This window comes from Pan troglodytes, chromosome 9 (assembly GCF_028858775.2).
Source record: "Pan troglodytes isolate AG18354 chromosome 9, NHGRI_mPanTro3-v2.0_pri, whole genome shotgun sequence".
Lineage (NCBI taxonomy): Eukaryota > Metazoa > Chordata > Mammalia > Primates > Hominidae > Pan > Pan troglodytes.
The window spans coordinates 97,185,814-97,257,902 of NC_072407.2; the positions used below are offsets into that span (position 1 = coordinate 97,185,814).

At 42.9% G+C, this 72,089-nt stretch overlaps 1 protein-coding gene and 1 long non-coding RNA gene across 3 annotated transcripts in view; one reads left to right on the forward strand and one right to left on the reverse strand.

The window, feature by feature from the left end:
* Nucleotides 1-11,312: 11,312 nt before the first annotated feature.
* On the forward strand, nucleotides 11,313-54,231 carry ENDOD1 (endonuclease domain containing 1). Of its 2 annotated transcripts, none has more exons than XM_009424021.5 (2): nucleotides 11,313-11,766; nucleotides 49,960-54,231. In XM_009424021.5, exons 1-2 carry the CDS (start codon nucleotides 11,467-11,469, stop codon nucleotides 51,160-51,162), a joined length of 1,503 nt encoding a protein of 500 aa, XP_009422296.1. In that variant the 5' UTR covers nucleotides 11,313-11,466; the 3' UTR covers nucleotides 51,163-54,231. The 2 variants fall into 2 exon arrangements, with proteins under 2 accessions (XP_009422296.1, XP_016777327.1); XM_016921838.4 differs by lacking the exon at nucleotides 11,313-11,766 and adding an exon at nucleotides 12,007-12,196.
* A 15,631-nt stretch (nucleotides 54,232-69,862) lies between these two features.
* LOC134807371 (uncharacterized) overlaps nucleotides 69,863-72,089 on the reverse strand; it is a 3,296-nt gene continuing 1,069 nt past the window's right edge. The window contains exon 2 of the long non-coding RNA XR_010147644.1: nucleotides 69,863-72,089. This exon is cut by the window's right edge and continues 242 nt beyond it. This is a non-coding gene — a long non-coding RNA (uncharacterized LOC134807371).

Sequence of the window (72,089 nt, forward strand, 5' to 3'; positions counted from 1 at the left end):
ACTCACTTAATGCATACTCCTCCAGAAACCCCTGAGCAGTTGGAGTGGTTGATGTTTCAGGTAAGCAGGGGGTGGAGGAACTTGGGGACCACAGAGCCCTTGAAAGCACTCATAATTCACAACCAACCCTGTGAATGGCTCTCTTTCCTACCAGATGCAAATCTTATGAGAGAAGGAATTATACTTTTTGGTTCCCTGCTGTGTCAGCTAACATGACATGTATCTGACTCCTACCAGGCACTTCATACTACTGTCTAATTGGATTGGACTCTAGCAGTCACAGCAGATCCCTGGCATTCACTAAGTTAACAACAGTCATTTCAGCTGCTTATGAGCAATCTCAAATCAGAGCCTGCGTAGGAATTTCCTGGAAAAACAGCTACTAGGTGGGAGATCAGGTATGAGAGTCAAACAGGCAATAGATTTGGAGTATTAAGGCTATGCACTGGAAAACCCTGGCTCCAGATAAGGATAATATTTAGAAAAGTGCTAGGATTAGGAATTTGCAAAGATCTCAGGATCCATTCCTTGTGAATATCAAGTGTCTACTCAATAAGTTTTTCCCACCTGAGAAACTCCTTAGGAACCAAGTGGCCTAACCTTGCCTCTCATGATGATATTACCTTAACTGTACTTACACATGGCCATCTAAAATTGTAAGTACTTTATTTTATCTATAGTTTCACATTGTTGATTAGATCAAATTAATACAATTGGTTGTTGTCTTTCTTTTTTTTTCTGTGCAGTGAGAAGTCAATGAATGTTGTTGATTAAATGAATAAATGACCTAAAACCTCAATAAAAGTGAAAAAAAGGGCTAGCATAATAAGAAACAGCTCAAATAAATAGTTCTCTCTTATAGCATTATTACTTTCACATTATTTTTAAAAATAATGTAACTAGTACTAAGCAGGGGTTGAAATAACCTGAAGAGCCAGAGAATAAATCCTTTCTCATATTTCAATAAAAGATTTTCATTCATTCATCCATCCATTCGTTCATTAATTCTTTCAACAAATATTGTTAATTAAGCACTCTCTCCATGCTAGGCACTGTACTAGATGCTAAGGATAGAACATAAGACGGAGATTATAGTCAGCTTGGATGGAGACACAGACAAGGAGTTAGGCACTCTCACCATGCTACAGCTTCTTCTAAGAAACCATAGCAATATCCAGGCTCTCCTCCATGCTGCTCGTCTTAGAACCCCTGGGGAAATGTGTCTTCTGTTGGGAGAGTCAGCCTCAAGTTCAGTGCCAAAGCTACATGGACTCTCAGAGCTGCTTCAGTCCATTCCTGGTTTCACTGCAGCCCTTTTGATCACTTTCTCCCAATCATGCTTGACAAATGGACACAGATCACCTTTCTTGGTAGCAACAGCTGCCTTAGGGTACCTATATTCCTTTCCTGCCAGTTCTGCCAGGCATAGGATGAGCCTGCAGAGATATGGGGGCTGGCTTTGATCACCCCATTGGCTGCCTCACTCTAGGAAGTGGGTGTGACTTACTGTCAACCCTCTCCCTTCCTCTGTCCATGCCACTGACATTACTTGGCTCCTTTAGGGAGCAGGGTCATTTAAATGCCATTTGATATGTTCCATTCTCTCTTCCCACTATCCAGCCCCCTGCCATATACTGAACGTGTCCCACCAAAATTCATATGTTGAAACCCTAATCCCCAAGTGATGGTATTTGCAGGTGGGGTCTTTGGAAGGTTTTTAGGTCATGAGGGTGAAGCCTTTATGAGTGAGATTAATGCCCTTAAAAGGGGAGATACAAGAGAGATTTCACTCTCTGTCATGTGAGGACATACCAAAAAGGTGGCTGTCTGTAAACCAAGAAGAGGGCCTTTATCAAGAGCCGACACCTACATCTCAGACTTCCCAGCTTTGGCACTGTGAGAAAGGAGTGTTTGTTATTTAAGCCCCCTAGTCTAAGGAAATTTGTTACTGAGGCCTGAGCTGACTAAGACAGCCCCCAAGGAATGCTCTAGGGGAGTGGGAAAAAGGAATAAAGAAATAAATTATGAGTATCCATGATGTGCCAAGAACTGTGTCTAGCACTTTCTATACCTCATTCATTTCCTCTCCCAATAGCTCAGTCTGTAAAGTAAAGCCAATGGAGTTTTGAACCCTAGCTCCACTATTGATTAGCATGACTGTGGGCAAGTGACTCACAACTCCAAGGCCCAAGTGCCTGGAGAGACAGAGTAGCAGGGTCATTACTAGCATACATCCTGTGTCTAAACCCAGCTCTGTGCTTGTAAACTGGGTGGCCTTGGCAAGCAACTTCATCTCTGTGTATTTCAGCTCCTTCTTCCCTAAAATGGAATGATAACAGCAGCACCTAGGACAATAAGGGTTGTTGTGAAGTCTAAAAAGCTAATATAAGTAAGACACTTTGAGTAGTAAAGAACTCAAGGTAAGAATGAGCAATTATTTTACATCTTCTTGTTGAATATTTTTAAAAAGTGTAACTTGAGCACAGTGTTTGGCAGGAAGAAACACACATCAAAGTCTTGCTGTTATCGATATGATTTTATTATTTTAATAGTAATATCATTACTTTTATTGCTATTGCTATTGTTACTTTCAGGCTTAGAGGTGATAGGCCCGCTATCTTCTTTATGGAAGTACTCGAAGAGAGAATGACAAAGCACAAGTCCTCCAGCTCCTTGTCACCAAAGTATGGGCTGGGATCCTGCAGCATGGGCATCACTTGCAAGCTTGTTAGAAGTGCAGAAGCTCAGACTTCGGCCCTGACCTATGACTCAGATCTGCATTTTTAACTAATCCTCCCAGGTAAATCAAGGACAAGTTTATGGTTGAGAAGCACTGCTCTGGCACATTGGTTCTCAGCCTCGGCTTCCCATTAGAATCATATTTGAAACATACTGATGCCTGGGCCCCCATCCCCTTACCCCCCCACCGGAAATTCTGTTTTAATAGGCAGGAGTACAAGGGTTTAAAAGCTCCCTGAGTGACACTAACATGCACTGAGGGTTGAGAACCACCCATCTAGCATTTGGTCCATGGGGAGTTTGGCTGCAGGCGCAGATGGGAGTCTAGTTTGTTCAGCAACTGCCAGTGAGAGTTCTGGTTTGTTTTCCTTCTTTTCAGGCCCTAAAGGAAGTGGAAGTACAAAGGGACATGAAGAGGGCACATTCTTCTCTCCCCACACCCACCCTTCCCCCGTCTTCATTCCAGCTAAAAGGACACATGACAAGGCTGGGACAGGCTTGTCGGCCAACGTTTCTGTTTCTCTGTGTTGCACTTCACAGCATCCAAGCTGTACTGGCTGGCTGTGTCTCTCTCACTCAAGTCACTGTGCCAACTGGGCTTGGCTTTTCTGTGGTAGAAGCTTGTTTTTCCTTGAAATGAGGTCCTTCCCTTGCTTTTCTGTTTTTGCCCACTGCTCACAGCACCCAGAGGTTGCTTGGTTGGAGAAAACTCGACCAGAGATCTCCTCTCAACCTCTCATGTGAGACTCTTGATGCCTGGTGGGAAATCCAAAATCCCAGCAGGCTCTGGCAAGTTGTCTAAGTGAGTGTTGCTGTCAGGACAATGGCTCCTGCCTCATCATAAGGCCAAGGACTTGGGCAGTGGGGGTGACTGTTGTTATGTGGGGATGAGGGCCATGTGGCTGCCATTTTTTGAACATTCAAGAGAAGCTTTGAACTTGGAATTTTATTTTAAAATCTTTAGGTTTTTCAATGTTGGCAGCTAATTCAAAAAACTTAGAAGCGCTACTGGCCAAATTGACCTGCTGGCCCACTGACCTCTGAAACATTCCCTGTTTTCTAAATGACCCATTTGGGTTGGGAAGTTGCCCCAAGCCATGGAGACTAACTTAAATAATCTCACTCTACTTCTGGCACTGGTAGAAAAGGTAAAACACCTGGGGTCTTCTGAGTCATGTGTCCAAAGTTTTTAATTCAGGTGACTTGTTCTGGGCTTGTTAGGCAGATCCTCTGCCAAAGGAATGCCCTCCTATGCCCAGGCCCATAAGTGGCTGTTTCTAATGGCACCATCCAAGTCCTCTGTGTGTCCTGGGGTCGCAGTGGACCTCTATGTCTGACCTGGGGTCAAATATTGTGGGAGTTGTGCAGAGTATGTCATATTGCCCTGGGAGAGCTGAACAGATGGGAAGAAAGAAAGGCTTACACTCTTCAGTCTTCTCCCTCCCCTCCTCTCCTCCCTCCCCTGAATAATAGAGAGCCAAGCATTTGACAGAGCTCCTTGTTCAATGCTGCCATGTCTCTGCTAGTGATCAAATGTTTCTCCCTCAATATTCTCTTTATACAAGATGATGTGACTTGAGTTTGTTGCTAATATTAGATTTGCAACAGATGCCCTCATTGTTGGGTCCTGGGTACATGCAGAGCAGATTAATAATCCAAAGACAAAGGCCTCAAATGCCCAGTGACTTTAATAACAAAACTTGCTGCAAGGGACAAGGGCTCACTCTGCACTGGGCAAGGTGAGGGGGACGGGCCTGCAAAAGGCCCAGAAACTGAGTCCACCATCTAGATGCCATTGGAAATGTAGGCGGAGCTGTTGGTGGGAGGTGGAAGGAAGCACCAGGAAGAGGCATCTTCAAGGGGTCACAAGCAATAATATTCAGGTCTATGGTGAAAATGACAAGTCATCTAGTCACCGCTGGTGGCCAAAATTTGGACCCAGGGGAACCAGGTAGCAAGCCTAAGAATTCAATAGATATGTCAATGGACATAGACGGTTCCTTCTGCTCCTTTTCATTTTTCTTAATAAAGCCTTTTTAGACAAATCGTAAACCTCCATGGTTACAAACCAAGAACCTCCTGGGTCTAAGCATGAACCACTAGGATTTTCTGCTCCCCTCCTGCTTCGTCTTCAGAATACTGTCATCTCACCTCTACAAGGGAACGTGTTTCTTAATATCTACCAATGTGCTTTTTTTTTTTCTAATTTTATTTAGTTGCCTGAACCTTATGGAAGTTAACATTGCAAACCACGAAAGAGAATGAGTCTATCTCTCTTTGTCACCTCCTACACATAGGCATTTTCTTAAGGAGTGTTCCTCTGCCCACAATGATCCCACTGCTATTGCATTGGAAAACTGCCTGAGACTTAATCAAAGTCAATGGATCAAGGGTATTTTGGTCTTAGGGAGTTGTACTGGAAAGGTTCTGTGCTTCAGAGGTCCTATCTTGATTTGGAATTGAATTGTCAGGTTGCATCCTGAAGCTAACCAGTTTATAAACTGAATTTACTCTTTCTGAAATTATAAACCAGAGCCCTAAAATACTTGTCTTGTAAGTTCCAGATTTTCATAATTCTGTTTTCTCTAAGTGAAACTCTGCCCATCTACTTATAGAGATGAAAGAAAGGACTAGCATTTATTGAGTTTTGCTATAGGTTAGATGCTTCATATTGGTTATCTCATTTAATTCTCATGTCAATAATACAAAATAGGTATTACTATTCCCATTTTACAGATGAGGAATTTGAGGCTCAGAGAGCTCAAATAGCTTGTAAGTGGCCGAGCTCAAATTTAAACCAAAACCTCCTGATGCCAAAGACCTGTGGTTTTTCCATTTGTCTGTCTTTTTGTTTGGGAGTCTTTTATAATTCCCTGATGCTGTTACATGTCAACTAAGACAGACACATACAGACTTAGAGATGGGACTAAATGTTTTCCCTATTTTTTTCTACCAATTAAAATAAATAGCAATTGTTTTAACTCATAAGTAATTACAATGAAATTGTTACTTGGGCAGGTGTATTTCTGAAATAAATGTATAAAGTTCTGTGTTGAAAATAGAGATGACCTGGTGGTAAGCTGAGATTGTGGGTTCCAGGATGGCTGAGACCATGTTTTATACCCTCTGTGGCCCCAGCAATCTGCACTGAGCCTGGCCTGTGGGGTCCACTCGGTATTTGCTGAATGAAGGAATAAGTTTCTCCTCTATCCACATCCATATTGATGTGAAGTCTGATATTAGTTTTTTCTATTTAATGTGGTAAAAGACCCAAAACATCAAACTAATCATCCTAACCATTTTTTTAAGTGTTAAGTATATTCACATTGTTGTGAGAAAGATCTCAAGAACTTTTTCATCTTGCAAATTTCAATTTCTATACCCATTAAACAACAACTGCTATTATTTTTAAACATCATCCACATTTAGCTTTACTAGAAAGAAGACAGCTCTGCCCACATTTCAGGTAAACATGACTCAACCTCCTGCTGCTTATGCATCAGCAACTCTCTTGACTCAGTAAAACACTGTCTGCCACCCACACATGGGTTCAGCCAGGCAGGCTCTCTTTGATTTGGTCATTATTAGAAAAAAAAATCAGGCATTCTAACCCCAATAGGAACTACTCCTCAGCTTCCTCACCTCTCCTGGTAATCCAAACTGTATTAGCTTCCTAATCATTTGGCAATTCCTTATATGTGCTAGAGAGACAAGAGAGGAGAGCCAAAGAAGTAGCTCTAGGGGTCTAGAAATTAATTGTTATTCTAGTTTGTGAATGATGTTTCAATATATCTCATAATTAAGTATGATTTTCCACCATTCCCATTGTCTTTCCAGAGCTTCTCCGCCTAAATTATACTTCTCTGCAACACAACACACAGTACTTCCCTTATCAGAGCATTTCTCATGCTGTATTGTAATTGCTTGTCTGTCTGTCCTCCGTACCATACTTCAAGTTCTGTGATGCCAAGGTCTGTGTCAGTCTTGCACTGTAATGAAGATGGGTATAGCATGAACTCAATGTTACAGAACTCACTAGCTGCATGAAGGTTTCTCTGCTTTACTCTGCCCTAATCTAGGGCAAAGCCACTTGCAAATAATTAGCTAGCTTGTGTTTTCTCTTCTGGTTGCCCACATGACACTGAGAGGTGCTGGCCTGAGTGCCAGGAGAGCAGGAACTAGGCTAAACTTTGCTTCCCTTAAATACCCAGCATCTAGTGCCATTGCTGGCTCATGGTAGATGTTCAAAAAACATTCTGAGGATGAATGAATGAATTAGAGCAATGAAGACCCAAATGAAGTTTCATAAAGAAAGTTTCTTTCATTCATCTACTCACTCACTGTATTAGATGCTTACTCTATAGTAGGCACTATGTTCACGACTAAGGGGAAAGGTAGCAGTTACGAAACGGTGTTACTGGCTTAATAGGCATAATTAGAAGGGGCTCTTAACCTCATAGAGGGGAAGAGGGAGTAAAGTTGAGGACATGCTTGTCAGGAAGGTGAGTGATTGAGGAAGTGATGGTCAGCTAGACTATTGGGAAAAAAAAAAAAGCTAGATGAAATGAGTGAAGGGATGAGAATGGGTGGTGAGAATTCCAGGACAAGGGAAGTAGTTTATGATGCAAAGTTTCAAAGACTAGAGAGAGCATCAGGCTGAGTTCAGTGGCTCAAATCTGTAATCCCAGCACTTTGGAAGGCCAAGGCAGATGGATCGCTTGAGCTCAGGAGTTCCAGACCAGCCTGGGCAATATAGCAAAACCCTGTCTTTACAAACAATACAAAAATTAGCTGATGTGGTGGCACACGCTTGTAGCTGCAGCTACTAAGGAGGGTGAGGTGAGATGATCAATTGAACCCATGACATTGAGGCTGCAGTGAGTTGTGACTGCACCATTGCACTCCAGCCTGGGTGACAGAGAGACCCTGTCTCAAAAACAAAACAAAAGAGAGAACACTGTGCATTCATGGAAATATAAGAAGCTGAGCGTGTGGGCAAGGTGGGAGTGGAGAGAGATGAGGCCTGAGAGGGAAAGGCCAGGTCTCTGGGGTCATGGAAGTCAGCTAGTATGTCAGGCTGCATCCCAAGGCAAATGGAGAGTGATTAAGTGCTGTAAGGGTAGGGTGACATCATCAGATTTATGTTAGGAAGTCATCCCAGCTGGAGAGTGGATTAGAAGGGATGACGGGACAAAAACTGGGCATGACAAATGAGGATGGCTTGGTCAAAGGTGTGATGGTAGGGATGCAATTATCATCAGAGCAGTGAGGCAGGGGAAAGAAGTGTCTAGTTGGGCTCATATTTTTAAATAACTTTGGACAGAACCAACCAGACCACAGAAGTGCATGTCAAATGTTTTACTCCACATCAACCATTACTTTTCATCCTCAAGCCTTTGCTGAAGGCTATGGAACCCAGCTTTGGCTGGGTCTGAGTGCAGAGACCTAAGAGGATCTGGTTTGAAACCTCTTTCCCTGTGAGAAGAGAGTCAGTGACCAAATGTAGAGACAGCAGTGAATTATTGATGGACCTACATGTTTTACACATACAGATGCTGCTAAAGACAGTTTTCCCCTAAAATCAGCAGTTAGCAAATGTTTCAATTAGATCAAGGCATTCCTACCTTGTAGGTTGTTCCAGAATCTTGGGGTGAGAACATTTGTAATTTGCAAAAGTAATATTTTATCTGTGGAAGGCAAGCACATGGAAGAAAAATCTATTGTCTTGTACTATAAACTAAAGAAAATAAACAAAATCATCCTGGCTGTGGGATGTACAAATGTTCAGTGTTATATGTGTGTCAGTCACTGATAGAGGGCTGGGGAAAAAACTAAAGTCTGCCACAGGGACTGAGTGGCAGAGATATTTATGCTTATCAGAGGTGGAGGGCAGGGATCAAGAAATTTTGAGAAAGTGAATTAAAGTCTTATAAATACTTTAGTCATAAAGGCCAATGATGATTGTATTATACTTTCTGCATTTGTTAAAATACAACATAATCATATTTGGCATCTAATCACTCCAGATTTTGTGGTAGCCACTGGGATCCACCAACCACCTTTGTCCCTAGGAGCACATGATTTAATAAAGAAGACAGATACAGGGACCATTAACACTCTACCATGACAAGTATCATAACAGATAAATGTTTAAAGAACTCAGAGAAGAGAGGGATGGATTTCTAGTTGTTCAACTGTGTTTATATATCTTTATGGTAGACATCATAAGTCAACATTGGGGAACCCTATATTCAACCTTATAAAATAATGTAAATATTTTTAAAATCCTGTAAAACCTATAATCCTCCCAGCATCCCAGGAGCAGCATTGTCCCTGTGGGAGGACTTGATTGAAGCCTACAAGAATGAGATGACTGAGATACTAGTACCAGATGATCAGGGTCATCATCCAGATCAAAGGGGACTTCAAGTCTAGCCTCTTCTGTGACATCACACTAAATGTGTCCCCTCATTTTTTAAAAAAAACTAAGATACAAACTTTGGTTTCATTTCTGGGACCAAACATAGTCAACATTTTCCGGAATTAAAACCTGTAAGAAATTTGTTCTTAAGTTCCAATGTATAATCTCTTGAAGAGCTTCCTTCTTTATGGGCTCACCTTACAGATGCGCTGTGAGTTAAAAGAAAAGGCCAGGCTTGGGAAGCAGAGAGACCTGTTTCAAATCTGTCTTAGGACTCACTGGCTGTGCCAGCTTAGGCAAGAATCAACAGGCTCTGGTCTCAGTCCCTGTAGTGGCACACTGGGGAAACAGATGACATCGTAAGATGAGCACAGGCCCTGGCCCTGGGTAGCTGCCTTGACCCTATCTCTGCTGCCACCATCCTACCATCCTAGTCCAAGCTACCATCTCTTATCTGGATTGTGGCAATTATGGGGTGTTTTTCTTTTCTTTTCCTTTTCTTTTTTGAGACAAAGTCTGGCTCTGTTGCCCAGGCTGGAATGCAGTGGCACAATTTTGGCTCACTGCAACCTCCGCCTCCTGGGTTCAAGCGATTCTCCTGCCTCAGCCTCCCAAGCAGCTGGGATTACAGGTGCCCGCCACCACACCCAGCTAATTTTTTGTGTTTTTAGTAGAGACGGGTTTCACCAAGTTGGCCAGGCTGGTCTGGAACTCCCGACCTCAGGTGATCCGCCTGCCTCAGCCTCCCAAAGTGCTGGGGTTACAGGTGTGAGCCACCCATTTATTCTGTGCCACCTCAATCTACCAGTCTCTTCCCTGATAGCAAAAAGAATCGAGTCACCACCTTTAAAAGATGAAAATCCTCAACATGATTTACAATATTTTTTCCAAACTGCAGGTCATGAGCCATTAGTGGCTCATAGAAACAATTTAGTGGGTCAACACCAGCACTTTTTTAAAAAAGTGAAGTAGAACAGAAATATGAAATTGCAATGCCAATCATAAGCATAAGAATTATTTCATCAAACTTTTCTCATTATGGGCCTTCTCAAAAAGTGTTTGAAGGCCTCTGGCCTATAATACCCTGAGTAATATGACCCCTGCCTCCTCCTTTAGCCCCACTTCCCATCATCCCCCACGCGGTTCTCCGCGCTTTACCCACATTAGCCTTCCTTAAATTCCTCCAATACATCATGTTCCCTTCTGTGGGAGACCACTTAGCACATGGTTTTCCTCCTTGCCTAGTTAATGTCATCCTCCAGGTCTCAGCTCAGATGCCACTTCTTCAGGCAAACCTTCCCGGATTACATCCTGAACCCCTGTAGCTGTCAGGGTCTCACAGGTCTGTGTTCAGTTTTTAGTTATCCCTTTAATAGCATGTTTCCTCGGTTAATGACAAGCTTTCCCACTAGGCTGTCTTTGTGACCGCAGGAGCCCTGCTCTTGTTTACCCCTGTGGTAATCCAGTGCCTATCTCAGGCTGGCACCTAGGCATTCAGAGGGATAAATGAAGGAAAGAATTGGCCAACCTGTTGACCAATGACGTTGGCTGTCCTCCTTCCTTGCTTGGTATCGGTTTTGTTTCTAACACTTGCACCAAGAAAACCACACAGGGTTATACTGTCTGCCTAGTTTAGGAACTTCCTTTAACAGTATTTCTTTACTCTCTGAGTTTCTGGTGAACTAAAAAAACGTAACAAAAAACAAAAAACTGCATCAAAATTGTATGCGTGTGCTGGCCGTTGAGTACTTCGGTGGAGAGTGGGAGACGCATCTTCATGAAATTTCAGAGGGGAACTCTGCCCATCCACTCCGAACCAGCCGCAGCTCCACGAGCATCTCACGCCACCCCTCTGCATCACCAGGGCGGCCGTGGGGCGCGCGCGATCAGCAGGCTTCTTGGCGCCCAGTCCATGCGACTATCTCTTCCCAGCCCCGGGACTAGGCCCGCCCCACTCGGATTCTCCACTCTTGGTAGCGCGCGTCCCCCGGACTGCTGAGACCAGGCGGCGCGGCGGCAGGTGACCCGCGTCTCCAGTCCCGGGCGCAGCCCAGGGTACGTTGTCAGCATCTCGCAGCCCGGCCCTGGGCCTCTGCAGCCATCTTCAGGGAGGGAGGCGCGGCCTCCCGACGCGGACCCGCCCCCGCCGCCCGGGCCGCCCCGCCCGGCTCCGCAGAGCGCCGCGCCTAGGTTGCGACTTCCCTTCCCTACCCTGCTCGGCTGCGTAGTGCGCTCCCCGCCCAGCCTGCAGAGCTCGCGCCGCGGCAGCCCAGCCGCTCGGCCCCGCCGCGCTCGCAGAGGCCGCCATGGGCACCGCGCGCTGGCTCGCGCTGGGCAGCCTCTTCGCCCTGGCTGGGCTGCTGGAAGGCCGGCTCGTGGGCGAGGAGGAAGCCGGCTTTGGCGAATGTGACAAGTTCTTCTACGCCGGGACCCCGCCTGCGGGGCTGGCGGCCGATTCCCACGTGAAGATCTGTCAGCGCGCGGAGGGTGCTGAGCGCTTCGCCACCCTCTACAGCACCCGGGACCGCATCCCCGTGTACTCCGCGTTCCGCGCCCCGCGCCCTGCGCCCGGCGGCGCCGAGCAGCGATGGCTGGTGGAGCCGCAGGTAAGCGAAGTGGTTCCCGAGCCGGGCTGCGCGCGCCGGAGACCGTGCCGCTGGACTTGCCCCCAGTTGCAGCTACCGCGAGGGGCGGGCCGGGAACAGCAATCCCTACGCCTTCGGTGCCTTGGGCCAAGAAACCCGGGTTCCAGGTCCACCCTGTTGCGTCCCCGGAGTTTAGCCTGCCTCGCCCCCTGTCGAGGCTACAATAAGAGCCTGGCGATCTGCGAGCCTTCACTTCATGAGCTGCAGGGGCGGGAGGTCCCCTGTGGGAGGAGGTTCTCCCTGCAGTTCTGAGCAGACATCCGCAGTGTTTCATTCCTGAATGGTGAAGAGCTTGATACAGAGACCCTGGAGACCGTTCAGATCCGCAGAAAGCCTAGGCTGGGCGCTCACAGGCCTTCGTGCAAGTTATTGCCATAGCACTCATTTGGAGGTGGGTAGGTGGGCATTTTCATCCCCATTTTACAGAAGAGGAGATAAACCCAGGGGGTGAAGAGACATATGGAAGACTACCCAGTTAGTAAGATGGGGCAGGTCTTTGTCTAGAAATTCACTGCCTTTTCTACTAAGTAAAGCTTCTCTTCTGCAGAGCTCATCCTAGCCTGAAAATCCTTCCTCTACCACGGCATTGAGTAAATTCGATCTGCGGTTGTGTTGAATTAGAACAATGAAATAAAGATACAGATTTTTAGAAACGCAATGGGGTAGTTAAAAATGACAGGGAAACATTGACTACCTCCAACTGATGGAAAGATAAGCCAGTTTTTCCTGACTCTTCATATCTATATTATCATACCACTAGGAAATCATGTCACCTCTCATGGTGTTCTGTCCCGTCTGGTAAAGGTGACCAAACACTTGAGAAGCCCTCAGAGTCTTCCGAACCTGCTGGCCTGCTCTTAATACTTCTCCTCAGTTGGCCTCCTCTCTAGAACACCCTGCCAGACTCCCCTTTGCCCTCTCACCAGCCTCCCACCCCTGCCCAGGCTGCTGGGGGAAGAGCTGACCCAACGCTCTCCCTTTCCTGACGGCCACAGCTGCCCAGGACCACACCAGTGGACAGGAGGCTGGCTTTCAGGTGCTTTATTCAGAGCCTGTGGGTTGTAATCTCATTCAGATATTTCTAGCTCTGAGGTCTTGGCCAGGTCTCAAACAATCTGCACCTAGTTTTCTTATCTTCCTCACATCCTTCCACCTACCTCAACTGTTGATAACACTTGTCGAGATCAGGCGTGTGAAAAAGACGTTGTCAGTTGCACACACAAGACACATTTAAATCCAAAATTAGTTTTCCACCAGCTGCACCCCTAGAGCTCACAGGGTGTTCCCCACCTCTCATCTTGCATTGTGATTGTGTGCCTGCGAAGAAAACAGATGAGCTAGTTCTTTCCCCTTGATCTCATGGACAGCTTGGGGAGACAGAACATACGTCTGAGGAAATCATGGGAATGCATGCTAAACAAATTTCAGTTAAATTCAGAACACATTTAGTGACTCCTGCTGTGTGCCAGATATTTGGGATACCAAGAGATCTGAGTGCAGTTCTGGAACAAAGGCTACCTGATCTGCAGGTGGAGTTTGCTGGGTGGAGAGGTGGTGTAGTATCTGATTAGAGCCATGCTATGTGGGTTCATATCCTAGTTGCTCCACTGACTAGCTATGAACTTGGGCAGGTTAAATTGGAGATAATAGCATAGGGTGGTGTGAAGATTTAATGAGTTACCATATATAAAGTTCTCAGGTGTGTGACACATGAGTACTAAGTACTAGCTGTTGCTATGACCTAAGCAAAAAACCATAATTTAATAAAGGTGAACAAAGTCCTATTAGATTTAATCTGTCTTCGAGGTGATGGAAGCAAGCCTTAGGGTCAGGATGACATTTGTGCTGTGTGTGGAAAGATAAGGCAGAGTTTAGAAGGGAGGCAAGGAGGAGGACATTTCAAGCAGAGGGAACAAACATCATGAGTGAGAAAGGCATGGCAGATTCAGGGATTTGTGCATGAAGAAGTTGGAACAGGTAAACTAATACAAATAGATGAATGCACTCAATTGCTCAGAATAAAAAGGAATCATGGAAGGGAGGGATCAGGTGGGGAGGAGCCACCAAGGAAGGCTTAGGGAGGCAGAGCCATTTATGCAGCTAGGGAAGGAGTGAGTCGTAAAGGAGCATAGTTTGACAGAAAGAAGTACAGGGAACCAGGTAACATGGAGACCCTGGGTGAGATAATGAGGAAGGGGACTGTGGAGATTAAAGAAGATGGGAAGGGAGGGTGGAAATAGTTACAAATGGCAGCTTGAGAGGTAAGATGTACAGCGGTTCTGAAGAGTACAAGGGGCCTGAGTTCCTGCTGTGCTGAGAGGTCAGAATGGTCACTGTGGCTGAGCACTGCAGGATGCTTTTCCCTGCAAGGTGGTTGGCCTCCCACACCCACCCCCTCAACCTCAAGTCAAGTCAGCCAGGATCCAGAGAGTATTGGGAGAGAGGGAGGGAGGAGGAGGTGTGAGGTGCAGCTGGGCCTGGAGTGCACTGCAGCAAACCTGCCCCCACTGTTGCCTGCTCCCTGAGGCCCTGCCTCCCAGCCAAGATCCCCACTGCAGAAAGATGCTCAGGGCTCAATGTGTACCCTTGGCGGCTTCCAAGCATTTTATAATGCTAAGTCTCCTTGTACCCACATCACCTTTTTATGAGGTCAGTGTTACCAAGAGGACCCGCACACAGGGGAGGAAGAGGCAGGAGACCAAAGGAACTCAGTGCTTGCCTCCAGTGATGAGTCAGGCAGGGCAGCAGTGACACTGAATTCCCAAAGCCCAGTTCAGCAGCTTTTGAGGCCACACTGCAGTTTCCCTTTGAAAAGAATCTCCTAAGTCAAAGATCACAGAAACTTAGTCACTCTTGTGCTTAAAATCTGTAAAGTGTTGCCTGCCCAGCCCCTACAGGACAAAGTTCACACTGCAGAATGCAGTTTACAGGCCCTCCATAGCCTAGCTCCTGTCTCCAGCTCCAATCTAGTTTCTCACCATGCCCCACCCTCATATTTTATGTTCTAGCATTATCCAGCTGCCTGGAGTTCCTGTCATAAACCAGACTGTTTGTGATGTCTGTTTCTTAGCTCATGCTGATTCCCTTTGCCCAAATTCCCTTTCTACACAGACCCCATCTTATCCTTCACTTCCTGCCCTTACTCCATCCTTTAAGACTCTGCTGAGGTGTCACCTCCTCCAGAAAGAATTCCCCACCTGAACTGTATCCACCTCCCAAGTTAGGTTCACCCCTTCAGTGCTCTTATAGTTTTTCTATTTTCATACTTACCATGTTGTTTTGTAATTATCTGCTTATGTATCTGTCTCCCCAACTTGAGCCCTTGAGGATCTTACTCATTCTTTTCCTAGTGCCCAGCTTATAGAAAGCACGCGATAAGTGTTGAATAAAATAATTTGATGTTGGGAGGATCCATCAGGCAGGAGCAGGTGAGATGTTCTGCTTCAGTTTTCTCAGTGGGGCGCTTCCTGTTTCAGAAGCTTGCACCATGGCTGGCCAGCAGCAACTGTTACAAACATGCTCCCTATGCAGAGCTGGAACCCTGCTCTGCAGCCACTCCATCAGTCTTAGCTTTGGCCTTTGAAACTATCCCAAATGATTTTGATCTCTGCTCTGCCTCCAGGAGATGGTTTGGAGAAGTTCTAGTCAAGACTCCAGAAACCTGAGAACTGGATTCTGGTTTAGTGCAGGAAGCCTCAAACCTTTTAGTTTGTTGACTCCTTTCCACTTAATGGAAGAATTTTTAGGTAAGATACCAATGATACCTTTCTAAAGTGCATTGCTGATTTATGCCAGAAGCCAACATATAAAGCTCTATCATTTTATAAACATGGAAGGAACTGAATATATAAATTATATAATATATATTATATATTATACATATTAATTATATAATATATAATTTATATATTCAGTAACAATAGTGTATATTTGTTCAATCTTAAAAAATACTGTGAGGTAGATATTATCTTCATTGTAGAAAGGAGGAAACTGGCTAAGGGAGGTTAACTGAGGTGTTTTAGGGTCACACAGCTTATTTTTGAACTCATTACTGATTACTCTTCTGATACACTGTGGAGATTCTTTGATCTCACGATGGATCCACTGCGTTAATGGTCTTAGGACTCTAATTTTCATCTTTTATGTGAGAATTCTAATTTCTACTCCACTTCTATTTTCTGACAGTCATAGGACAAGTGGGAGCACTTACTTGGCTGCATAAAGGTTGCTCAAGTGTCAGTTTACTCTGGAATGAAGGGGATATTCTGGTTAACTGCAAACACATTTTCCTGGAGGGCACAGTGAGGTCTTACTTCAGATCTTAGTAAATGCAAACGGTTGTCTCAAGTTAGAACCTTGATTAAGTCCTTGATTTTTAATTTCCATCCATGGCTTCTACAACCTGAAACAGAAATACTGTTCAATTTGTTCCAACCTCAGCCTTCTTTTCATTGTGTCAGAGAACAGATATATAGAGCATCATACACTTAAATCTCTGTGTAAGGAATGCAGTGAACAGGACAATCCTGATTCTTACTCCTTAATTAAGAGACTTAATTCAGATCCCTGCTCTTCCATTTACAAGCTATGTGACTTCCAGCCCCATTTTTTGGATCTGTTCATTAAAGGTTGTAAAAGTGTTTATAGAGAGGTTGTGACAAATAAACAAGATAACACATGAGAGCATGTGGCATGGTACCTGGAATATGGTAAACTCTTAGTAAATATTAATATGTATATAAGATGTTACTTCAGTAGGTGCTAGGCGTGTGCACGCACACACACACACACACACACACACACAAATGGAATGTTGGATTAGATAGGTGACACCTACAATTCTGCAAATCTCTCCTAAAATGTAAAATATCTATCCATGTATCTTCTCAAATGCTTGGTGTATGTCCCACATTCATACAGTAGATGCTTCATAAATGCATGATGAGAGATGAAATGTGTGGAAGATTGAATGAATGGATGGAGGGTGGATTTGAGTGATTAAAAGCAAAAACAAACCAAACAGGTACCAAAGACATCTCCACCCTCTCTGTCCTGGAAAACCAAGAAGTGTGTTGTCAGAAAACAGTGAGCAATGGCATTCCAGTCTATTGTGCTGAGACTGGATAAGACTGGGAAGTGCCTGACCCAGGGGATGGTTCCAAAAGCAGTCACTCACAATTTCTTCCTTACTGTGATGCACACAGCAAAACAGGGACCACACATGCTATCCTTTGTTGAATTTTTCCCTTCTGGCTTTTTCTTCACCTTTGGATTTAGTGTTTCCTTTTGTTTTGCAGGCCATTCTCAGGATCAAGTTAAGGTATTTACCTACGTTGGCAGAATATTTCAGGGACGTCTGTCCTGAAGCAGTCCAGTGGTGACAATTCCCTATACTATTCTTTCAGTTTAGACTTATATCTGGACAATCTAGGCAAGGAACTATCATTTATTGATCCCTTACCATGTCAAAGGTCTTCACATTCTAACTCATCTCATCTCTATAACAACTCTAGGTATTATGACCTGTGTTTTATAGTTTAGGAAACTGAGGTTTGGAGTAGTTAAGTAACTTATCCAAGGTCACACAGCTTCTAGATGGCAAAACCTGGACAGGAGTTTATGACTGCCCAAATCCAAAGCTCTTAACTCTCTTTATTCTCTATCACACTATTTTCTAACTAAAATGTTAGTTTTTTCTCTCCAGAATCCAAACTGGCTGACTAGACTTGTTATTTTATTTTTAATCCAGTTCTTTGGATGGTTTATGGTTTCACTACTAACATACCATTCTGTAAATGCCAGCTTCAGATTTCTTTTAGCTCCGTTACTGGTGATTCATGGTGATTGAATGGAGCTTTCCTTGGGGAATTGAGATTCTATTCTTTGGGCATAAAATTTCTCTTCCTTTTAAACTCTCATCTCTGAAAGTGAAAATTTTAGAAAGTAAATCCTCTTATTTGCCAGTAGCATTTGTTTTCAGTTATCTGGTCTATCTTCTAGAATTACTGTTAGTCAAGAAAGCTTTTTTTTTTTTTTTTTCAAATTTCCTCCTTCAAGATGCATGTTATATCTTCTGAATGGTGACTTACCCTTTCATTTTCATGAAACTTAACATCTGTCATAGTAATAATTCATTGCCTGTCGATATATCTATTTGGCCACTGAAAGGAAGGAGAAATGAAAAAGAAACTGACTCATAGGCTGAACCAAGAATAGGAAGCACCGTTTAATATTCCAGTCATGCTTCATTGACCTAGTGCTGAACAGAAGTGTGGCTCAATCAAAAGGTCAAACAGAGGGTAGTTTATATTTTTAATCAAAGCTGAAAATATGGGTACATTTTACTTTGTAGAATAAACAGATGGCTGAAATATTATTTGAAAATATAAATGTAATTACATGTTTCAGTTGACTTATACTTTAAGGGCTGATTGGTCTTCAGTTTTTATTGACTTCCAGTTGGCAGGGACACCTAATGCTTTAAGAAAGCCCTGAGCCCTCTGTCAATTCATTTTAGTCAACAAATCTTTATTGAGCATCTGCTATGTGTGAGGCACTATTCTAAGCCCTGGAAAGAGAGCAGTGAACCAAACAGACAAAAATACCTACTCTCATAGGGTTTATATCTAATAGAGAATATAGATTATAAAATAAATAAATAAAAGACAAGGTGCCAAGCACGGTGGCTCATGCCTGTAATCCCAGTATTTTGGGAGGCCAAGGCGGTCTGATCATTTGAGCCTAAGAGTTCGAGACCAGCCTGGGCAACATGGCAAAAACCCATCTCTACAAAAATTAGCGAGGTGTGCTGGCATGCACCTGTAGTCCCAACTACTCATGGAGGCTAAGGTGGGAGGATCATTTGGGCCTGGGAGGTAGAGGCTGTGGTGAGCTGAGATCATGCCACTGCACTCCAGTCTGGGGGACAGAGTAAGACACTGTCTCAAAAAAAAAAAAAAAAAAAGGCATATTAGACAGTGATAAGTGTTAAGGAGAAAAAGCAAGGAAGGAGGCTATGAGATATCAAGGAAAAGGTGAAGTTTAAAACAAGGTTTCCATCCAGGGAAGAGATCACTGAGGAGATGACTTTTGGGTATAGACATGAAAGAAGTAAGAAAGCCAATTATGCAGGCATCTATAGAGGGGGAAAACGTTCTGGGTAAAGGGAATGGTAATTGCAAAGGCCCGGAGGCATGAGTGTGTTGAGAAAGAACTAAGAGGCTGGTTTGGCTAGAGAAGCATAAATGAAGAGAGTAGCAGGAGATGAGGTCAGAGAAGTGGGGAAGGAGAGGGCAGATCATTTAGATTCTTCTGAGCTATTTGTAAAATATTGGGGTTTTACTGTGTGTGAAGTGGGAAGCAATTATGCAGGGTTCTGAGCAGAGAGTTTCAATGTGATCTGGCTTACATTTAAATAGGACCATTTTGGCTGCTGCATTGAGAATAGACATGTGGTGTTAAGGGCAGAAGCAAAGAAACCAGTTAGGAGGTTTCAGTGATCTGACGCGACAGTAGTATCTTGGATCAAGATGATAGCACTGTATATTCTGGATATATTGTGAAGAAAGAGCTCATAGTCTTTGGAGTGAGAGAAAGGGAAGAGATGACTCCAAGGGTTTGGGCCTGAATAATCAGAAGAATGGAGTTGTCATGAATAAGACAAGGATACAAAAGGAGGGGCTGTTTGGGGGCCATATCAAGAACTCGCTTTTGTTCATAAGAGCAAGAATATAATACCGGTTGAGTATCCCTAATCTGAAATGCTTGGGACCAGAAGTGTTTCAGTTTGAGGATTTGTTTTTGGATTTTGGAATTTGTGGCTGAACCTCCCAAATCTGGAAATCTGAAATCTGAAATGCTTTAATGAGCATTTCCTTTGAATGTCATGTCAGTACTCAAAAAGCTTTGGATTTTGGAACATATTGGATTTTGGATTTTCAGATCTGAGATGCTCAACCTGTAGTGGCTACCAGGGGCTGAGGGGTGGGGAAGATGAGGAGCTCTTGTTTAATGGGTATCAAGTTTCAGTTATATGGGATAAATCAGTTCTAGAGATCTGCTGTACAATGTAATGCCTATAGTTGACGATATTGTATTGTGCACTTCAAAATTTGTTTAGAGAGTAGATTTCATAGTAAGTTTTCTTAATATGCACACAAAACAAACAAAAGGACACAAGGAAAGTATGAGAGGTGTTGGACATGTCTCCTTCCTTGGTTGTTGTGATTGTACCATGGGTATTTGCATACATCCAAACCCAGCACATTAATTATGTGATGGGTTATTACGTATTTATTGCACATTTAATTCATCACATTAAATATGTACAATTCTTTGTATATCAGTTATACTTTGATACAGCTGTAGGAGGAAAAGGTACTCAGTTTTGGACACTCTGAGTGTGAGATACCTTCAGGTATTCAATGGACCTTCAAGTAAGTACAGTCTAGAGCTCATTGGATGCTTATCATATAGCAGGAGGCACTTTTCTAGTATTTTTTTTTCACATGTATTTTCATGTAATCCTCAGCATCATCAGAAATAGGTACTATTATTATCCTTCTTAGAGGAGGAAACAGGCCCAGAGAGGTTAAACTACTATTGCATTTTTACACAGCTAAGAAGTGGTGGGGCTGGGGTTTGAACCTGAGCTGTCTGACACCAGAGCACACATGGACTGCTTCTGTTACAAACCTGTTGATGTGTTGGGTGAGCTCCTATTGAATGCTCTTGAATGAAGTTTATCTTTTAAAAGTTCACATGTTCATTTACCAGGATTTTATAGAGGGTGTGTTTCTAGCTCTGGCAGTCACACGCCCATGAATATCAGAGGCTCACCACCTCCAGGTGTACCTTTGTGGCTATAGGAAGGGTGGGGTTATTGCAAGTACTCCATTGGGCTGAGGGTGCTCTGCCCCCTTGTACAGTCTTGTTCTATACTGATCCATCTTGAGCTCTTCCTATTATCCTTATGCAAGCAGACATTTTCCATAAGGCACCAGGTTAGAGCTGGGAAAAATGGATCACCCAAAAACTGTGTTAACTCTGTTGAGCAACAGATTTTGTCCCCTGCATCTCAGTGAGTAGCGGAGATAAGAGGGTAGGGGATAGAGTCTTGCATCTCTGGGCGTATGGAGACATTGCTGCCAGACAGGCTGTTGGATTGGATGTGGTGCATGAGCCTGAGGAGAGCCCATCTCCTGTCTCAATGCCAGCTGTCCCTAGGGGTGGGAAGGAGGTGCCCAGGCCGACTACACCCTCCAGAGCTCCGCTCCTTGAGCAGAGGTGGCAGACCCACACATCCATCATCCAGCCCTAGTCTGTTCAGGAGCTCCTTCTCTGCAGCCAGCTTGGCTCCCAGGAAGGAAGACCAGCAGAACACTTAAACTTAATAACCCAGTAATGCAGTAAGTCCTACTTTGGGACAAGAGGAGGGACTTTGCTCTAACTCAGAACATATACCTCCTTGAACGTGCCAAAATTCCTTTTTCCTTTATGACTGTTTAGTAAGTTAAAGTCCTTCACCTTTGCAGGTTCTTGCATTTGTCTCTATACCGACTTTATCACAGCTTGGTAAATGTGCCTTCCCTCTATGTTTGTGAGATGGCAGCACTGGTTTCAGGAAATCTGCTTGCTGTTATCTTAGTGTTTATAACTAAGGGAAGGAATTGATCCAAGTCAACTTTGTTGATTAAATGGACCAGGATGCATGGTTAAATAGGAACCCCATAATGAAATATCTATGGTTGATGTTTCTGAAAGATTGGTCATCCACTATGTTCTCGGGACACGCAGAAACACAGGGAAAGGAAAGCCAAGTTTGTGAACCATAAAAAACTTTTATTCTCATTCTTGGATATCTCCATTGTATCTAGAGCCATAGTATCCATCATAGAACCAGATACATCTCCTTCATAGACATGAGGTGTTTGGGGTGGTTGATGACCTTACTTTCTGCTCCTTAGTGGACAGACTTCCCTCCTATACGAGTCCTGCACAGACTTATCTGAACTCTGGGGCCCAAGTTCCCATCATCTATCTAAGTCTCTGCAAGACAGCTTCCTGACTGGTTAACCCATTCCACCTGGTTCTCCTCTATCCTTTCTCTACTCTGAAGGCCTCTTTGGAAACCCTTCAGGACTCCCCAGTGCTCTTCAGATAAGGACACAGCTCCTTATCGTGCTCTACACAGCTCCTTATCCTGCATAATCTGTGTCCCTTCCCTTTCCAGCCTTATCTGGTTTCACTCAACTTGCAGGTCTTTAACTCTGGCCACTTTGGCTTCTTTCTGGTTTTTATTATTATTATTTTTTGAGACAGGGTCTTGCTCTATTGCCCAGGCTTGGGTGCAGTGGTGCGATCTCAGCTCACTGCAGCCTCTGCCTCCTGGGCTCAAGCGATCCTCCCACCTCAGCATCCTGAGTAGACCACAGGCATGTGCCACCACGTCTGGCTAATTTTATGTATTTTTTTTTTTTGCTTTTTGTAGAGATGGGGTTTTGCTATGTTGCCCAGGCTGGTCTCAAATTTCTGAGTTCAAGTGATCCTCCTGTATCGGCCTTCCAAAGTGCTGGATTACAGGTGTGAGCCAGCATGCCCAGCCTACTTTTTTTTTTCTTTTTAAAATGTCCATGTTCTCTCCTATCATAGATCTTTGTACCTGCTGGGTGTTTTTTTTTTTTTTTTTTTTTTTTTTTTTTTTTTTTTGCCTTCCGTGATATTCCCAAGTAGGTCAACTGCCCATGATACTCTCTAGTAGCACCAAACACACCTTTCTTTGCTAATAAGTTGCAATTATACTTTCATTTGTGTGACTAATTGAGTGGCACCCAACTAGATTCTAAGTTCCCTGAAGGCAGGGGCCAGGACTATTGGTGCTCACCATTGAATCCTGGTTGTCTAACACAAAGACAGCAAACTTGTTCTGTGAAGGGCTAAATAGTAAATATTTCGGGCTTTGTGGGCCATATTGTCTCTGTTGCTACTATTCAACTATGCTATTTTAGCACAGAACAGCCACAGACAATACATAAATGAATGAGTATGGCTATGTTCCAAGAAAACTTAATTTATGAAAACAGGTGGTGGGCTGGATTTGGCTCATGAGCTAGAGTTTGCCAAACCCTGGTCTAGCGTAATTCCAGCACTTAGTTTGTGATCAAAAAAATGTTGTTGAACAGTGAGCACTTGGCAAATATGGATTGAGCAGTGGCAGTAAAATGTGCGAGCTGTGCAATCCTGTTCTTATTATGGCACAGCAGCCTAGATCTACACGTACAGACAGTTTTCAACTAATCTTTTTATTGTCTCGGTGGTAGTGGTTGTTATTTACAATACTTAGTTTTTTAAGATTATAAAAATAACATATGCTTATGGTGAAAATTTTTTTTAGCATTTCAGAACTGTATAAAGAAAAGCTCCCACTTCTGAAAGATACTCAGTCTTTACAATTTGTGTGTATTTATGTAACATTCTAGAAATTTCCATAACACCTAGAGACACACGGACTATTTCATAACTTTTATTCTAGTTCCCAAGGTTCAGCATTTCTTTGAACTCTATGAGGCCACATCTAATAAGCCCCTCAAACAACCACCATACCAATGGAGAAGAGTGTAGGGACCCCTTTAGTAGGTGAGTTTGCACATAAATGTGAACAATTTATTTTATTAAGCATTTTAACTTAGAAATAGAAGACCTCAGGACTTCAAATATAAAGTCTACCTCATATTTTCCTTTTTAATTTTTCTTTAATTTTTTTCTTCCACAGACATTTTCAGTTGTCCAGCTACATTGCATATTTCTTTCAAGAATATATAACTCACAGGTGGCTTGAAAAAATCCGACCTTCCTTCTCCTTCCCTGTTCCTGCACAGAAGGGCATTATCCTTTTCCTCTTAAAGAAGAGGAGGCAGAGGCCCAGGGAGTCACTGGTCTGCCCGAAGTCACAAGGCCAGTAAGCAGCAGAGCTGACAGATCTCCACATTTCTAATCTGGTGTTCTGTTACTAAAGCCTACTGCCATTTGGCCTCACATTTAGAGGGCCTTGAAGAAGAGCTACCTTCTTAAAGCCCAGGAGAAAACCCAGGAGAAAAAAAGGGAAATTATTTTGCCTAAGGGTAAATTTTATTAACCTCAAATTATATTTATTACATATCATCGTGAAGCAGATGGCTCTTTCCTGCTTAAAAAAAAAAAAAAAAGGTGGTCAGGCATGGTGGCTCATGCCTGTAATCCCAGCACTTTGGGAGGCCGAGGCGGGTGGATCACCTGATGTCAAGAATTCGAGACCAGCCTGGCCAACATGGTGAAACCCTGTCTCTACTAAAATTACAAAAATTAGCTGGGCGTGGTGGCACATGCCTGTAATCCCAGCTACTTGGGAGGCTGAGGTGGGAGAATCCCTTGAGCCTGGGAGACGGAGGTTGCAGTGAGCTGAGATCGCACCACTGCACTCCAGCCTGGCTGACAGAGCAAGACTCTGTCTCAAAAACAAAAACAAACAAACAAACAAAGAAGTGCTAAGCTTAAATAACTTGAGGAGGATTTAGGTTGGATACAAAAATGAGAGTTATTATGTTACGGAAAAGAGTTAAGGGCTGTTAAGTCCCCTTCTCTAATGATCTTTAAGATCTTTAAAATGAAGGGTGAATTTTGCCAGCTGGCTTTGGAGAAAGGCTATTTATTATGGTTATAATCTTGTATAGAGACAGGCTGTGGACTTTCCCAGTTTTCAGATGAGAGCGACTCATAATTGAGTTGACAGTGATGTCTCTCAGACTCCAATTCCATGCCCAGGTAGCTTATTGGCCAGGCTTGTTACTGCTGTTGCTTTCACTGCTGTCAATATTGGGTACCATTCTATTTTTCAATTTCTCCCACAGTTAAAGAGGAAGCTAAGGAACTAGGCAGAGTGGGTGTGTGTGTGTGTGTGTTTCCTCTCAGTGAGTCTAACCATTCATTTCTACAATAAATGTGGTCACAACCAATCAAAGACAAGAGTTTATCATGACTTTGTTCCCTTCTCTACCAGTGAATTGGGGTTTAAGAAGTAGGCATGGAATTACAAGAAGCTTCAGTAACGGAAACAAACTCACCTTGTTTATTTGTTTGCTTGGTTATCTTTTTATTTATTTATTCATTCCTGGTCAGCAGCTCTAGACTCATAGTGTTGCAAAGGATTAGTCCTCAGACATCCAGCTGCTACTGATTTCATCAGTGTTGTCATTTTCATCAGCATCAAAACCGTTTATTGAGATCTTAGGACTAAATCAAGAAATAGGAATCCAAGATGTCATCCTGGAACAAGACACAGTCCCTGCCCTTGGGTGTCTTATTACTTAATCGGAAAGGCAGATCATGACCAAGAACTGGTTTACTTAACTCTCTCTCACTAGATTGTTAGCCGCTAAGGGGCAAGGATTAAACATGCAGAGTGGTTAAGAAAATGGGTTTTGTAGTAGGAGTCCCACCTCTGCCATTTATCAGCTGTGTGACCTTGGAAATGCTACCAAATCTCTTAGAGCTCAGTTCCCCATCTGTGGCATGGGACTAATAAATTGTCCCTCTCCTACAGAGGAGTTAAGATTCAGGGAGACAATGTGTGCAAAAAGCAGTTTGCATTGTGCCTAAACACTCGGCGCATATATGTTAAGCATGTTGAATGAATAAGTAACCTTTGCTTCCCAGACCGTGTCTGACTTGTGGACAGCTAGGATGAGTGTAATGCTCCTGTGTCTGTGGGGTGTTATTGCTGCAGTGCCCTTCATTTCACACCTGCTCTGTCACCACCTTGCTCATGACTGCCCACAGCTTTTAGTCTGGATTCAGTGGCTCTGTGCTATCCTCTGTTATTGTTACCCCTCTTCTCTTTAGAATAATTTGGTAGAAATTTCTTCTCTTTGTCCCCTGGGTTGCCCCCTCTGATCTGCTCCCAGACTTACGGGATCAAGACAACTTGTCCCAGCTGGGTGCAGTGCCTCACACATGTAATCCCAGGACTTTGAAAGACCAAGGCTGGTGGATTGCTTGAATCCAGGAGTTTCAGACCAGCCTGGATGTGGGGAAACCCCGTCTCTACCAAAAATAGAAAACATTAGCTGGGCATGGTGGCACATGCCTGTAATCCCAGCTCCTCGGGAGGCTGAGTGGGAGGATCACCTCATCCTGGGAGGTCGAGGCTGCAGTGAGCTGAGGTCGCATCACTGCACTCCAGCCTGGGCAACTGGAGTGAGACCCTGTCTTAAAAAAAAAAAAAAAAAAAAGAAAGAAAGACAACTTATCTCTTCATCTTCATTGGTTCCCCAGTTTTAATCCTGGAGTTTAGAAGGTTCCATTGCTTGCAAGATTCATATCCCTATTCCCTCAAAGGCCTTACTGGGTTCTCATAAGGATAGTATTTCTGATATTTCAAATTCATTGATGCATGAATCATAAAACTTATCCAAGCTTACTCAAGGGAAGGGCAGGGCTGTTGAAGGATATCACAGGTAGATTCACAGGCACGGGAAAAGAGATACACACTGAGCTCAAAGGAACCAGACTTGGGAACCTTCTAGAAACCAAAGGGTCCCACAGAGTCTTCAGGGTCTTTTTCCTACCCTGTCTGTATCTTCTCTCTTTTAAACAGTTTGGCTTTCCCATGGCTCAGCCTGGCTGCCAACCCCAAAGTGCATCTAGGAGCCTTCACACCCTTCACTGGCTGTTGTCAGTCACTAAGTTTCTTATACTGAAAACCCAAGAGAGCCATATGGTTGGTTGCTGGCCAGATTGGGTGGCCCTTGGTTGTGACTGGCATGGAGGTGGGTGGGAGAGGGTCATGTGTAAGAAATGCTACTCTTTCAGAGACAGTGTCAGAAATACTTGGTTGTGGATATATCTCCCAGGACCGGGTGAGTTGAGCCTTGGAAAAGATTTCACTGGGGCCATATCAGTCAGGGGCCTGGCTGGAAACAGATGGCACTCTCAAAATAGTCTAACCAACAGGGTTTAATGAGGAAACTACAGTTGTTTCTTGGTATCCTTGAGGGATTGGTTCCAGGACTCCCTGTGGATACCAAATTCTTCATGCTCAAGTCCCTTATGTAAAATGGCATAGTATTTGCCATAACTTAGGTACATCTACCTGTATACTTGAAATCATCTGTAGATTACTTATAATACCTGGTACAATGTAAATGCTCTGTATATAGTTGTAATACTGTCTTATTTTTTTGAATTATTCTATTTTTTTTTAAGTTCCGGGGTGCATGTGCAGGATGTGTGTTTGTTACATAGGTAAATGTGTGCCATGTGGTTTGCGGTGCCTAACAGCCCATCACCTAGGTATTAAGTCTCACATGCGTTAGCTTGTTTCCTTAATGTTCTCCCCCCAGCCCACCCTTCCCCAGTGAGTATTTTCCCCCTCCCTGTGTCCATGTGTTCTCATTGTTCAGCTCCTACTTATAAGTGAGAACATGCGGTGTTTGGTTTTCTGTTCCTGCGTTAGTTTGCTGAAGATAATGGCTCCTAGCTTTATCCATGTCCCTGCAAAGGACAAGATCTCATTCCTTTTTAATTTGCATTATTTTTATTGTTGTATTATTAAATTTTTTCCCTGAATATTTTTGATCCACAGTTGTGGAATCCATGGATGCAGAAGGCACAAGAATTAAGAGAGCCAACCAGTTATGGGGATGCACCTAGGGACTAGCAACAGCAGGAAGCTGTGACCATCCTAGGCCTGTGGGGTAAGGGTAGGAGCCTGGTGAGAGCCGTGTCTGTACAAAAATTCAGCCAGAGCCAGAGCCACAGCCGCCAGGCAGGGAAGCAAGGGAATGAATGTATGATCTGGTCCCTCTCTCTTCCCGCCTTCCCATTGATGGCTCCAGTCAGAAGCCAGAGGGCAACGGGGCTCAGCTGATGTGATTCCTACAAGTCAGCCTCCCATAAAAGTCAGCCTCCCATCTAAATCAATCAGCCTCCCCAGATGCAGAGTAGGGCAGAGAAGAGGGGAGATGGATCTGGAAGACAAAGGATGGACACCCAGCACAGGAGCTGTGAGGTCAGAGCTGAGGCTTGGCACCCAGATAGGATTTAGGTAGCATAGAGGAATGGTGAAAGCATCCCCAGCTGGTAGTGACAGGGGCAGTTGTAGAGAGAAGTGGGGCGCATTTACATTACAGCCATGTAACTGACATGGATGAGTGGGGGGATTGACCTATTCTGGTTGAATATAAAGGAAGGTTTGAGAGAAGAGGTTGGAGAAATTTGGCGGGGAGGCCTATGAATATGCCAGTTTGTCATTTAATCAGGAAGTAATAGGATGTTATTGAAGGTGTTAGAGTAGTGAAATGTTCAAAGGAATATGCATAGCAAAAGTAGACTTCTCACTCCACCTGGGACTGAGGAAGGAAGTCCTTGCTTACACATGTTACATGATCAGAATATTAGCTGATCTAATAGGTGGAGGATCCAAAGGACCCACAGTATTTTGTTCTCTACCTTGGCATTATGACAGCTCTTGCGATTTGTGGATAATTCCTCTCTCAATATCACGGGAATAAATTAAGCTTAGCCAGGGCACTCCGCAAAATGATTTAAACACTTGTTTTTCAGCGTGAGGTTCATAGACACCCCCCACTTTCCCCCGTCAGCATCACCTGGGATGGTGGTGAAAATGCATATGGAGGTCCCATCCCAGACCTACTGAATAGAATGTATCTCTGTGGTGAAGAACAGGAGTCTGCATTTTTGACAGCCACTGCAGGAAATTAGTGATGTCTCCTTAATTCAGCTGAATTTGAGAACTATTGATTTAAGAAGACATCACTAATTTCCTGCAGTGGCTGTCAAGGTAGGGGCTTAATTCCTTCAGAGAGTGATCAGTGAGAACCTGATGGAGATCTAGCCCCATGGTTCCTATTACAATCGTATTAGAATCACCTGGGGAAATTTAAAAACACCCTGATGCTGGGGTTGGGTGGAGGGGAACTTTTTTTTTTACTGGTTTAAGAAGTCTGGGTTGTAGTCCCAGCTACTCGGGAGGCTGAGGCAGGAGAATGGCGTGAACCTAGGAGGCGGAGCTTGCAGTGAGCAGAGATCGGGACACTACACTCCAGCCTGGGCGAGAGAGCGAGACTGAGTCTCAAAAAAAAAAAAAAAAAAAAAAAAGGTCTGGGTGAGGCCTGAGGATATTTTTAAAGCTCCCAGGTGATTCTGATGTGCAGCCAGGCCTAAGAACCTTTGATCTTGTCTGAACTGAGAAGGTGGAAAAAATTAGAAATGGAGCCTTCTCAATGTAAGGGACTCCTCTGAATTCTGTACCACACAGTCAATGCTAAGAATAATTGCTCTGGAAAGGATAGCAGAGTGGAAAACAGGCTTCTGTGAGTAACGTGGAAGGAAACCAAAGAAGACCAGGGCTGATGTAACCTGAGAAGGTACTGCAGTCTGGAAAGGTCTTAAAGGAGTCCGCACACTTTTTTTGTTTGTTTGAGACGGAGTCTTGCTCTGTCACCCAGGCTGGAGTGCAGTGGCGCGATCTCGGCTCACTGCAACCTCTGCCTCCCGGGTTCAAGCGATTCTCCTGCCTCAGCCACCCGAGTAGCTGGGATTACAGGCGCGCGCCACTCCGCCCGGCTAATTTTTTTGTATTTTTCATAGAGACGGGGTTTAGTAGAGACCGTGTTAGCCAGGATGATCTCGATCTCCTGACCTCGTGATCCGCCCGCCTTGGCCTCACAAAGTTCTGGGATTACAGGCTTGAGCCACCGCGCCCGGCCGGAGTCCGCACATTTTCTTAGGCTCCCTGGAGGAGCTTGAAACTCCTCGCTGTGTGTGATGAGCAGCCAGAGGTGTCCCCGGGAGAGTCTGTTTGCCCCCAGGCCACCCATTGGCCTTCACACAGGGCTTTCTTGCCTGCATTTATTGCCAGTTTGGAGTTGGTGAATTTAAAGAATTCCTCCTTTTATTTTTATTTTTTCAACTTCTCAAGAAAAAGAGAAGTCTGAAATGCAAGTAGAACACCCACCCTTTCGAACGTTTTATCTTCCATTCCACCATCTTCTGACTCGGGAGAGAGCTCTTTAGCCATTTGTCTTTGTTTTCCCACAGTTTGCCAACACCTACGGGTGTGCACAGCACAGGCCAGAGCTGGAAATGCGTCCTTCTTCCCACAGCCAGGAAGGTGTGTGAGTGGTGCTGGGAGCCCAGAGGAAGGGTGATTCACTGGAGGAAGGCGGAGAGGACAAGAGGACAAGGACATGCTCTGCTAAAAGGCCTTTCAGGAAGTGAAAAGCTCTGCATTTCTCTTTTCTAAACACACACACACACACACACACACACACACACACACACACACACAGACACCCAAAAAAAGAAAAAAGAAAAGTGAGCATTCCCCTAATTCTTCTAAAGCGGTTTCTATTCCCAAGAGGATAAAGAGTATTTTAGATGCCAAGCACGGAAGATTTTTTTTTCCTGAAATGGGTGGGTTGGCACTTTCTTTCCTGAGAGCTGAAAAGGCCTCATGCTTTATTCCTCCTCAAATGTCCTTAATCTGCTGTGGTCCCACCATCCTCCCCCTCCATTGTTGAAAGGCAGCAGCTCCTTCCCTCGCTGGGTATTTTCCATGGTAAGTAGGTTCTCCTAGGACTCACCCGAGCCTCAGATTGAGTTCATCCTACTGTGTGTGACTGTGCAGAGGACCTTTAGGCCCCTGTAGGCAGCTCTGATAAGATTATCTGATGTTCTCATTATCAGCTGCACCCACGATCTTTTCTAAGGAGGGGCTCTTTGACCCACCTGATGATGGCAGCAGGGGTGGTGGCATTCCTTTTACATCCCAGTGTGTGTGGGTGTGTGCCTATATTGTAGTTCACACAGCAGAAATAAAATGGGAACACCCACTGTTCAGCTCATTCTATTATTTTAACTCTTGTTGAAAAATAAAACAAACCCCTAAGGAAATAGCGTCTTTGTCCCCACGGAGTTGGATAGCTCCCTAGGTCATCTCCTGACCACAGGATCTTGTGGGAATCATCCCCTACATGTGCTTATCTAGCCTCAGCTTAAAATTCTCCAGGGGAAGGAAACTCCACCCTCCATGAGTCAGAGTCATTGAGAGTTTAATAACCACTTTGATGGTCTGTTGTCAGGACCACCTTTTCCTTGCAGCAGATCGAGGAGCAGAATTAGAGGAGAGCCAGTTCTCTCTGGAGACTCATCTGCAAATTGGAGGAAATCCTATGTGCATCAGAAGATTGTTGTGGAGCTCAAATGAGATCATTCTTTCAACAAATGCCAGTCACTCCCTGGTGTGCAGGACCATCATGCTAGGTCTGGGAACACAGAGATAATTGGGCACTGGCCCTGGCCCTTCAATTCAGTGGTTCAGACTGATGGATAAACATACCGTCTCAGTGCAGTGGCAGACTCCTCTGCTTTGTCTTTGGAGGTCAGCCTGCCAAACTCGGCTGCCCACTCGTGTCCCACACTCTGAGGCGCTGTCTCCACTCACACCAGTTGCCCATCAGCAGCAGGGCCACACCTGGCCTGCTACCTGCTGCCATGCTGCTCCTTCGAGAATCCACCCTTCTCCTCCCCATCACCACTGAGCCTGTCTTGCTCTTTACCTGCACCTGCACTGCTCAGTCTCTTCACATCAGCGGTGCCATTAGTCAGCACCTGCAACCTTGGGCCCATGCCCACCTGGATTTGGAGGTCAGGTACTTCAATCTGTTTGCAGGGACAAGGCTGCCAGGGTTCATATCCACCACACCTAGGCCAGTTCTTTTTCTGTTCTTGTCTCTGGACTGCAGATCATTGCTGGGGGTGTAAGTACAAAAACTCAAACCTTGGCCTCAGCAGAGCTGCCCTGCCCCACTTGTCCTGGCTGACATCCACGGGGCCTTTCTTTTCAGCGGTCTTTTTCACTCTTCTGTAAATTCCCTGGCATGGTGGCCTTCGGAGGCTAAAGACATTCCGAATTTTCCCTATGCTCTTGGCCCCTGGCCACCATGGCAGAGAAGCAGATCACCACTTCCCTGAGTAATTGCCAACACCAGCCCTCATCTGCCCTCCTTTCATCCTCCCCTGCATTCTCAGAAGAGGTTCTCAGAAGAGGCTGACTCTTCTCCATGGGATCCCAATATCATCCCCTTGCTCTGCCCATCTTCTTCTTCCATTGATCCCATCATGGTCACCAGTGTACTGATTAGCAGATACCTACCAAGAACCTACCATATACAGAGTCTCTATTATGACTTAGGCAGACAAGGAGTACAAGAGATGATCCCAACTTTTGAGGAGCCTACAGTCTGTAAAAAATACCAGAGGCAAATGCACAGGATCCCCCTCCCTGGTACACTGGGTTCCCTTCTCTCTGACAACTCTTTTTTGCTGACTTTCAAGTCCGTGTATGTATGTGTGTGTGTGTGTGTCTGTGCTTTTTAAAGCCAATGACCAACATTAGTAACACATTACAAGCCTCTCTCCCCTTTTCCATTCTTCCCAGTCAGTCATTCTAGCCCTCTGCAGAGACTCCTTATCCTCCTGTACATTCTAAGACATTCTGTCACTTCCTTTCTGCTCTCAGGGCTACTCTCACTCCATTGTCCCACGGTGTAGTCCCCTGACTGGTCTCAGCTGGGACACCTAATCTCTTTCTTAGTCTTCTGGCCCTGTGGGATCCTCTGTCACATCAAAACACTTGCAGAAGGTTGATGCTGGGAAGGGAGTTAAAGGAACTCCCTTGTCCCTGTCATGTCTCTGAGCTATTTCAGAGAAACGGCTTGTGAAGATGACATGATTCTAGCCCTAGAGAAGTTGAGAAAAGAGTGCTTGGGCCAAAGAAGGACAGAAAAGGAGTGGAGGAGGCCAGCGAGCAGTGTTGGTACTGGCAGGCTCCAAATCTTCATGCTTATGTCCCTGAAGGCCACTTCCCACAAACAGCTCCTCCTCCCTCCTCAGTGACAAACTCCCTATGGCAAATCTGCACTGGTGACTCTGGCCCCTGACATTTGCATAGATTTTGCAGCCCAGAAGTCCTCAGGGATGGGAGTCCGTTCAGTGCCTTCCTGCTCCTCCAACCCATTGCCTTCTGAGCATTCCCCTTGGGATGCTCTAGAGTAGAAGTCCCCAACCTTTTAGGCACCAGGGACAGGTTTCATGGAAGAGAATTTTTCCATGGACCGGGGAGCAGGGGGATGGTTTCGGGATGATTCAAGAGCATTACTTTTATTGTGCACTTGATTTCTGTCATTGTTACTTTGTAATCTATAATGAAATAATTATACAACTCACCATAATGTAGAATCAGTGGAATCTCTGAGCTTGTTTTCCTGCAACTAGATGGTCCCATCTGGGGGTGATGGGAGACAGTGACAGATCATCAGGCATTAGATTCTCATAACGAGCACACAACCTAGATCCCTCACATGTGCAGTTCACAATAAGGTTTGCACTCCTATGAGAATCTAATGCCACAGCTGATCTCATAGGAGGCAGAGCTTAGACGGTGATGCAAGTGTTAGGGAATGGCTGTAAATATAGATGAAGCTTCGCTTGCTCACCCACTGCTCACCTCCTGCTGTGTGGACCAGTACTGGTCTATGGCCCTGGGGTTGGAGACCCCTGCTCTAGAGCTTCAGGTAACCTGCCCTAAGATGCTATGTCATGCAGAGACTCAAGTAGCCCCAGCCTCCCAATGTTCCCTTTACCTTGCATGGAAGACGATGTTTGTTTATCCTTGTAACCTGCTTATCTCTCAAGGCTGAGGTCCTCTTTCTCTCCTGCCTCTACCTAAAGACTTCTTAAACAAGAGGCCTCTTGCTGCAGTCTCCTGTTGCTCATACCCAGTCACTTCCACCAGCTGTCTTCTTTCCTGAGCCCTCTGTCGCTACTGGTCTCTAATCACCAAAGCCCGAGGCCTTAACTTCATCTTTCTCTTTCCTCTCTGCAGCAGGTGGCACACACTGTTGATCATCCCCTAGCCAAAGCTTTCTCCTCCCTTGACTTTTGGCATGACCCTAGACAACTGATTCTCCTTATAGCACCATTTTTGTCTCTCATTTGTTCCTTTATCCTCCTGTTCTCTCACAGTGTCTGCTCTGTGGCTGTCAGCATTCCCCTCCTCATTCAGATGCTTGGGATGCTACTGGCATGTACTTAGGAGCTTTGAAATCAGAGAAGCTGGGCTTAAGCCCTGGTTCTTCCACATGCTTGTTTGATGACTTTGTACCTGCCATTCATCTGAGTTTCAGTTTTCCCATGTCTGACATGGAGATGATAATGATGCCTATCTTGTAGGGTTATGTGAAGGGTAAATGGGATGCAACAATGTTTTTGAAATTTTTGTCTGATCCCCTGCTGCCCTTTCCAAGTAACCTGTCACTTTTCCTTACCTAGTGTCCTATTTTCACAGGCTGCCTGTTTCTGCCTTAAAGCCTTTGTGTAGAAATCTTGCTAAAGCTTTACTGACCTATCTGTTTCACCAAATCTGTCAACATCTTGCATATCCTTCAAGTTCCACTTCAGGATTGTTTCCTCCAGTGTCTTCCCTGACTGCACTCATTGTGCCCTTCCTTCCTCTGAAATTCCGTTGCTTTTCTTTCTAACATTTATTTAGCAGTTGATATAAACTGGATTATGCTATTGCTTTTCTTTTGATTTTCTGTTTAAGTTTGTATGTATCTGCCTTGTTTCCGTAAATAGATGGTGACTTTATTGATGCGAAGGCCCATTTTGAGGCATATGAAACAGTGATTAGGAACATTAGCTATGGGGCTGGACTTCCTAAGTTGGCACGTGGTCCCGTCACATACTAACCATGTGACCCTGGGCAAATTACTGAAGCTTTTTTTTTTTTTAATTTAAATTTTTTTGTGGGTACATAGTAGGTGTATATATTTATTGGGTATATAAGATATTTTGATACAGGCATGGAATGGTACATAGTAGGTATATATATTTATGGGTAACATGAGATATTTTGATACAGGCATGCAATGTCTAATAATCACATGGAAAATGGGGTATCCTTACTCTAAAGCATTTATTCTTTATGTTACCAACAATCCAATTATATTATTATAGTTATTTTAAAATATACAATTAAAGCGTTATTGACTATATTCACCCTATTGTGCTATCAAATACTGGGTCTTATTTATTATTCTTTCTTTCTATTTTTTTGTACCCATTAACCGTCTCCACCTCCCCAACACTCCCCACTATCTTTCCCTGTCTCTGGTAATCATCCTTCTGCTCTCTAACTCCATGAGTTCAATTATTTTGATTTTTAGATCCCACAAATAAGTGAGAAAATGCAATGTTTGTATTTCTGTGGCTGGCTTATTTCACTTAATGTAATGACCACCAGTTCCATCTATGTTGTTGCAAATGACAGGAATTCATTCTTTTTTATGGCTGAATAGTACTTCATTGTGCATATGTATGTACCACATTTTCTTTATTCATCTGTTGAAGGACACTTAGGTTGTTTCAAAATCTTAGCTATTGTGAACAGTGCTGCAACAAACACGGAAGTGCAGGTATCTCTTCGATATACTGATTTTCTTTCTTTGGGGTATATACTCAGAAGTGGAATTGCTGCGTCATATTGTCACTCTATTTTTAGTTTTTTTAGGGACCTCCAAACTGTTCTCCACAGTGGTTGTACTAATTTACTTTCCCACCAACAGTGTAAGAGGGTTACTTTTTTTCTGCATCCTTACCAGCATTTGTTATTGCCTATCTTTTGGATATAAGCCATTTTAACCCGGGTGACGTGATATCTCATTGTAGTTGTGATTTGCATTTCTCTGATGGTTGATGATGTTGGGCACTTTTTCGTATACCTGTTTGCTATTTGTATGTCTTCTTTTGAGAAATGTCTATTCAAATCTTTTGCTCATTTTTTATGTTTCATTGATTGATCAATTAACTGATTGATTGATTTTGAGACAGGCTCTTACTCTGATGCCCAGGCACAATCTTGGCTCACTGCAGCCTCTACCTCCTGGGCTCAAGTGATCTTCTCACCTCAGCTTCCTGAGTAGCTGGGACTACAAGTGCACACCACCATGCCTAGCTAATTTTTTGTAGAGACGGGGTTTCGCTATGTCGCCCAGGCTGATTGCCCATTTTTAAATTGGATTATTAGATTTTTTTCCTATGGAGTTGTTTGAACTTATATATGCTGGTTATTAATCCCTTGTCATATGGGTAGTTTGCAAATATTTTATCCCATTCTGTGGGTTGTCTCTTCACTTTATTAATGTTTCTTTTCCTGTGTAGAAGCTTTTTTAACTTGTGATCCATTTGTCCATTTTTGTTATGGTTGCCTGTACTTACGGGATATTACTCAAGAAATTTTTGCCCAGAGCAGTGTCCTATAGAGTTTCCCCAATGTTTTCTGTAGTTTCATAGTTTGAGGTCTTAGATTTAAGTTTTCATCCATTTTGATTTGACTTTTGTATATAATAACAGATTGGGGTCTGCTTTCATTCTTCTGCATATGGATATTTAGTTTTCCCAGCCCCATTTATTGAAAAGACTGTCTTTTCCCCAGTGTATGTTCTTGGCACCTTAGTCAAAAATGAGTTCTCTGTAGGCGTGTGGATTTGTTTCTGGGTTATTTATTCTGTTCCATTGGTCTATGTGTCTGTTTTTATACCAGTAACATGCTATTTAGGTTACTATAGCTCTGTAGTATAATTTGAAGTCAGGTAGTATGATTCCTCCTGTTTTGTTCATTTTACTTAGGATAGCTTTGGCTATTCTGGGTCTTCTATGGTTCCATATAGATTTTAGGATTGTTTCTTCTGTTTCTATGAAGAATGCCATTGATATTTTGATAGGGATTGCATTGAATCTTTAGATTGCTTTGGGTAGTATGGACATTTGAACAATATCGATTCTTCTATGAACGTGGAATATTTTTCCTCTTTTTGTGTGTCCTCTTTGATTTCTTTCAGTAGTGTGTTATAGTTTTCATTATACAGATCTTTTACTTCTTTGGTTCTGTTAAATCCTAGGTATTTACTTTGATTTTTGGCTATTTTAAGTGGGATTACTTTTCTATTCCTTTTTCTGATTATTCACTGTTGATATATAGAAATGTGACTGATTTTTTTGTAGTTTATTTTGTGTCCTACAACTTAACTGAATTTGTTTATCAGTTCTACTAGGTTTTTTTTTGGTGTGTGTGTGGCGTCTTTAGGTTTTTAATATAAGGTTATATCATCCACAAACAAGGATAATTTGACTTCTTCCTTTCCAATTTGGATGCCCTTTATTTCTTTCTCTTCTCCAATTGCTCTAGCTAAAACTTCCTAGCTGTGTTGCATAATGATGGTGAAAGTGGGCATCCTTGTCATGTTTCATATCTTACAGGAAAGACTTTCAGTTTTTCCCCCTTCAGTATGATACTAGCTGTGGGTCTATTATATATATGTTGAGGTATGTTCCTTCTATCCCCACTTTTTTGAGGTCTTTTATCGTGAAGAGATGTTGAATTTTATCAAATGCTTTTTCATCATCAGTTGAGATGATAATAAGATATTTTTCCTTCCTTCTGTTGATATGATGTGTCACATTGATTGATTTATGTATGTTCAACCATCCTTGCATCCCGGGAATAAATCCCACCTGGTCATGATGAATGATCTTTTTAATGTATTATTGAATTTGGCTTGCTAATATTTTGTTGAGGATTTTTGCATCAATATTCATCAGAGATACTGGCCTCTGGTTTTCTTTTTAGATGTGTCTTTATCTGGTTTTGGTATCAGAGTAATACTGACCTCATAGAATGTGTTTGGATGTATTCTCTTCTCTGTTTTTTGGAATAGTTTGAGTAGGATTGGTATTAGTTCTTCTTTAAATGCCTGGTAGAATTCAGCAGTGAAGTCATTAGGTCCCAGGATTTTCTTCACCGGGAGACTTTTTTATTATAGCTTCGATCTTGTTACTTGTTATTGGTCTGTTCAGGTTTTGGATTTCTTCCTTGTTCAATTTTGGTTGGTTGTATATGCCTAGGAATTTGTCCATTTCTTCCAGATTTTCCAATTTATTGGCATAGAGTTGCTCATAGTAGCCACTCATAGTAGATATTTTGAATTTCTGTGGTACAGTTCTAATGTCTCCTTTTTCATCTCTGATTTTATTTATTTGGGTCTTCTCTCTTTTTCTTTTAGTTGCTCTGGCTACTAAGTCAGTTTTGTTCAACTTTTCAAAAAATCAACTTTTTGTTTCATTGATCTTTTGTATTGTTTTCTACATTTCAATTTCATTTATTTCTGCTCTGATCTTTATTTTTTCTTTTCTTCTAATTTTGGCTTGGCTTACTCTTGATTGTCTAGTTCTTTAAGATGCAACATTAGGCTGTTTATTTGACACTTTTCTACTTTTTTGTTTTAGGTGCTTATGCCTATAAACTTCCTTCTTAGTACTGCTTGTGCTGTATCCCATAGGTTTTGTTATGTTGGAATATGTTTCCATTATTATTTGTTTCAAGAAATCTTTCACCTTCCTTCTTAATTTTGTCATTGACCCACTGGTCATTCAGGAGCATACTGTTTAATTTCCATGTATTTGTATAGTTTCCAAAATTCCTCTTGTTATTGATTTCTGTTTCTTTGTGTTCAGAAAAGATGCTTGGCATTATTTCAGTTTTTTTGAATGTTTTCAGATATGTTTTGCGACCTATCACATGGTGTATCCTTAAGAATGATTCATGTGCTGAGGACAAGAATGGGATTAAATATCTATTAGATCCATTTGATTATAGTGCAGATTAAGTATGATGTTTCTTTGTCTTTGATTTTCTGTCTGGAAGATCTGTCCAATGCTGAAAGTGGTGTGTAGAAATCTTTAGCTATTGTTGTATTGAGGTGTATCTCTCTCTTTAGCTCTAATAATATTTGCATTATAGGCTGGGCACGGTGGCTCATGCCTGTAATCCCAGCACTTTGGGAGGCTGAGTCAGGCAGATCACCTCAGGTCAGGAGTTCCAGACCAGCCTGGCCAACATGGCAAACCTTGTCTCTACCAAAAATACAAAAATTAGCCAGGTGTGGTGGCATGTGCCTGTAATCCCAGCTACCTGGGAGGGTGAGGCAGGAGAATCGCTTGAACCTGGGAGGCGGAGGTTGCCACGAGCTGAGATTGAGCCACTGTACTCCAGCCTGGGCAACAGAGTAAGACTCTGTCTCAAAAACAAAAACTTTGCATTATATATCTGGGTGCTCCAATGTTGGTTACCTATATATTTAAAATTTTTATATCCTCTTGCTGAATTCACCCCTTTATCATTATATAATAACCTTCTTTGTCTCTTATAGTATTTGTCCTGAAATCTGTGTTGTCTGATATAAGCATAGTGACTCCTGCTCTTTTTTGATTTCCATTTACATAGAATATCTTTTTCCATCCTTTATTTTCAGTCTATGTGTGTCTTTATGGGTGAAGCATGTTTCTAGTAGGCAGCTGATCAATGGGTTTTGTTTTTACCTCCATTCTGCCCATTTGTGTCTTTTGATTGGAGAATTTAGTCCATTTACATTCAGTGTTATTGATAAGTAAGGACTTACCCCTGCCATTTTGTTGTTTTCTGGTTGTCTTGTGGTCATCTCTTGCTTCTTTCCTTTCTTCCTGTCTTCCTTTTAGTGAAAGTGATTTTCTCTGGGGATATGATTTAGTTTCTTGCTTTTTATTTTTTGTGTATCTGCTGTATATTTTTTGATTTGAGGTTACCATGAGGCTTGCAAATACTATCATTATTTTAAGCTGATAACAATTTAATGCTGTTTGCATAAGCAAACAGATAAACAAGCAAAAAGACAACTAATAAAAACTCTACACCTTAACTTGATTCCCCCACTTTTTCACTTTTTATTGTTTCTATTTATATCTTATTGTACTGTCTGTGTCCTGGAAAGTTGTTGTAGTTACAGTTTTTGACGGGTTCATCATTTAGTTTTTCTACTTAAGATTAAGAGTAGTTTACACACCACAGTTACAATATAATAATATTCTGTGCAGTTACTATTACCAGTGAGTTTTGCACCTTCAGATGATTACTTATTGCTCATTAACATCCTTTTCTTTCTGATTGAAGTACTCCCTTTAGCATTTCTTTCAGGACTGGCCTGGTGTTGCTAAAATCTCTCAGCTTTTGTTTGTCTGGGAAAGTGGTTATTTCTTATTCATGTATGAAGGTATTTTCACCAATGTACTACTCTTAGGGTAATAGTTTTTTTCGTTCAGCACTCTAAATATGGAATGCCACTCTCCCCTGGCCTGTAAGGTTTCCACTGATGAAAAGTCTGCTGACAGGCATATTGGAGCTCCATTGTATTTTATATGTTTCTTTTCTGTTGCTGCTTTTAGGATTCTTTCTTTATCATTGACCTTTGGAAGTTTGGATTAAATCTCTTAGTCTTCTTTGGGTTAAATCTGCTTGGTGTTCTATAACCTTCTTGTACCTGGATATTGATGTCTTTCTCTAGGTTTGGGAAGTTCTCTGTTATTATCCCTTTGAGTAAACTTTCTACTTCTATCTCTTTCTCTACATCCTCTTTAAGGCCAGTAATTCTTAGATTTGCCCCTTTGAGGCTATTTTCTAGATCTTGTAGGTGTGCTTCATTGTTTTTTATTCCTTTTCTTTTGTCTCTTGTTACTATGTATTTTCAAGTAGTCTGTCTTTAAGCTCACTAATTCTTTCTTCTGTTTGATCAGTTCTGCTATTAAAAAGACTCTGATGCATTCTTCAGTATGTCAATTGCATTTTTCAGCTCCAGAATTCCTGCTTGATTCTTTTTAATGATTTCAATCTCTTTTTTAAATTTATCTGATAGAATTCTGAATTCCTTCCCTGTGTTATCATGAATTTCTTTGAGTTTCCTCAGCACATCTATTTTGAATTTTGTCTGAAAAGTCACATATCTCTGTTTCTCCAGGATTGGTCCCTGGTGCTTTATTTAGTTTATTTGATGAGGTCATGTTTTCCTGGATGGTCTTGATACTTGTAGATGTTTGTCTGTGTCTGGGCATTGAAGAGTTAGGTATTTATTGTAGTCTTCTCAGTCTGGGCTTGCTTCTACCCATCCTTCTTGGAAGGCTTTCCAGAGATATGAAAGGACTTGGGTGTTGTGATCTACGCTGTATCTGCTTTAGGGGGCATCCCAAGCCCAGTAACACTGTGGTTCTTGCAGACTCATAGTGGTACCACTTTGATAGTCTTGGGATGAGATCAGAAAGAATTCTCTGGGTTACCAGGCAGAGTCTTTTGTTCTCTTCTCTTACTTTCTCTCAAACAGACAGAGTCTCTCTCTCTGGTCTGAGTCACCTGGAGCTGAGGATGGAGTGACACAAGCACCCCTGTGGCCACCACCGCTAGGACTGTGGTGGGTCAGACCTGAAGCCAGCACAGTACTTGGTTCATCCACAGCCTGCTGTAACCACTCCCTGGCTACTGCCTGTGTTTGCTCAAGGACATTGGGCTCCACAATCAGCAGGTGGCAAATCCAGCCAGGCTTGTGTTATTTCATTCAGGGCAGTGAGTTCCCCCAGGCCCTGGGCATGTCCAGAGATGCCATCTGGGAGCCAGGGACTAGAGTCAAAAACCTTAGAAGTCTACCTGGTGTTCTAGTCCGTTGCAGCTGAGCTGGCATTCAAGCCACAAAAATGCAGTCCTTCTCACTCTTCCCTCCCCTTTCCAAAGGCAGAGGAGCCTCACCCTGTGGGCTCTGACACTGCCACCACAGTCTTTCAGGGAGTACTGCCAGAACACCCCGTCAGTGTTCCCTCAAAGTCTCTTTAGTCAGCTTGTGGCAAATGTTGCTTGGCCTGGGACTTACCTTTGAGGGCAGTGGGCTCCCCTCTGACCCAGGGCAGGTCCAGAAATGCCATCCAAGAGCCAAGTCCTAGAATCGGGGGCCCCAAGAGCCCACTTGATGCTCTCTGTGGCTGAGCTGGTACCTGAGGTGCATGACAGAGTCCTCTTTACTTTTTCCTCCACTTTTCTTGGGCAGAAGAAGTCTGTCCCTGTAGCCACCACAGCTGGTATTGTGCTGAATCTCACCTGAAGCCAGGAAGTCTCAGAGTCGCATCTAAGGCCCATGACATGCTTACCTAGGTATTGCTGCTGATTATTAAGGGCCCAAAAGGTCTTCAGTTAGCAGATGATGAATCCTCCCAGGACTAGGTCCTTCCCTTCAAGACAACACGTTTTCTTCTGGCCCAGTGTGACTAGAAATGTCATCCAGGGGCTAGGGCCTAGAAACGGGGCCTCACAACTCTGACCAGTGCCTTATCCTGCTGTGGCTGAGCTGGTATCCAAAATGCAAGACAAAGTTCTTTCCACTCTTCTCTCTCTTCTTCTCAAGCAGAAGGAAGAGGTTTCTTTTGGAGCTGTAAGCTGTGCAACCTGGGGTTAGGGGAGGGGTGATGCCAGCACTCCCTTAGCCACCTTGGCTGGTGTCTCGGTAGGTCACATGCCCTCTAGATCACTGGTTCTGGACCCAGTTCAGCACTAGGACTCACCTAGGAGTTGCAGTCCCTGTGGCCTAGACTGCCTTTCATGTTTATTTAAGGTCCATAGCACTTTAGCCTACAGTGGCGAGGCTTGTGGAAAGTCAAGTTCCAACCACTGGGATTGGCAGCTTTTCTCTGGCTAGGGCTGGTTTAATGCTCTCCCTCCATGGGCAGGCATCAGCTGAGTTTGGTCCAGTTTTGCTTCCTGCTATGTAACAAGGGCAGCACTGAGTTCAATGCCTCGCAGTTGCTGTACTCCCCTCTCCCCAGTACATAGAATTACCCTCTGCATAGAATGCCAGTGCTGCTGTGGCATGGTGGAGGGGTGGTGTTGGTCATTCAAGATTGGTTTTCCTATGTCTTTAGTACCTCTTTTAGTGATACGAAATTAAGACCAGGTACTGTGAGTGCTTACCTGATTTTTGGTTCTTATGAAGGTAGTTTTTTGTGTAGATAGTTATTAAATTGGTGTCCTTATGGGGAAATGATCAGTGGAGCCTTCTATTCTGCCATCTTGCTGTGCTCCCTCTTCATTTTCTTCTTCAGTGACTGAATTGCAATGTGCCTCAGTTTCCTCACCTGTCTTGTATGTGGTAGTAATAATACATAGTTGTTGCAAGTTTAAATGAGAGTATAGTTAGCTCAGCCCCTTCCTGATTTATTAATAATACATGTGGAGCTCATAGAAGAGTGTTTGGCATACAGTGCTTAAGAAATGATGATTGTTGTTATTATTTTCAGTTTCAATGCCTCCTCTTGCAGTGCTAGTCATCCATAATATAGGCTTAACAATATTTTGGAATAGGTGAATGTTTCCCCTCCAATACTCTTTTCAATTTTTCATTGTTTTCCTTACATGCATATTATCATAAAAATTTAGTTTCCCCTCATTTAATTCTGAAACAAACAAAAAAACTACCTATGGATTTAAATAGGTTTTACTGTCTGATATAAGGAAACAGATCAGCCCTTTGAGATAAATTTTTTTCTTGGTACTAAATTTCAAAATGAATTTATTGTAAGATTATTTATGGGGCAGGAGGCTAGTAGAGTGAAGACAGCTCATTTTTCTAAAACCTACTTAACATGTTGAGATTAGAAAGAAATTTTTTAGGAACTGTATCAAATTACATTGACAGTCCAGGGGGATTAGGTCAGCTGGGAGGTAGATAAGACAGAGCTTTGTGTGTTCCCCTATATTTAGAGATTCCACTGGGATACTAAAGAGGAAGATCAGTGGTGTGTGCAAATGAGCAGGTATAATCCAGAAATTGCCATCTGAAATAACCTTTTACATCATAGGTTTATTTTTGTCTTTAGGGAGCAATGTTGTCAGTAATTTACTATAATTGCAATAACCAGATCATTAAACCATGTCTGTAGAGAGCATGGAAAAATACATCTACTCTTTAAGTGACAATGTATCAAAGAATATACTAAGACTATTTTAATCAAATAGTATTGCTATTGTTATTTTTCTATATATTTTTTTCAGTTTTTGAGACAGAGTCTTGCTCTGTCACCCAGGCTGGAGTACAATGGCATGATCTCGGCTACTGCAACCTCCACCTCCCTGAGTTCAAGCCATTCTCATGCCTCAGCCTCCCAAGTAACTGGGACTACAGGCACATGCCACCATGCCTGGCTTTTCTTTTTTTTTTTTTTTTGTATTTTTAGTAGAAACAGGGTTTCACCATGTTGGCCAGGCTGGTCTTGAACTCTTGACCTCAGGTGATCAAGTTCCAACCACTCAGCCTCCCAAAGTGCTGGGTTTATAGGCGTGAGCCACCATGCCTGGCCTATTACTATTTTTAATACAGTTTCCTATAGATGAAGTGGGCATTTAAGTTACACACACACACACACACACACACACACACACTTTGGCATCCCTTCAGAAAATGAGAGCCTACCAAGACATACTTAGTTGTTTTGTAGAGTTAGGTGAGCATGGTAATGATGGGGGCTGGTATACTGATTTTATTTAGATTTTTCAGATGATTCTTCAACAAAAGCTATTAAAACATGAGTCATCTTGGGATCAAAAGAAAGTTTTGTCATAGGTTAAAAAACTGGTCTTAAACAGGGAGATAGCATAGTGAGCAAATGGGCATTTTCCTCAGTGGAAATCAGTTAGTATGGTATTAAAAGGTCCTAGGGGCCGGGCGCCATGGCTCACGCCTGTAATCCCAGCACTTTGGGAGGCCGAGGCGGGCAGATCACTTGAGGTCAGGAGTTCGAGACCAGCCTGGCCAACATGGTGAAACCCCATCTCTACTAAAAATACAAAAATTAGCCGGGTGTGGTGGCACGTGCCTGTATTCCCACCTACTCCAGAGGCTGAGGTAGGAGAATCGCTTGAACCCGGTAGGCGGAGGTTGCAGTGAGCCAATATCAGGCCACTGCACTGCAGCCTGAGCAACAGAGCAAGACTCTGTCTCAAAAAAAAAAAAAAAAAAAAAAAAAAGTAAAAATAAAAGGTCCTAGGATTTAATATATTTTTATAAATGATATGTTAAAGTGACTTCATAATGTAATGTCCGTTTTTTTTTTTTTTGACAACTCCAAGTTGCAAAAGATAAAATTGACAGAAATGAATTTCAGGGAGATAGAAATACCTGCATGAACAGACAAAAGAGTTGTGGGTAATAGTTAATACAAAGGAATTAGTAAGAAAATAGAATCAGATTGTTTACAAAGTGGCCAATGTGATTTAGGAAAGGGCTGAGAGTCCCTGTAGCCCATTGTTAGTAAGAGGCTTCAGCCTATATAGTTCTTGTTACCATCAGTAAAAGTGTTGAAACATACTGTCCTACTCATACCAAACATTGATTCAGGAGGTAGTATAAATACCAAAAAAAAAAAAAAAAAAATTTAAGCAAAGCAGATACATTTTGGGATGATAAATCTATAATGAGTTATAAAAGGAAACAAGGCTTGCTTTAGGAGAAACGTTTTAAGCCTGAGACAATGGAGAAAACATCTGGTCAACTGAGCAGATGTGGAATTCCTTTCCTCACACTGCAAACACATAGAATATTGGATAAAATGTAGCGTTTTTCCGGCTGGGCGTGCTGGTTCCATATTTGCTCTTCTTTCTCCATGTGAAAACCCTGAACTGAGAAAATAACTCAGAAGCTGGTCCCAATTCATTGAATGCTGTAGGGGTCTGGCAGGGGCAACTTTGAAAGCAATCCTGTTGGGTTTCTTTTTTGTTTTCTGACAAAATACCATGGACCTCTCATGAAGATAAACTCATCAGCAGAAATTGCAAAGTACTTAACTATACACACTCCTTGAAGTCAACCAGTAGAAGCAACAAAATAAACTGAAAAACCAAATAGAGAAATCTTAAAGGAACTTTAAAAATCAATGTCTAAACTATTAAAAGATAAAAAAGGATTTCCCAAGAGAGAGAAAAAAAGGAGAATTTGAAATAAAACAAAATAGAGATGCTAGAAAAAAAAATCATTGAAATGGAAAAAGTTCCATTCCTGCTACTAATTATTGGAATACTGGAAAATTTTCTTCATCATTCTGTGTCTTGGTTTCCCTATCTGTAAAATAAAGTAAAAATGCCTTCCATATAATGTTGTATTGAAAGCATTAAATTGGTAGTTCAAAAAATATTAGTCTCCAATCCATCTCCCCATCACTATACAGGTATAGTAGCCAGATATTCTGTCTCAATTTTAAACACTATGTTCTATCTTGTCATCAAACCATAGAACCAGGTTTGGAGCTCATAAGAATATAGTAAACATGGATATGAGGTTCTGAAGAAAGCAGGGGAAGGGGAGGGAAGATGTGCCCCAAGCTGCCTGTATTTCTGAAGCATATGGTTTAGTTACTGCTTTGCCTTGGAAGGCCCAGGGCAGGGGGGTGCACAGGACCCAGTGTAGAATTGGGCCACGGCCTTCCCAGCTACCTTGGTTCCATCCTGGCTTATTTGCCATGTAAGTGTATGGGAAATTTCCCTGTGGAGTTGGGCAGAAAAGGCCTTACCTGGTTGTCAGGTGCAAGGCCATGGCTGAAATCTGAAGCCCCATGAACTTAAGTGATCTAAGAGGATGCAGAAACACCCGGCTTAGTCTCCTCTGATTGCAGCACTGGAAGACCACGCATAGCAGTTTGGGAGTGTATCAACCCCCACAGTCCTTTATAAGTCCATTGTAAGTCCTGGTTTCTGCTTAACAACAGGACACTTGGTCTCTTACACATGCCATGCACGTTCTCTCTCTCTCATTTGCTTCCCTTTTTTATCCTCCCCTGTTCTCCTTCTGCCTCTTTCTATTGCTTCCTCCCCTTCCTCATCCAAGTCCCTCTTCTCTGCTCATTTTTTTAGGCCTTCCATCAACCCCTGTAGGCACGTTTCACCCTTGGGTGGCTCTTGGGCTAGAGATACTCCAGCATGCTCCCCCTATGCTCTGCCACAGGGTTATCAATTCAAAAACAATCTTTAGATTCCCCTAGAAGGAATGAAGGCACTACACCAGGTTAAGTGCATACAAAATGCCCCAGTAACCATGGAGAAATGTGCATCTTAAAATCCCCGACCTTACACCCAAGTCTCCATAGATCTTGGCTCTGCTATATCCTGATCTTATGATTCAAAAATGAGGCTGATGTTTCCTTGGGATGTATCTTTCAGATATAAGAGAGCAGAGACAGCAGCTTAACCAAATGAATGAGCTTCTTTATTATTATTATTATTATTATTATACTTTAAGTTTTAGGGTACATGTGCACAACGTGCAGGTTTGTTACATATGTATACATGTGCCATGTTGGTGTGCTGCACCCATTAACTCGTCATTTAGCATTAGGTATATCTCCTAATGCTATCCCTCCCCCCTCCCCCCACCCCACAACCATCCCCGTTGCGTGATGTTCCCCTTCCTGTGTCCATGTGTTCTCATTGTTCAATTCCCACCTATGAGTGAGAACATGTGGTATTTGGTTTTTTGTCCTTGTGATAGTTTGCTGAGAATGATGGTTTCCAGCTTCATCCGTGTCCCTACAAAGGACATGAACTCCTCATTTTTTGTGGCTGCATAGTATTCCATGGTGTATATGTGCCACAGTTTCTTAATCCAGTCTATCATTGTTGGACATTTGGGTTGGTTCCAAGTCTTTGCTATTGTGAATAGTGCCACAATAAATATACGTGTGCATGTGTCTTTATAGCAGCATGATTTATAATCCTTTGGGTATATACCCAGTAATGGGATGGCTGGGTCAAATGGTATTTCTAGTTCTAGATCCCTGAGGAATCTCCACACCGACTTCCTCTATCCTACAAGGGATGTGGTAGCAGGTGAAGAGCACCCAGGATCATTGCTCCTTCTAAGAATGGGGGAAGGCATGGAGTGAATGAGTAGGGTCAACCGCTAGATTACTCCATTAGACTTCAGCAAATATTCTTGCCTTTATACCAAGTTGCTCATCCATTGCCCTCAATACCCCTATGCATACCTACAAGAGAGTGTCTTCATTTGCCATTGCAGAGCCAGAGAGATGTGCAGTTGGACTGCCCTCAGACTAGAGGTGCAACACAATTCCTACGGCCTTGACTCCCTGGGTGGTTATTTTATATGTTTAGTGAGTAGCACCAATTTTAGGGAATCAGTTAACAAGAATTTACTCATTTTAATTAGGTTTGTATTTTTTTATTTCCTTTTGAAAGTAACACATATTATGGGTTGATGTGGGTAGGGAGGTACAAGGAGAGAAACAAGAAAATAGAGGAAAAAATATGACTTGCATCCCCAGGAATCAAACAACCATGTTGACATGTCATATGTTTATTTCAAAAGTTTTCCTTACATACTCGAAGGCTTTTAAAAAAGTGATTATTTAATTTTATATCCTGCCCTTTCTTTTCAACATTATAGCATATATTTTCTTATCATTACGAACCCCTTTATAATTCCAAGTGCTTTTTAATGATTTTTTTTTGAGATGGGGGTGTCACTATGTTACTCAGGTTGGAGTGCAGTTGCACAGTCTCTGCTCACTGCATCCTCTACTTCCCAGGCTCAAGCGATTCTGCCACCTTATCCTCCTGAGTAGCTGGGACCACAGGTGTGTACCACCATGCCCAGCTAATTTTTTGATTTTTTTTTTTATAGAAATGGGGTTTCGCCATGTTCCCAGGCTGGTCTCAAATGCCTGAGTTTAGGTGATCCACCTGCCTCGGCCTCTCAAAGTGCTGGGATTACAGGCATGAACCACCATGCCTGCCCATAATGGTTTTTAATGCGTTATTTCTTTGATAGATATAACATAACATTATTTATGAAACCTTTCCCTGTTTTTTAAAATGTGGGATGGTTCCACTTGCTGCTATTATAAATACTGCCGCCCCAGGGCATAAAGATTAACAAGAATGCCTTGAGATTCTAGTATGTGTCAGGCCTTGGGCTGGGTTCTGGGGGAATATACATGGTTTCTGGTGTCAAGAATTTACAAGTTAGTTTGGGGGATAATGACATAATCCTAAATTAATCCTAAGCACTTTCCTTTTGTCCTTTCAGATAAGATGAAAATAATCATAAATAATATTGAATTTTTTTTATAAAGAAAGCAGAACCAAGAAAGGATGTATATATTGATGGCAATTGATATATAGCACATGTCTAGATTGACCAAGACACAAAATGAATTGTTAGTCATAGCAAATATTGGGGAGATTAAGTTCAAACAGCAACTGGTCTAATTTGAATTTTAGTTTTGCCTGATAAATACCTAATAACTGACACCAGACTGTACATTTTCCCCCATGTAATTTAAATGCGCTGATTAGAGTTGATTATTTTTCATAAATCCGAAAATGTGTAAACATTCATTAGGAACATGTGCATTAAATTGCAACCAACATTGGTGGCTGATTAACTGAGTTGCAGTTCTGGCTTTATGGGCCTGTTGAGATCTACTCTCCCCTTGTTTTCTTTTTTAGAATTACTTTGAAGCTCATGCAAAAGTATTCCAAAAAAGAATTATGAAGTTCATGAAACTACAACAGATTTTTTTTTTTTTTGAGACAGAGTCTTGCTCTGTTGCCCCGGCTGGAGTAAAATGGTGCAATCTCAGCTCACTGCAACCTCTGCCTCCCCGGTTCAAGTGATTCTCCTGCCTCAGCCTCCCATGTAGCTGGGATTACAGGCACCCATCACCACATCTAGCTAATTTTTGTATTTTTAGTAGAGATAGGATTTCACCATGTTGGCCAGGCTGGTCTTGAACTCCTGACCTCAGATGATCCACCCGCCTCAGCCTCCCAAAGTGCTAGGATTATAGGCGTGAGCCACCGCACCTGGCCCCAGACTACAACAGATTTTAAAAAGAACATCACGATGGTGGGTGTGGGTGTGAGTGAAGGAGTGTTACTGTAGAGCAGGGTGGGATAAACACAGGTAATAGACTAGGAAACAGCCTATCTGAAAGATGCTTTGAAACACCAGGATTTTGGTATATCAGAATGAAGTGTGCATGTGCCAGAGAACCAAGTCCTTCCAAACTCAAGCGTTTGAAGTAATAGACCAGTGGGGACTTCTCCAGAGTCTGGGCAGGATGATTCTAGTGCTGCCTCTGTGCTGTAAGCAGGGATGCATCTCACCACTTGTTTTCTTCTTTCAGATCGATGACCCCAACAGCAACCTTGAGGAGGCGATTAATGAGGCAGAGGCCATCACCTCTGTGAACAGCCTGGGAAGCAAGCAAGCCTTGAATACAGATTACCTTGATTCTGATTACCAAAGAGGACAGCTTTACCCATTCTCCCTTAGCAGTGATGTCCAGGTGGCCACATTTACTCTCACAAATTCAGCCCCAATGACTCAGTCCTTCCAGGAACGGTGGTACGTGAATCTCCACAGCCTAATGGACCGGGCTTTGACCCCACAGTGTGGCAGTGGGGAAGACCTATATATCCTCACAGGCACAGTGCCCTCAGACTACAGAGTTAAAGACAAAGTGGCAGTCCCTGAGTTTGTTTGGCTGGCAGCCTGTTGTGCTGTCCCTGGAGGAGGCTGGGCCATGGGCTTTGTCAAGCACACCCGGGACAGTGACATCATAGAAGATGTGATGGTAAAAGATCTTCAGAAACTGCTTCCATTTAACCCTCAGCTGTTTCAGAACAACTGTGGTGAAACTGAGCAAGACACAGAGAAAATGAAAAAAATCCTGGAAGTGGTTAACCAAATCCAGGATGAAGAACGAATGGTGCAATCTCAAAAGAATTCTAGTCCCCTTTCTAGCACCAGGAGCAAGAGGTCTACTCTGTTGCCTCCAGAGGCATCTGAGGAAAGTAGTAGCTTTTTGGGAAAACTCATGGGCTTCATTGCTACCCCATTCATCAAGCTTTTTCAATTAATTTATTACCTTGTGGTAGCAATCCTGAAGAACATTGTCTATCTCCTGTGGTGTGTTACCAAGCAGGTGATTAATGGCATAGAAAGTTGTCTTTACCGCCTGGGCTCAGCCACCATCTCATACTTCATGGCCATTGGGGAAGAGTTGGTGAGCATTCCCTGGAAGGTGCTCAAGGTCGTGGCCAAAGTCATCAGGGCTCTCCTCCGGATCCTTTGTTGTCTGCTGAAGGCCATTTGCCGAGTTCTGAGCATCCCTGTCCGTGTCCTTGTGGATGTGGCCACTTTCCCTGTGTACACCATGGGCGCTATTCCAATTGTTTGCAAGGACATTGCACTGGGCCTTGGTGGCACTGTCTCACTACTCTTTGACACTGCTTTTGGTACCCTGGGTGGCCTATTTCAGGTGGTTTTTAGTGTCTGCAAGCGGATTGGCTACAAGGTTACTTTTGACAATTCTGGGGAGTTATAAACTCAAAAAACTAATAGTATCCAGTCACAGTGAATTTGAAAGCTGGAATATTTTGTCTTTACAATGGGTTTCTGTTCACTGTCAGTTATCATTATATTTTGGCCTTTGGTGGGGATGTCTGCTTGTTTTTGCAAAAGAAGATGGCAGAATTTAGACTTGACAGAGGAGAAATGCTCAGGGTGAGATTAGGTGTAGTAATCTGCTGTTTACCTCCAGTTATATGTGCAAACTCCCAAGCCACTAATAACTTCAGTTATGCACTCTAACACAGACGACCACCTGAAACGCACTGGTATTTATTTCTGATAATTAAAAATTACAGGGGAGGGAAGAATTAGAAAAAGAACAACTTTAGACCAAAGGTGTCTGAGAAAAGGAGAAAGGGAGCTTGTTCTTCCCATTGCTCTTTGTGATTTAAGGCAAAACAGATTTAAAAAAAAAATCTGCAGCCAATTTCTTGGCATTTGCTTCTCTTTCTCCTCAACTCGACTGACCTTGGTGGAATGCAGATAATGCCTCTTTGTTGAAATAACTTTGTGGGAATGTACAATTTTCTATATCTCTTAGCTTTCCATGGTTCTCAAGGATATGTACAGTTTTCATTTTCCTCCAAAGTTGAATTTTGCTACATTTTTCTTTTAGGTAATGATAAGCATTTTTTAAAAAATCATTTTTAGGTAATGGTAAGCATTTTATGCCAAATGTGGCATAACAGAGTTTGAATTGAAGGGCAATTTTTTTTTTCTTTTTTTTTTTGCCCCTTGAATGGTATAATACAGTCCTCTCTGGTGGAAAGAAGAGAAGAGAAGGTGGACAGCCCTGCTCTTAGTAGGTGCTGCAGATCCAAGGACATCTTTTGTCCAGCTTGGATTAACTTGACGTGTATCCCTGCCTGACAAGGTTGAACTGAAAGATCTATATGTTAAGCTAACATGAAAATTCATATTCTGCAACATAGTAGATTTTTCTAATGCATCAAGTAAGTACCCAGCACAGTAAAAATACTCTGACTTATGTCCCTAAATGGTTGTTTTGATACAACTATATAGAAAAGAGCCACAAAATAAAGATAAAAGTTATTGTGGCCATCTCTGAAAAAAATATATAAAATATTTAAGAATAATTATATCTTAGGAAATTATTTTTATAGTGTGTTTGAGGCTACAAACATAACTCCCCCATTAATACAAATTAAATGTGAGAGCTCATTCTCAAAATTTTTTTGATCAAGCACTTGTCATTTTAAATCTTGCACTAAAAAATGGTAACAAGAGGGACCAAACTTTGCTTCCCACAATTGGGATGGAATCACCTGGATTTTTCTGAATGTTTTAAAGAATTGCTGAGAGGTAGAAACAGCCAAGTATGAAATACTGATCTTGGGGCTACCGCCCAGGATCAATCAGAAAGTTATATGCAAAAATTCGGGGTCCCAACAAGGAGAGAACAATATGTCAACCATTTGCATGGGGTCGATGGATGAGAAACATAAGCGTAGCAAGAGTTACATTTTGCAGAAAAATAGCAGAGGCACACCCAGAGTAGAACAGCAGCCAGCAAGCTGCCATCCTGATCAATTTGTGATGCAAGGTTAGGGAGTATGGGCACCGCATGGGTCCATGCTAGGGAGATGTGCACCAGGCTTAGCTAAGAAACTTAAAGCAGTATTTTACCAACTCTTGTCTTAGGGAGCATAAAGTTTGGATGTCCCTTTATTTCAGCAGTGTGAAGGTAAATGGAAGGGTGAGGGTTTGACTTGGTACTGATTGGTCAAGAATCCTGCTGGATAAAGAAAAGGAATTTTAGAAGTGACCAGAGGGACAGTCCAGCCAAACTATTATTTGATAAGGAACCCAAGGCCCAGGGAGGCAACAGGCTAGCCCTTAGTTTCATGGCTAGCTGAGAGCAGATTAGGAGCCAACGTTGTTTGCACATGTCCCATCACACCTGAGATGTCAGACATGGGAAGTTCGTGCTATTATTCAGCTGCCTCTCTGGACCGTGGCAAGATTTCCTCATTCATCAAACAGACTCCAGGCCCTGACTAATCAGTTGGATTTGGCATGTGTGATGAAAACAATTAGCCGTCCACGTACAACATTATGCTTACTGCATCCCATGGAAACTTAATTCCCTCCTAGCACATATTTGCATACTGAAAGGTCCGAAAAGGGCATCCATGGCAGCTTGAGCCCCTTAGCACCATGTAAGGAGCACAGCATCCAAACGGCTTCTTGAGAACCATTGGGGAATGTCTTTCTTTTTCGCATCCAATTGTTTGTTTAGTGTCTATTTATTCTTGGGTGGCCTGTTTTGAAATCTAAAAAGGGACAATAAAGCAAAAAGTATCAGTAAGGATAGGTGGCTGAGACCCACTGCCCTGAGCTACTAGTGTGGCTGTGCCTGTGGGTCTCTAGAACCATCTGCATTGGACGTGAAGCCACAGCAGGTGGCTGGACTGCTGGCCTGTTCCTAATGAGCTACGCTGGGCTTTGAGGTAGAGGTTGGGGTTGATGAACCCCAACTCTGGCTTAAAGATCTTGCTGTGGCTCTGTTATGTTCTGAGGCCTTGGGATTAGCCTCTTCCTCATTATGGAGCTGATTTTCTAGTCTGTGGATCAGCTATGCCTTTGGACACTTCTCTTTTCCATTGTGCCTTTTGAATGTTGTCTTCTCACTCAGCATCAGCACTTCGACCTAAATGCAGACTAGGGAGTTGGGAGGAGGAACCAAAGTGAACCATCCTTCATTTATTCAGTCATTCGTTCATCTGTCAAACATGTATTTGGACATCAAGGTTGCAGAGATGAACAATGCATGGATTTCATCTTTGAGGAGTTCAAAACCTAGTGGAGAGAACACATGGTACAATCGTAACACATGAAGGACAAGTAAGTGCTGCAATAAAGGTACTAATAACATGTTCCTTGGAACAGAGGAAGAAAAACCACGAAACCATGGAAATTAGGGAAGCCTTTACAGAGGGTGTGACAAAACTCAATTTGACATTTTCAAGCTATGTACAATGCTGTGCACCTTGCAGATGCTCAATAAAGTAATTACTGACAACTCGTTAGCAGTTCTGTAAAATATCTAAAAGGGGAGAATCCTAATAGTTGAAATGAGGCTTGGGGACTGTGAATTGTTGCCATTTTCTTCTTGATCCGCATTAATTCAAGCAGCTTCCAGTGACTGGCTTTTGTTCATTTCTTTAAATGTTTGCATCATACATGAAAAAACAGAGAGGTCTGGATCAGTGAAACAGGACTTAGAACTATTTTTTAATGTTATTGCTCTGCAAAGTATTTGGGACAATAAGTGTTTTTGATATCTTGCATAATTAAGCACCAAAGACTTACTGCTTCACTGAATCTGAATCACATAGAAAATTATAGAAATACTTTTATTAGTTTGTTTATTCATTAGGAAGCTCCCACAGTGAGAGAAATTACAAGCAGTCTCTGACGGGGGCTGGTCCTCTCTGTGGCCTTTAGTAGGGTGATCCTCTTGGGTGGAGGTGGCAGTAATTCTTGGTTGCCTTCCCAGTGTGGGCAGCATCTTGCCTAAGCTCACCACAGAATACGTGTTTGTCCAAATGTTAAACTACAAGCCATATAGTGTGGACTGCTTGCCTTTCATTAATGGGTTCTCAGTCTTCCCATTGTCTCTCTTTGTAGGTATTTTCCCCCAGGTCATGGATTGATGTCTAACTCCAAATCAATTTTTAAGCTTAAATTTCAACAAAGAAAGTGCTTATAACCACTTGTCATCCTCAATTATCCATGGTGAGGAGGTGGATGTAAGATGACTTCTGGAGGCCAGTACTTCCTAATGATTAAGAGCCCACGCTCTAGAGTCAAAATGATGTAGGCACAAATCCTGGCTTCCCCACTTATTGTGTGATCTTCAGCAAGTTACTCACCTCGGCTTTCTCATCTATACAATTATGAGTACCTATCTCAAAGGGTTGCTATGAGCATTAAATGAGTTAATGAACATAAAGCATTCATCACTTACCATGCTTGGCACATGGTAAGTGCTCAGCAAATGTTAATTGTTGCTAGATCTGTTGTGGGCAATGATATTTACACTTCTTGGACAAAATTGGTTTGATGGTGCCTTAGAGGTTAGGATGTTTCTAGATCAACGCTGGAAGAACCAGGATCAAAGTGTGGTCTGGGAGTCAAAGTCATGAATGAAAATGAAGCAAGCCAGAACCTCATCAGTGGTGTCCATGAATCTGAAGGTACAGATAAGGGTTGGACCTGGAGTCTCAAAAGAGAAGGGTCAGAAAACTGAAACTCAACATGTGTCCAGCACTATTCAGTTTTATCTCATAATCAAGCCTCCAAACTCCAAACACATTGTCAGCATCTGCTTTGAAGGTAAGCATTGCAGGTAGGATGAGGCAACCCAAAGATGGCATTGAGAAAGAGGCAGAGCCTCTTGGACACTGTGCCTGGTGAGTGTGGGTTGGTGGGGGAAAGGCAGGTGATCATTCTGATACAGGGCCTTGGGGTTAACTAGTTTTAGTTGTCCTGTGACACTTTTGGAAAAGTCTTCAAACCTTTGTGAGATTTAATTCCTTATCTATAAAATGTGGGTAATAAAAATATCACCCCATAGGGTTTTTGTAAAGATCAAGTGAAACTAGCTTTGTAAACTATCAACTATCATAAAAATATAAAGATTCATAATTATAAGTTTCCAAGGTTGGTCCTATTTCTTTAAAAATTGGTGCATACTTCCATCTTTTTAAAGGTGAGTAGATGTGAATGAAAATTAAAGTGCTTATTCAGAAAGCATAAATGGCTTAGCCAGAAATTGGGTTTGACAGTAAATGTTGAACATTATGCCTTGGGAACTTAAGATTCTCAGAATGCTGCCTCATCCAGCCTTGAGTCCTACTTTCTTAAAACCCAATCAATCCCGTTTTCAGTAGATTCCTCCACACACCTCATGTCCATTTGCTCTCTGGGTCGGCTGAATCATTGAAATGAGTAATAGGCACTGAAATGAAAGACACCATATGAATCTTGTAAAACCTGAAAAGAAACAAGTACGAGACAGTGAACAGTCCTGGTGAGTCTGAGAACTGGCAGAAGCTGCCTAGACCGCCCCTGGCAGCCTGCACACTCAAGGCCAGCCCAGGCCTGCCACTGACATCTGTCCCTGAGAACATCAGACAGCAGCTTCTGGGCTTTATTTAGGCTGCACCAAGTGTGTGTTTCTGCAGCATTCTTGCTGATTTGGCATATCCAGATGTATTCTGTTTACTGCGTCTGGAAGGAAGCTTCCAGGGGAATAGAAGTCTCAGAAGTGAGGAAGTGGCAGGCTTGTGTAAAGGGGAGAGTGCACCTGGAACACAGGAGCCCTGAGTTTCCCTCCTCTGAGTTACTGTCCATTTTCTGGATGTAATCACTGGTATATTTGCAAAACAAGAGAGGGACCATCTCTAGGGTCTTCTCAAATTGCAGGCAATAAATCCTTGCTTTTCAACAAGTACTTTCATATATTTGGGTCACAGAGATTCTGATTGCATTCTCTCAACTTATCTCTCCTATCTGAGGGTTACCAAAAGTCAGAGAAATTCCCTGCGACGTTATCAGGAAGGACAGGGACTGATACATCCTGAAAACATCGTTATTTTTATTATTATCATCAGCATTTCTTCTCCCCAGACTTAGAGAATTAATTAGCAGGGTTGCCATTAGGTGGTGGCCAACCTAAGAGTAAGAAATGTTAGTAATGCTCCTGGCTTCTGTTTAACTCCCTCAGTAGCCTGAAGGGTTGCCAGAAATCTCACCACTTGGCACGCTTCCTGTAGACTAGGAAAATACAAATAATCTGAAAGAAGTTGACACATTGTGTCAATGCTAGCAACTTAGGGTAAATGATTTTATGAAATCCTTCCTACTAGCTGGGAACAATTCTACATGCAAGTAATTGTTTTTTTTTTTTTTTTTTTTGAGACGGAGTCTCGCTCTGTCGCCCAGGCTGGAGTACAGTGGCGTGATCTCAGCTCACTGCAAGCTCCGCCTCCCGGGTTCACGCCATTCTCCTGCCTCAGCCTCCCGAGTAGCTGGGGCTACAGGCACCCGCCACCACGCCCGGCTAATTTTTTGTATTTTTAGTAGAGATGGGGTTTCACCGTGTTAGCCAGGATGGTCTCGATCTCCTGACCTCGTGATCCGCCCGCCTCGGCCTCCCACAGTGCTAGGATTACAGGTGTGAGCCACCGCGCCCGACCACAAGTAATTGTTTTGATTGGTAAGAGGTATGGTGGGAATACCATACCGAGAGTCAGGAGGTGCCTGTCTTAGACCAGCATCCTGTGGAACTGGAGCCTTACCCCAAGTGAGCCCTTTATTGTAAGGGCTGGAGACAAAGTGAAAGACCCTGTAAGATCTTAGAAATCAGGCCACAGAATTTCTCTCTAAATGTCTAATATTAGATCAGTCCATAATGGATCAAAGTAGAAATGCACACCTGAAAGAAATAACAAGCGTGTTGGGCCTATTGCACTCATAACCAGTGGTGTGCTGGTAAATGTTGAACCACCAGCTTTCTGTGTTTGCGGGGAGAGCACCCTGATTTGTAATGTTTGCCAATTTCTGTGGTGTCAATGTTTCCATCACAGCTGATGTCAAGCTGCCAATGTGACATCACTGAAAGCAGCATTGGGAAGAGATGTACACAGCCTGGGCTCCTGAGCTAGTGCAAGTCACTGGGAACTGGCTCCCCCATACCACTAACTTCATCATCCAATTGAGTGCATAAGATACACAGAAGGAACATTTCCAGCAGAAAATAATTGAACAGCTATAGTATGGCAGAGGAAGGAAAATCACTGAAACAAATACTGACCATGCCCTTTTGAGTACTATTCAGGAGAGAGGAAGGCTTGACAATCTGAACTTTAAATATTTTGAAATCCAAAGGCTACATCCCCAGCCCTGTAAAATAAATTCATAAGGTTATTTTAGCTCAGTGCCATTAAACAATAACTTATCTAATGCCTTATTTTCCATCCTTCTCCAGTCAAACAAGCTTCTGCTCATGGTCTGGCTTTCTTTTTTTCTTTTTCTTTTTTTATTATACTTTAAGTTCTAGGGTACATGTGCACAATGTGCAGGTTTGATACATAGGTGTACATGTGTCATGTTGGTTTGCTGCACCCATCAACTCATCATTTACATTAGGTATTTCTCCTAATGCTATCCCTCCCCCAGCCCCCACCCCCACAACAGGCCCCAGGGTGTGATGTTCCCCATCCTGTATCCAAGTGTTCTCATTGTTCAGTTCCCACCTATGAGTGAGAACATGCGATGTTCGGTTTTCTGTCCTTGTGATAGTTTGCTGAGAATGATGGTTTCCAGCTTCATCGATGCCCCTGCAAAGGATGCAAACTCATCCTTTTTTATGGCTGCATAGTATTCCATGGTGTATATGTGCCACATTTTCTTAATCCAGTCTATCATTGTTGGACATTTGGGTTGGTTCCAAGTCTTTGCTATTGTGACTAGTGCTCATGACCTGGCTTTCTGTTGGTTTGCCTCTATGGTCCAAGTACGCTGAACATACAGATTTCAAACTCTCTTGGCAATGCTATACTAAAGCAACTTGAACAAGTGGTTTTTGATTATGTTTTGGCTTCCTGTGTAGCTTAAGTACATAATGTACATAAGATGATAATGGGAGTGCTCTAGTCTATATATCAGCTCTATTTTTAATGTAAATTAATAAAATTTCATTGTAGTGTTGTCCTTAATCTCTTGTGTGTCCTAGCATGAATCCCTTTCTTAGAGTCTTATTGCTTCCAGAAGCTCAGCAGAGCCCACATCTGAGCTTTCAAATCTGGAAAATATTTCAGGTTGTGGTATTCAGATCAGCAGAGAGAATTCTGCACAGCCTTGGTTAGCTTTCCCTGAAATACCACTGCCACATTTCCATCTCCTGTCTCAGACTCACCTCTGAGCTCTGCAACCTCTGTCTGTGAATCAAATGTCACAGGATGTGTTGAAAATCAATAAAAACTCATCCTCTGCCATTGGATGGCAGAATGCATTAGTTAGGATACCTTTGCCTGCATGCAATAGAAACCCCTCTCAAACTAGCCTTGTCCCAAATTTACTGGATCATATAACAAGAATTTAGAAGGGGCCTCTTGAATCAGGGACTCACAAAATGACAGAACTCTATCCACTATCAACAACTTTTTGTTGTCTTCATTCTCACCTAGAGTAAATGATATTTCTTCATACACTGTGAAGCACAGGGAGCTCTAAATATTCACCCTGATGGTCTCATATCTGGAGGAGGAAAGCTCCTGTGTTAGTTCTGGCTGGGAGAATCCCCAGGAAGGTTTCTTTTTCCTAGTTGGGTACATGCAATCCTTGAGTCAATCACTGTGGCTGAGTGAGTGCAATAAGATGATTGACCCAGACTGGATTATGGATCCATATGATGGTGTTGGTAGTTCTCATAGGAAGGACAGAGGAGAGGACGCAAGATAGACATCCGCAGTAGTCCCTCATAGACTGACTTACAGCTTTATTTAAGATGTATAATGATGCCCTTTCAATTTATTAGGTGGCTTTTAACTTGCAAAGCTCTTTCATGTTTATCAGTGGACTGCATCAGAACCACAGATGTGTTTGGTTTCTCTTAAAAACAGAAGCTATGGCCAGCATTTCCTCAAGGCCATAACAAGCTACAGCTGAGTAGACAGGGCAAGCATCCTACAGTTTGTCATAGTCTCCATGGTGTCTCTATTGCCTCTCTGACCTGATCCACTTTGCTCATTTAACTTACTTACCTGGCTCCTGTAGCCTTTTGGGTTTGCTGATCCCTGATGTGATCTCACGTCATTCACATCTATTCTGTGAACACTGATTATTCCCATTTTATTTTAAACCAAGATTCAGAGATTCAACTGACTTTCCTATGGTCACACAATTAGAAGGTGAGACCCAGAACCTAGATTTTAGAGATGAAGGCTCTTCAGTCCCCTGCACACGGTTGTAAGTTATGCAGAGGTTTCATATCTGCTATGTGAAGGGAGCCCTCTAGGGTTGTGTAGTCAACACTATATGTGGAAGCCCTGAGGCTATTTTCCCTTCCATTTCACCATAGTCATAATACTGTCACAAAGTTAGTGGAAATAATGCACTTCCTTCAAAATTTATTGTAGAACAAGTACTCGTGACTAAGTAAAATGATAAATGATCAGATTGGAACAAATAATTCAGTTAATTATATCACTAAGTCTTACCAGAGACAATAGTAAAACTTGTCTGACTTATGCAAATAATATAGTTAGGTCTGCAGTGGAGAACTCGCTCTGTAATGTCCACAACTATTTTAGGAGTGATTTTATTGTCTTGAAATTTTTCTTGCTATACAAATAACCTTAATCTCCCAGTTTCCATGTGATTAAAATGAGAGGTTTGCACTCAGTTTTCTAGTGAGACAATGATGCTTAATCCTGATTGCACGTTAGAATTGCCGGGGAGGTTTTATTGATTTTTTTAACTAATGTTAGGGTCCCATCTCTAGTGGTTTTAAAATAAGCTTCAATAAAGAAGATATACAAATAGCAAAAAGTACATGAAAAGATGCTCAACCCCATTAGTCATTACAGAAATGCAACTTAAAATCACAATGAGATCAACTGTACTCACTATATAGTATAAAGTAGACCCATGCAAGGATGGCGAGGATGTGCAGCAACGGAGCTCTCATTTAATATTAGTGGAAATGTAAAGTGGCACAACCACTTTGGAAAGCTGTTTAGAAGTATCTTAAAATGATAAACTTACGTCTACCATATGATTCAGGCTTTCCACTCCTAGGTTTTGATCCAAGAGAAAAGACAACATACATCAATACAAAGACATACCATGCAATGTGCATGTTCGGAGCAACTTTATTTGTAACAGTCTACAACCGGGAAAAAAAAAAACCAAATGTCCAGCATCAGTTGAATAAACTATGGTATAACCATAAATGAATGCTATTTACCAATAAAAAGGAACTGACATATATAACCACATGGGTAAATCTCAAAAAATTATGCTGAGTTAAAGAAGCCAGACGAAAGACAACATATGATATGATTCCATTTGTAAAAAAATTCTAGAAATGTAAATTAATCTATAGTGACAAAAAGCAGATCTGTTTTCTTGGTGATGGGATGGGGAAGTAGGGGAAAGATTACAAAGGGCATGAGGAAACTTTATGAGATATTGTATATGTTCATTATCTTGATTATAGTGAAGAGTCAGGATGTATATTTATGTCACTGTGCATCAAATTGATTGTTAAATATGTGCAGTTTATTGTATATCAATTATACCTCAATACAACTGTAAACAACAATACTGATGCCTAGCTCTCAGTCACAAAGATTCTGATTTAATTGGTTTAGGTGGGGCCTTGGCATCTGTAAATATTAAAAACGTCACCTATGATTCTATTGTACAGCCAGGGTTGGTTCTGTGATTTTAGATCATTATAACTGCCCTGGGCCAGGTAGTTTGGGAGAAACCTCCCGCACTTTTTAACTAGAGCAAAAGGGGATCACCCACACAAGAGCTGCTGCTCATGCATGCAAAATGCTCCAGTCAATCACCTCAGTGTTCAAGGCTCAGACCTGGCCTCTAGAAGATGGAGCTACTTGGCCTTTCACAGAGCATGAGCCCCCTCCATCCCTGCCATCTATCCATCTACTCCAGCTGGCTTAATGCCCTCTTGAGACTTCATTTTCCCTTCAAAGCTTCCTCTGGTGAGCACGTCAATGATATGTAAACTATATAAAGATGTCAGTGTGTATGTGTAGAAATAGTGTGACTTGCTCCAGGCAGACATCTCCTAATAACACCTGTCAGTATACCTTGGGCAGGATAAGACACTGACATCAGCTGCTTAAAGGCAGCAAACTGCAGATCCCGAATCCTGAAATGTGGAGGAGAAATGCTCCCCACTCTGGTGGTCCCAGTGGTGGCAGCAAAACTTGACCAATAGGGGGCTGCCCCTTTTGGTAAATGGTCTTTCTACTCCACCCTGAGACACAGCGAGAAAGATCTTGTTACAAATTCTACTCCACTTCTTAGTAATTTAAGCTAGTCACTTAAGCTCGTTTTCCCTTTATTTCCTCACTTCTAAAATAGAGATAACATAATCTTCCTTGTTTACCATAACAGGGTTATTGTGGGGATCAAATGAGAAAATGAATGTGATCATGCCCTATAAACACAAAGGCATTATTATGTACCATGATTATCCTAGTGTTTTATAGAAGGGAGCAGTAAAGGCATAGACTCACTTGGTGGGAAACTGGATGAGCCTCCTGGAGTCTGAGTGGGTGTGAGGAATGACATCATTGCAGTCTCCAGAAACTGGACTTGCTGTTTCCATGACTTGAGTAATATCATAATCATGATGATAAGGATATCTACAAAGAATTGTACACTTAGGTCTAGACACTGTAATAAATTGTACATCTATTTTATTCTGAGCTTACAGAGGAGGGCACTGAGGCTTAGAGAGGTTAACTACCTTGTCCAGAGTCACACATCCAGTAACTGGACTTGGGTCTTGACATACCAAAGTCCTGCTCCAGAACCCACAGCAATAACCAAATGAGCCTTCTCCTACAAGGGAATGACTCTCAGCTCAGTATTTTAATAAATGACTTAGGTGCTTTTTGCAGGTATTCTCAATCTCAAAGCAGGCAAAGCTCTGCTAGGAGACAGGTGCTTTGTTCTAGAATTTTCTGTGCTATCTGAATATGACAGAGGGTGTTTATGATTGAGTTTTCAATGCAGATGTTTTTCCTTAGCTTCTAAAAACAAACCTAGTGAAATAAGAGTAGGGTTATCAGGTAGGTTGCAGAACCTAGGGTGATCTGCCTTGTAGAGTTTGTGGTTAATATTCATTTGTTGAACCTTCATGCCCACCAGCCTGTATATTAGGCACAAAGCGTAGACCAAAAACATAGTCATGTACCTGCTATTACAGTGCTTGTACCAAATGCCTACATACTGTGGCTGGGGAGGTTAGAAGACTGATAAGCAAATAATATGGTAGACAAAGAACTAATGTCCTTAATATATACATAGAGCTCACAAAAATGCCTAAGAAGAATGCTTTCACCATTGTGTTGTTGTTATATAAAGTCACAGTTTATCTTTTTGAAGAGAATGAGTTTATAGAAAGGCAGATTAGGAATGCAATCTTTCCCATGTGACATCCTTTCTTTATATGTATTTTTATTGTCAGAAAAATAATTTCATGGGCAAAGGGTTTCAAAATATGAGTTCTCATTTTGAGAAGGGAAAATGCGAAGTTGCTACAAAAAAACTTATCTTTAAGAAAGAATTCAGATTTATAAATGCATTCAGCCACTCTGACTAGAGGTGAGGTTGTAGAATGGGGGTGTCTTATCTGTTGCACTCCCTGGCCTGAAATACCATTATTGCAGATAGGTGCTCAACTCCTGGCTTCCCTGAGTAATTCCAGCCCCCATTTGAGAGGTTTGATTTCATAGGACTGTGGAGAGTCTCTTTCAGGAAAACAAAGATCGAGCAATGCTGATCACAAGCTGCTGGAGCTGGATCCCCTCTAAGGGGCATGCCCAGGGAGTCTCACAGCCCTGCCAGTTTGACAGCAAAATGGTACAGACAGGAAACCTGCACTCTCTCTTGCTCAGGCTGATCCTGGTTAATGTCCAATGTTCCTTTGAGAAGGATCAAGGACTCTGGGTCTACTGGCAGCCTGAACTGCCTCCTGCAGCTCTCTTTGCTCCCGTCATCCTCGGTCTGTTTAACCAACTTCCTAGAAACCATCCATTGATCTTCCAGTACGTTGGTCAGTGGAGATGAGATTGAGTCAGATGAGGAACCCATCCTTGAGGAACTCGTGATCAAGTTGTCCAGAACTCGTGATCAAGTTGTCCCTCTGTTTGATCAGTTTTTCAAGTGTCCTTGCCTTCTAGCTTGTTTTCTTCTGCATTCCCAGAGCAATGTGGCCCTGGAGAATGATTCATTTAGTGCCAGCTACTGCATTGTGTGGTGAGAAGGGAGAGGATATAGGAAAAATGCTTCTGTAATAGCTGCTATGATGCCATTGGTGTTGTTGGCAGTCACCACCCTCCTTCCTAACTCTACTGGCAGGCTGTGGAGGCAGGGTGTGATGTCCAGCTGCAGATTTCTGATACTGTCAAAAGTGCTCACATCCCACAGCCCCTTGAGCTGTATTATTCCTTGGAGAAGAGTTCCACACAGCTCCACTCAGGGCTCCAACTCCAAGCCGTGGGTTGGACAAAGAAGACAGGGGAGGTGATCTAATCACCAACACACATCTCTCTGCAGTACATTTATAGAAGACTCGTAAAGTTACTCACTTTGAGAAATTAGATACTGTGTAGATGTTGTCTCCAAATGCTAACATTATGTAAGGACATGACATTGCTTTCTTCACAAGGAAGAGGAAAAGCAATTTTCCTTGCTTGGCTCAGGTTGATCATGTGAGAAGAGCACAGAAAAAATCAACTATTAAACAGTGGGAAACTACGTTCATCACCACTGAGGGAGATGGTGTTTTGAATATAATGAAAATGGAACTGATCAGTGAAGAAGCTCTCAGGCTCTGTCTAGATTTTGTTTTAGCAGGCCTTACCCCTGAAAACTATTTTATTTTTAATCTTCATCACACAAATACACTTTCCCTTGAGTGAGTAGCATCATCAACTGCTTGGGCATTTCCCCAGATCTAGTCAGGCTTAGCTGGATGGGCATAAACACTGTGGACATGACTAAGCTTAATTCCATTACATGAATTGCTTGCAAAAAATAGACGAATCCGCTTAGGACCTGAATAAGGAGTTTCCCAAAGTTGTGAGGCCCCGAGTGGACCTCTCCCTGCTATGTTTTCCTCAGAGTGCTGATCTGGGACCTGAGAAACAGGGTGCACCTGTTAATGTGGTTTCTCCTCCCTGCCCACTAAGTCACAGAGCCTGACATGCTGTTGCTCTAGTAGCTACTCTGCCACTCTCAGTCATCACACTTCTGACATGTCACTTGTCACTGGTACTGATGAGTGCTTCAGATTCAGTAGCAAGCATGGCAGGGCCAGTGGCAGGAGGATGGAGGTTGTGGACCATCATGTACGTGGACCATGGTATGATCTGTCTTCACCACTAAACTGGAAAATGAAGAAGATGATGATGGAAATTTTCCTGTGGATATGAGATGGGTGGGGACACAGATGGAGCCCTTTTGGACCAAGGACATGGAAGCAAGAATGAAGGCCTGTCCTTCCACAGGCATTCTTGCCATGACTCCATGGATTCATCTCTCCCTAGGAATGCTGTCATGATTTCCAAGATCCTTCACATCCTAGGAGTGATCAGCAAAACTCCTCAGACCTGTCTGCCCTGAAGAGCGTCCACTATGAACCTCCAGACCCATCAATCTAGGAGGGCTATTGACTCCTTAGAAGCAGTGCAAAGTAGGAGAGCACATCGGCACTCTCCAGGTGCATCTCTTGCTGGAGAAATAATCATGACTTCCTAGATCTATTCCCCCCTCCCTCCCTCAGGAAGACCTATCTTAACTCTCCAGCAGAGACATCTCCATCCAGCAGGACCTTCCATGATTTTCCAGGTTGGCTTCCAATATCTATCACTTTCTACCCAGAATAATAATGAGCGAGCTATGAAAAAGAGCCTCCAGCAAGTCTTTTCCACATTGGAAGAGCCAGGAACCTCTCATTTATTCCAAAAAGCAGCAAATAGAAATACAATTCAGACCTCTCTCCACCATGAAAAAAAAGCAAACAAAATCCCATTCTGAAAGTAAGAAGTAACATGCCTTCAAAGCCTCTTTCCCCAGCCATAGCAAACTTCAGATAAGCTCTTTGTCTAGAAGTCACACTCTGGATCTCCTTACCACCAGAGTGGGCACAGGAAGTCCTCTGACTCAGATCCGTCTCTCTGTGTAATAGACCTTGGCCAAGGAGTTCTGATTCTGGAGACAGGGGAGCAACTCTTCTGATTCCAATCTGACCCCGCTCCAGATGGGTCAAGTTCCTGCAAATAAGGCTAAGTACTTGCTTTCCTGGGCCCAAACTGACATGCAGTGAAAACCTTAGGAGCTTAGGTGAGCCAAAGAAACCACAGAGTTTGAAGTTGAATTCCAAATGCCAAAGCCATATTTTAGTAACTTTAAACTGGATTATTTAGACCAAAGGAGAAATGCAGAGAAGATGAGGAGTCCTCCCAGTGGGGAAAGGGGCTGGCACAGAGCCAGCCAGAACAATAGAGTGTGGAGGTGCCGAAGCCCCCGGATGGCTATGTGGATGAACACTTACACTGAATGCTCAGAGGACAGGAGAGAGGAATCCCATGGCCAAATTGATTGAGAAGAATTAGCCTAAGGAGATCAGAGATAAGAAAGTGAGGACTCACTGCAGTGGTCTGGCACCTCCTTCCAACGGATTCAATATCTGGCTGGGACACCGCAAGGATGGAGAGAACAGATCCAGTGTGTTTGACCCAAGGCAATTTGCAGGTGTGCAAGCAAGAAGACAATCACTGTTGTGACTGAAGGTATGAGCATGGGGGATGGACCTTCAGCTGCTACATCTATCTTGACTAACAATCAGGGCTTACCCAGATCAGCAGCAACTTCTTGGGCACCAACTTTGGTCCTAGAAGAATTTGGGGCTGGAAATTCTAATTAGGGGCACCATGAACTTCTCAGCTATTCTAATATAGAGGAAACACTGGTTTTTCAGTACCCTGAGGACATCTAGAGTTTATTCTGCTTAGAGTTTTTCTCTATTTTACTTTTCTTTCTGTAGCTGAACATATCCATATTTATTAGAAAAAGTGCAAAGCCCTTTAATTTGTACTTCTAGCATTAATAAGGGGGTAGAGGCAAGACCAGAACTGGGGAGTGTTCTCTTCCTTAGACAGCAATCAGCAGCTCAGACAGCATCTCTGGCAGTTGACTGTAAAGACCACTGACATCAACAAGATCCCACATTTTATGAGCAATAGCTTGGGTTCAAAAAATGCAAGTTTATAGCAAGAAGGTGAGTTACGTAACGCATACTCAAGGAAAAAAGCAAACAAAATTGGTCAAAGATAAGCCAAAAGGAATACATCCCAGCCAATGCTGGACAAGATGGAGATAAAGAAGAATCTCTTTGGGCTATAAAATGACTAAGCAGAGAAATTTGGAGGCGAATGGCAGAGCCTCCTCCTCTTCCAGATTGACTGTTTAGAGGTTGACAGGGGCATCCTGCCCTGCCATTGCTTCATTTCTGCTTAGAGACAGTATTAAAAGTTCCTGGACAGGTGCCAAAAGTACCATTGACATGCAATGAGTCTCACAAGACCATCACCTTTAGGGTGTTGAGCAGAGAGGCTGACCAGGCAAGTTTCAAACACACTGCAACAGTTTCTCTCCACTTCCACTTCAAGAGGGTGACACCACCACCAGACCTCCTGGCATGAAGAGGCTCCACTCCTACTGAGAAATAGTTTTCCTCCTTGGCCATCACTGCCCTAAATTTTTGCCGCCACCCTCACATGTGGTCCTACACCCTCAGAGCCCTGAGCTACTCTTACTCTGTTGTGTCTGCAGCTCTCTGGTTCTAATCCTGGCACCAGGAATCCACCACCAACTTCCGGGGTGTACTACCAATTTCTAGTGTTTGCTTTTCATTGCTGATTTTCATATCCAGGCCCAGAAGTTCACCCACCAACCATTGCAATTTGCCCCCAGGTCCCAGGGGTCCAGCAGCTTCTGGATTCACCCCAGCCTCTTAGGTTGCGCCCAGTGACCCAAGAGTACACACTGATTCTCAACTCCCCATTCCTCCTCTTTTTCCAAATGAAAAGCTCTACCCTTTTCCCCCTCAAGCTTTATTTTTTCTTCTAATTTCCCATCTTTTTCTCCATAGGGAAGTTTTGGTGATTTTGTATAGGGGCCTGTACTGTCCCCAGGGTTGATTAAATAGATTCTGCCCCCCACCCCATAATATGAATACACTGTTGCAACAAAAACTATACTAAGCTGCTAAATGAAAGAGCCCTGTACTCTACTGTTTTGTAATAAACTACAGTTATAGCCCTGCAGAGAAACATTAATACAAACAAGGAATAAGTTTCAAATAAGAAAGAGGAGAATAAAGAGGAGAAATGATTAAAGGGAAACTGAGCAATGAAGCAAACTTTTGTCTATCCATGCAAATTCTCCCGCTCCCAGTACCTTGTGAGTTGTAGATGGCGCTCCTCAGCAGGTTAGGCTGAGAATAAAGGGCCCAATTCAGATGACTCCTCTGCTCTGGTGAGTTACCTCCTCTGTTTCTTAAAAGGAGAAAACTAGAGCTTTCTCTGATGTGACACCAAACTTATGTTTATTTTTTAAAATTGAAATTCTAACCCTTATATTTGTGTGAAACCCATGGCTTGTGAAACATTTTTAAAAACAATTTTAAGAAGCCATAAAACATGGCTGCATGTGGGAAACTATGATAGCTAATAACTGTAGCAGCTGCCAACTACTTGGCTGTAATGGACTCGAACTCTTCAGCGTTTTTTTGTTTGTTGGTTTGTTGGCTGATTTTACTTGCCTATTAAACCCTCAGCCTATTAAAAACTTAGCTCATGAAACTTGAGCTCATGAAACTTGAGAAAGCAGATTACACTGCTAATTTTCCCTGATGTAGTTGTGTGAAATAAATTTGAATTAAATGAATCTCTGGCATTTTTCTGAACCCACACAAAAAGAAATGCATTTTTTTGGTGGCTGTTTTCTTCTTCTCTCTCTCTCTCTTTTGTTTTGTTTTATTTTGGTGCCTCTAGGAGCTGGGGCCTCAATGATGAACAAGATCCAGGCATTGGCTTTAAAGAGCCCACAGGCTGGTGTTCAAGATCCAGGCAAACCCCTCCTTCCTTGACAAGGGTCAGCTTTGAGCAAAGATGGGTAAGTGGATGTGTAAACAGCCAACTTAGGTATATGGAGCAAGAAGCCAAAGAGCTGGAGAACTGCCACTCAGAATACAAGTTGATGCACAGAAAATATATCAGCAGAATCCAGAGCACCAGGAAGCTGAATCAGCAGAGCTGGCTGATAGTGAGATGACTCACCCCATTCCATGCAGGGGAAATGCATCTGTCTTCTTCGTATCCTCTCTCCCTGCACATATGACACTGGGCAGAAACTGTTCATGTGTTTGCCTCTGGCCCTGGGCTGTGTCTTAGTTATCTTTCTATCCCACTTCCTGACATTACCATCTACCACACTTTCTGGTGCGGAGCGAGGCTTAATAAATAATAGTTGTATTAAACAAGCATTCAAGAAGAAATGTCCTCACTAAGTGGGAGGTTGAACTAGAATAGCTCCCAAATTCTGTTCTACTTGGAGATTCTATGATTATATAGAGAGTCTGGCATGGGATAGGTGCCCACTAAATATTGATTCAGATGATGCCTGCTTAGTTTTGCAGTTATTTGTGCCCATGTTTTATCTCCCCATATAATCAGCTTACTTTTTTCTGCAACCGTATTAATTATTTACGAAGCACGTTAGTAATCAGTTTGCATGCATTGTCTTACTTGATTTCACATAACCCTAGGAGCTAGTGATTTAGTTTCTATTGCTGCATAACAAACCACTCTATAACTTAATGGCTTAAAACAACCATTTATTATTATCTGTCTTGGTTTGTATACTAACTGGGCTCAGTTTATTCCCATTCTTTTTGGGGTCCCAGATGTGGGCTGGTGCTGCAGTCTTCAGAAGGCCCAAAGGTGCTGGATGTCAGGAGAGCTCACTCGGTGGGCAGTTGATGCTTGCTGTTGGCTGGAACTGTTAGCCAGAGCACCTACACATGGCTTTCCAAGTGTTCAGGCTTCTCACAGTATGGTGGCTGGGTTGGAAGAGGGAACATCCCAAAAGACTCACACAGAATGACTTAGCTTGTATGAACTAGCCTTGGAAGTCCCAGACCATCACTTTTGCCACATTCCAATGCCCAAGTAAGTCCCTGAGGCCAGCCCAGATGCAAAAGAAGGGGAATTAGATTTCATCTGTTGATGGAGGAATGGCAAGGTCATTTCTGAAGAGCAGCTGAGATGGAAAGTATTTTGTAGGCATTTATGGAAAATGCCATCTGCCACAGTAGTTACTATTAATATCTCTTTCTACACAGGAGAAAATTTCACAATGACTTAGCTAAGTTATATGATTAACCTGCTTGTTCAAGATCAGCCAGATCCAGATGTCATCTAATTTAGTAACCATTATACTTCACTTAGGATAGTGTTCTAAAACTTTAATAAGGAAGGAGTCACCCCTTTCAAAAATGCAGTATTAGTATCAAGAATATGAAAACATAAATTCTAGTAAAATTTATAAAGTAGAAATATAAATTCTAGTAACACTTGGGATGCCATGTTCAATAAATATTACTGAAGGAGGAGCTAACATCTGCTGCACTGCTTCAGTGGTCCAGGCACTCATACACTATATATAAACTCACTTAATCCTCACAGTTATCTTTTCCCCCCGGATGAAAGTGAACTTTAGAGGGATTAAATGCCTTGCCCCAAACCACGTAACCACTTAGCGACAGAGCCAGGGTTTGAACACAGTCATGTCTCAGTCCACATTCCATGTGCTTTCCACTGAGCTCCATGTTGCAGGTTGGGCTCCCCAGGAATCAGTCTCTGAGGTGAGAGTAGCATGCAGGAAGTTAGCAAAAAAGTGCTCAAGGGGAACACACGCGGGGAAGGGGAAAACTCAGGATTAGGCAAAGGAGAAGGTGGGCAGGTAGAACTAGAGCCAAGCAAATGCCAGCCAGCCTTTTGGAGGGTTTGGGTGGATAACGGACAATGTCAAAAACAGCATTAATTTTCAATCCTGGGTGGTGGAAAAACTATATATATGTATGTATATATGTATGTATGTATGTATGTATGTGTGTGTGTGTATGTATGTGTGTGTATGTATGTGTGTGTATGTGTGTGTGTATGTGTGTGTATGTGTGTGTGTATGTATGTATGTGTAATTTCTCTATGTCAGACACGGCTGGGTTTGTGCCCCCCTCTATAATCTACTGATTGTGGGACTTCGCACGAGGTACAAAACATAAGTGACCTAATAAGCCCTCTAGACAGGGCTTCAGGGAGGAGCCAAGGCTGGCACATAGTCAGAGGGCAGGAAAAGTTCCACTCCCTCCGTGTGATTAGGAGGGCTGCTTTGTTTTCTTCCCAGGCAGAGACCTCAAAGAAAAGTGTGACTTGTGGCAATCATTGGAATGCTCTAACGGGAGGGAGCCCTAAGCTAAGGGGAGGGGCGGTATCAGCCCCGGGAGGGCGAGCGACAAAGGGGCATTGTTTCCCTGGAGGGCAGGCTGGGGCAAGGCTGACTCCACTGCCGGCCTGGGCGTGGGCAGGTTTGCTCCCGGGAGGAGAAGGCCTCCATCCTGGCCCACAATAGCCAACCCAAAACAGTTTTGGCAAAATTAAAAGACGCAGGAAAATGCCAGCGACGTTTATTTTCTCCTAGGGTAGATGGGGGAGAAAGCAGCTCCTTTTTCTGGGCTGAATGGAGTCTCAGGGAGGGGGCTAGGTGACAGCATCGCCCTTTCCTCTCCGGCTATTGCGCACCTTCTGGAGCCTCGCTCAGCCTGCTCCCTCCGGCGCAATACGCCAATGCTGCTACCCACAACGCACAGACCAGAAACCAGGATAGACAGAAGCCTAGAATGGCCTGGCATCGAGCAGGCCCAGCGCAAACGCAAGGTCTCTTCCTCTCCTTTCGGTGAACCCCACGCCCAGTCCCGAGAGAGAGAGCGGATGCTCATTTCCGAAAGCTGGCAATCCTGCAGTGGCCACTGGAAAAATACATATA

What these genes read in the sequence shown, in the direction of transcription:
- ENDOD1 (XM_009424021.5), top strand. Translation starts at nt 11,467, where the DNA reads ATGGGCACCGCGCGCTGGCTCGCGCTGGGCAGCCTCTTCGCCCTGGCT. An exon ending in GATGGCTGGTGGAGCCGCAG is followed by an intron (nt 11,767 to 49,959) that starts GTAAGCGAAGTG and finishes TTCTTCTTTCAG; the next exon opens with ATCGATGACCCCAACAGCAA.